The sequence below is a fragment of the Paroedura picta genome, chromosome 1 (assembly GCF_049243985.1).
Source record: "Paroedura picta isolate Pp20150507F chromosome 1, Ppicta_v3.0, whole genome shotgun sequence".
NCBI lineage: Eukaryota > Metazoa > Chordata > Lepidosauria > Squamata > Gekkonidae > Paroedura > Paroedura picta.
Genome location: NC_135369.1, coordinates 50,278,484 through 50,350,572, shown reverse-complemented (window position 1 = coordinate 50,350,572; position 72,089 = coordinate 50,278,484). Strand labels below are relative to the sequence as shown.

Genomic DNA, 72,089 nt, shown 5'->3' with positions numbered 1-72,089 from the left:
TATCCAATATAGCTTCTTATCCATCAATCACATTTTACTTCTACATTTTATACAGGAAATATCATCCACATGTAAAAACTGTGTCCTTCACATGGTAGCTGATTAAATTGCAAAATACTACTTGTGGGAAGAGGCTACCAGTACCCTCCTAAGCAGAATTATACTCTTCTAAATCCACTGGAGGGATGTGGAATGGTATGGAATTGCCTAATCTTGTCAGATCTCAGAACTTAATCAGGGTCAGTTTGTGGACAGGAGACCACCCAGGGAGATTGTGCAGAGGAGAACAATGCAAACAACCTTTCCTTGTCTCTTGCTTTGAAAACCCCTTGTTGGGGTGTCCATAAGTCAATTGAGGCATCATGGCACATGCATCTGCAACAGCTTCGCTGTATCATATAAAAAGCTAAGGCCTAGGTGGGCAGAGAGGAAGGGGCCAGTCCAATCTTTGGATGCCTTCCGATTGGTCCAAAGATCAGACCAAGAGGGTCAATACTACAACAGAGATCCTTCTCCTGGCTGAAACTATGATAGATTGAGGATGTTCTCACAGATCTGTATGACAGAGGAGAAGATGAGCTGCTGGGAGGAATAAAACGAGTACACAGATATATATAACACTGGGATATTCCACTTTAGGTTATATACAGGGCCTTTCCACACGCCATAAATATAGTGAAATGCTTACCTTCTGCAGATGCCATATGTTTGGCATTTTGCATGACGTCACCAACATCCAGCATCCAAGCAGCAAACTGGTAGCTACATCCTCCATTTTAAAGTACTATCTGAGGAATCGCATAAAGTGAATCCCCCAAGCTAAAAAGCGCAAGCTAGAGGAGAGCAACCAGCAGGCCACACACCAAGAAAATGTATGGAGATGTAGCACTATCTCCGCCTCCAGTCACCACCCTCGCACCCTTGAGGTACAGCCTCCAAAATTTCAGGGTAGCTCAGGGAGGCTCTTCCCTGACTCCCCTCCAACTCTCAAAAGGATTGGTCCACGGGGTCGGCTTCTAGGGGCTCTCGAAGTGGGTGCCCCATCCCTACATAGGATATAATGGAGTTATGGGGGCACTTTGAGAGCCCCTGGAAGCTGACCTTGCAAACAATCCTTTTGAATTTTGGAGGGGAGTCAGGGAAGAACCTTCCAGAATCTACCCTGAAATTTTGGAGGCTGTACCTCAAACCCTCATTCCTTCAGGCCCCTGGAAATGCAGAAAAGCCGAAATTCCCATTGGAGGAAGGGAATTGGCTGCTTGGCTTGATTGACAGGCAGAAAAGAGTCACCTGTAAAGCGCGTTGGTCTCTTTCGCTAATTCAAGCAGGCATGCAGAGTGTGAGAAATGTGAAAAGGTGGCAGACTGCAGCAAGACAGCAAGAAGGTGAGGAATGGCCGGAGGCGCAATAATCTTTAGTGCTATGCCACTCAGCCAGCATAATGCTATTTTTAGCCATGTGCAGAAATGCCCACAGAATCCATTGATGCTCATGAATATCCAGGTAGTAATAATGACCAGGACTACCTTCAGCCTTATGTTAGCTCCCTCCTTTCCTAGACCAAAGGGACCTTGGCGCAGTTACTCATGCCTTACTCACATCCAGACTAGACTGCAGTCCTGGAAGGGCTGACTTTGAGCAATGTTTAGAAAACAGAACTGGTGACAAATGTCTGTATCTGAACGTTGGCTAGTTCAGGTCTACCAGACTAATTATTGTAGGTCGCAAGCTAAGACCTGCAGGACCCTGAGTGGTCTAGACTGAGAATATCTGAAGGTCCACCTTCTTTGAGGACATCGTCAGAGGTCCATCTTCTGAAGCTTGATAGACAGATACAAAGGAGAAGACCTTTTTAATACTGAATGTAAGACTCCCCTCTAACAGAAGTCCTCTTTGCACCATTTTTGCCAATATTTTGCTAATGATTAAATTGAAGGCATTTGAAGTTTAGATTTCTGGCTCTAACAGATTCAGTGCTGGCTCTCATTTTACTTGGTCCCTTTTTCTAGGCCACTGATCCCTGTCCTTGTCACTTTAAATATCACGACGTATTCTTTCTAAATATGATTGCAATCCAGCCTTACAAGATGAAAGGGTGGGGTAGAAATGTTTATATAAAGGAAAGGGGGAAAACGTAAGGAAAGGAAAAGGTTTAAAAAAATAGGATACTGTGTGAGGTCTTCTGCATTTCTCATCTTTCTTTGAAGAATGCTCCTCCATTGTGAGCAGTTAATCACTAAAAAGAGCTGAGGATTAGGCTTCTTGCAAAGAACCACACCCAGTGATAGAAGTTAAGTTGAACCTAGGCTTAGTGTAGCTAAGTGTCCCGGTGCCCCCCTCAACTCTTTTTAATACTATGACTCAGTTGTATACAATGTGAAGCAATCATAAAGTGTGGTGTTTTTGAGCATGGGCAGAGTGCTCCCTCCCAACACCAACAAACATCCATGATCATCTGCTACAGGTTTGGGATTAGAGCAAGTGGACTGTTTCTTTAGCACAGGCCTCAGGAATCGTGGTCTTGGAGCAGTGAAAGGTTTAGGGATGGTCTGATGGTTATCCAATTTTACGCCAAACGTAGCTTCAAGTGCACACCTGGTAACAGATGTCGTATTCTGACATGCTGAGTGTTCCAGACTTCTCTTCCGATCAGATTAAAAGCATAAGAAAAAGCCTGCTGGATCAGACCCCTAAACCAGTATCCCGTTTCTTACAACTGCGAAGCAGAGGCCTCTGAGAAGCCTCAAAACAGGCAGTGAAGGCAAGAGCCTCATTTTGCCAGCCCATTCCCAGAATGTAACAGGCAGTCAGACGCGCACTTTCATCTAGTCATTATGGCCGATAACTATAGATCAATAATAGGATATTATGTGACTATGACACTTCATGAAGAAAGATTCAGGCAGGAAGCAGCAGAACCAGGCTTGAGACTTGTGGCACCTATAAGACCGAGCAAGTTTTTTCAAGGTATAAGCTTTCCTGTGCAAGCATGCTTTTTCAGAGAGGTATATTTGTTGGTCTTAAAGGTGCCACTGGGCTCAAACTTTGTTACGGAACTTCAGCAATCAAAGCACCTTGCACATATATTTCCTCCAGAATTCTTACTACAACCCTATGGTGTAGGCTACTATTGTTCACATGTTGCATTGTGTGTAGGCACATGTGGGGGGGGGGGGGGAGAATAGCAGTTTACCTAAGGCTGCCTGCACTGCAATCTTTGCAGATTTTTGCCTGGACACCAATCTAGACTGGAATCAGATTATGCACTGATTGAGTCTGAGACGGCAATGAGATTTCAACAGAGGGCTTCTTGCTCAAAGCCCAATCTACATACTCCTTCCCCAGCTTCCAAGCTGGCACATTGGCCTGGCTCAGGGCCATTGGATAGCTTTTTTTCCCTTGTAGGTAAACACAAAGGAGCAACCTGCATGCTCTTGGGCAGTTCCTTGTATTTTTTTTTCAGAAAAGCTGTCCGGTTCTGATGAGGCCTTCATATTATGTTGTTGATCTTGGAACAGGTCTTTTTCTTTCACTGTTTATATACAAATACTGACGAAGGGTTTTTTTTTCTCTCCCTGCTTTCCAGAAGACAGATAAACACAGAACACTGATTGCAGGTCATACCATCAACTTTGTCCCTGTCTGAAAGGGGGGGGGGGATGACTCCTTTGACTCTAATACAATGCAAACTTCCCGCACCTCCAAACTCTGCGTTTGGGCCCAGTTTGTTTCCAAGTGATTTATATTCCCAAGGAGTAGTCACTGGTTCCTACATTGTAGCAGCAAAGTACTTCCTTTTTTGGTAAGACCCTCCCTTCCTCTCCCCATGTTAAAATGAAATTGCACCCTGATCCTATGAATCATAGAATCATAGAATCATAGAGTTGGAAGGGGCCATACAGGCCATCTAGTCCAACCCCCTGCTCAACGCAGGATCAGCCCAAAGCATCCTAAAGCATCCAAGAAAAGTGTGTATCCAACCTTTGCTTGAAGACTTCCAGTGAGGGGGCACTCACCACCTCCTTAGGCAGCCTATTCCACTGCTGAACGACTCTGACTGAGAAAAACTTTTTCCTGATATCTAGCCTATATCGTTGTACTTGAAGTTTAAACCCATTACTGCGTGTCCTCTCCTCTGCAGCCAGCAGAAACAGCATCCTGCCCTCCTCCAAGTGACAACCTTTCAAATACTTAAAGAGGGCTATCATGTCCCCTCTCAACCTCCTTTTCTCCAGGCTGAACATTCCCAAGTCCCTCAACCTATCTTCATAGGGCTTGGTCCCTTGGCCCCAGATCATCTTTGTCGCTCTCCTCTGTACCCTTTCAATTTTATCGATGTCCTTCTTGAAGTGAGGCCTCCAGAACTGCACACAGTACTCCAGGTGTGGTCTGACCAGTGCCGTATACAATGGGACTATGACATCTTGTGATTTTGATGTGATGCCTCTGTTGATACAGCCCAAAATGGCATTTGCCTTTTTTACCGCTGCATCACACTGCCTGCTCATGTTTAGTTTACAATCCACAAGTACCCCAAGGTCTCGTTCACACACAGTGCTACCTAGAAGCGTATCCCCCATCCAGTAGGCATGCTTTTCATTTTTCTGACCCAGATGCAGAACTTTACACTTATCTTTATTAAATTGCATCTTGTTCTCATTTGCCCATTTTTCCATTGTGTTCAGATCTCGTTGAACTCTGTCTCTATCTTCCGGAGTATTTGCCAGTCCTCCCAATTTGGTGTCATCTGCAAACTTGATGAGTAGTCCCTCCACCCCCTCATCTAGATCATTAATAAATATGTTAAAAAGTACCGGGCCGAGCACCGAACCCTGAGGTACCCCGCTACTCACCTCTCTCCAGTCTGATGAAACACCATTGACAACAACTCTTTGAGTGCGGTTCTCTAACCAATTCCCTATCCACCTAACGATCTGAAAATCCAGATTGCAGTCCTTCAACTTATCCATCAGAACATCATGGGGAACCTTGTCAAAAGCTTTACTAAAATCCAAGTAAATGACATCAACCAAATTTCCCCGATCCAGCAAACCTGTTACTTGGTCAAAAAAGGAAACTAGGTTGGTCTGGCAGGACCTGTTGGAGACAAATCCATGCTGACTTCCTTGGATCACCAAATTGTCCTCCAGATGTTTGCAGATCGCTCCCTTTAATATCTGCTCCATTATCTTCCCCACAACAGAGGTCAGACTCACTGGTCTGTAGTTTCCCGGGTCATCCTTCCTCCCTTTTTTGAAGATTGGAATAACGTTTGCTCTTTTCCAGTCCTCCGGGACATCTCCAGTCCTTAAAGAGGTTCCGAAGATGATGGACAAGGGCTGTGCAAGTTCTCTGGAAAGTTCTTTGAGTACTCTCGGGTGCATTTCATCTGGACCAGGGGATTTGAACTCATCCAGTGCAGCTAAATGCCTCTCGACCACCTCTCTATCCATGTTAACCTGCCACCCAGACACTATCCTTTGGCTACAGCCATCTCTAGATGTGCCTAAACACTTAGACCTGTGGGAAAAAACAGATGTAAAATAGGCACTAAGCCTTTCTGCTTTCTCTGCATCTTTCGTTAGAGTTTGTCCATCCGCACCCAACAGCGGGCCTATTGCCTCCTTTACTTTACGTTTGCTCCTCACGTAACTGAAAAATCTTTTCTTGTTACAATGGGCTTCCCTGGCCAATCTTAGCTCACTCTCAGCTTTGGCCTTTCTGATGATTGATCTACAGTGCCTAGTAACCTGTAGGTACTCTTCTTTAGAGCTCTGTCCTTCCCTCCATTTCCTGAACATTTTCCTTTTCTTTCTTAGTTCCTCTTGAAGTTCTCTGTTCATCCAAATAGGCTTCTTAGAGCTCCTGCAGTGTTTTCGTATTTCTGGAATAGTCATTGATTGAGCATGCAATAGCTCTTGTTTGAGTAGCGCCCACCCTTCACATGCTCCCTTCTCTTCCAGCATTCTCGTCCATGGTATGACACTCATCATGTCTCTGAGTTTATTAAAGTTTGCCCTACGAAAATCCAACATCCGCGTCTGGCTACAAGCTTCCTTGGCTCCCCATCTCAAAAGGAATTCTATGAGGACATGGTCACTTCCCCCTAGGGTCCCCACCTCCTTCACCTCATCCACCAATTCTTGCCTGTTGGTCAGTATTAAGTCCAGTATGGCTAAACCTCTTGTGGGTTCATCTACCATTTGATAAATGAAATTGTCAGCCAGGCAGGTCAGAAACTTGCATGACTGAGGACGCTTCGCAGAGTTTGTTTCCCAGCACACATCTGGGAAATTGAAGTCACCCATGATGACAAGGTCCTGCCGTTTGGATATTTTCTCAAGCTGCTCACAAAGTGCAGCATCCACATCCTCTCGTTGGTCAGGCGGTCGGTAGCAGACACCAACCACCACACTGTTTGTTTTCCCCTCGCTTATTTTCACCCAGATGCTTTCCACTGTAGATATCCTCTCCTTCACTCTCCTTCACTATGCATGTGAGTTCCACCTCACTGAACTTCCTGTGCATATAACATAAGGTGACCAGCCTTTAGGGGCACTTTCCCCATGTCCTGTGGCGTTTTGAAGAGGTCCCACCATTAAAAAAAAAATTATTTAAATTTTTTAGCAGGCATCCCAGCAGACAGGCCGGGCTCAGGAGGCCCCCACGCAGGCCCAGGATCCATGGCGGGGCTTGCATGGCTTCGCCATTCCCGCCGGCTGGCAGTGGCCGCGGGGCCCTGGAGGGCAGCCCTGCTCTCGCTCTGCCGCCGCGGCTTTTGCTGCCTTCCTAGACCTTGTTTGGAGAGCCCGCCTGCTGTCACCGCCACCACTGCTACTGCTGGTGCTGTCACTCCACAGGAGGGAGGAGGAGAGCCCGCTTGCCACCGCCTCTCCCACCACCCCACTGCCGCGCTTCTAAGGGTTGGGGGGAGTAGGAGGGAGGAGGAGAGCCCGCCTGCTGCTGCCACCGCCATTGTCTCCGTTGCCCCACCACTGCGCTTCTAAGGGTCGGGGGGAGGATGGAGTAGTAGAGCCCGCCTGCTGCCGCCGCTGCCCTGCCGCCACCCTTTTTAAGGGGGGAGGGGGAGGGGATGGGGGCCTGCCTGCCGCAGCACGTTCCGCCATGCAGGGCCAGTGATCTGGTCAACAGCAACTGTACCTGTGGAGAGGAAGCCCACAGGGCTCAGTGGTGCAGCAGAGATTTCCTGCATCAGTCTATACCAGGGGGAGTCAAACTGTGGCCCTCCAGATGTCAATGGACTGCACTTCTCATGAGCCCCTGCCAGCAGTTGCTAGCAGGGGCTCATGGGAATTGTAGTCCATGGACATCTGGAGGGCCACAGTTTAACTACCCCTGGTCTATAGTTACCAGCTTCATCATGTTGAAAAGGGATTATTCATAATCAAAAAATTGGGGGTATTTTGTATCCAGGCTTTGGGGGTGATTTTGCTGTGATGGCTTATTTTCAGGTAGGACATTACTAGTTCCAGATTCATTTCCATGAAGCATTTCAGGGTCCAGCATTTGGAAATCTGTATGCAAGAGTCTGAGGCACCTGCTTATAAAGATAATCTTTAAACCGCTCCTGCGGAGCGGATTAAATAATCGGTTAAGGGCACCTAAGGAGGGCCCTGTCCGTGATGAGGAAGGGTGCCAATAGGCCTCTTCCTCATGACTGACAATTGGAGGGCCCAATCGGCAGGCGCTTTGCGCCTGCCGATTGGGCCCTCCGATTGTCAGTCCGCTGGGAAGAGACCAATCGCGAGCTGTGCTATGCGCGGCTCGCGATTAGTCCCTTCCCACCGGACAGACGAATCGGGAGGCCCGCAGCCGCCTCGCCGCCGCCATTACTGCCCTCAGCCCCACACCAGCCAGGCTGCCGCCTGCCTCCCGCTCCAGCAGCAACACCGCCCCCGGCCGTTGCCCCGCCACCGCCTGCCGCCCAGTCTCCCTTGGCCACCCCACTACAAAGCCGCCCATGGCCAGAAGCGCCTGCTGCCACCACCCGCCAACTCGCACCCACGTCCCTGCTCATGCGTGCCGCTCCTTTCCAGCACTGCGGCCCTCGCCCCCACACCCAGCCACCGAGGAACGCCCGCTGCTGACCCGGCCTTCTGCCACAACGGCAACCACCCTGCCCACCCCGAACCTCGCCCGCCCACCCCGGAGGACCTACGTAGAGCTCTCATGAGGCCTCCTGCCCTCGGAGCCCACAGCCTGCCTCACCCCCGCTCCGAGATTCTGCCGGCCCTTACAGACGCAGGTAGGCCACAGCCCGGCACCGCCACTCCCCGGCACTTCACAGGCCGCCCCCCCCTCCGAGCCACCCCCCTCCACCCCAAATATCTGGCGCCCGCTTTCTTAAGCTTACAGCGGGTTCTATTCCTAGTGGTACCATATTTGCACAGAACAAAGTTGTCCCTTGAATATGAAGACACACACACACAGAGGTTTCAAGCAGCTTGAACAAGGACTTTGATTTTGCATAGTCCCTCCCTCCTCCCCAGCATTCTTGTAAACTGCCGCAAGACATTCATGAGCGGAGCTATATAAATATAATTATAAATATATAAGTTTTAAAAGCTGCTTTGATTTTATTCCCCTACTCTTGCAGTGACTGACTGGTACTGGGGGGGGGGGCAGTGAAAATTCTTCATTTGGCATCTTTCCTTGTTGTGGTCTGTTTCACAATATGAAAGCGGCTTCTTTGGAAAGCCCCCTCCCCCATCCTTTCCCATTGGTCATCCAAAAGGCCTTTTGAGGCAGGAAGTAGTGTTGGAGAGGCTGCTTTCCCACTGAATGACACTGAACTTGCTGCCTGTTCGCCAAAGGACCCCCAGGTTCCTCGTGAATTGAACCACTGGGTTCCCCCAGCCTCTGAATAAGCTGCCCCAGCTCTCTATTTTCCCAGCCAGAGTACTTGCAAAGAACAAATGTAAACTGAAGCTCTCTGCAGCTTGTCTCCAAAGGATGAGGGTGCTCTATGCTCTTCCCTTGCAAAGATCTGATTGAAAGGGAGAAAGGCCATTGCTTGGGAAATCATTACAGTCCAAGAAAACCACCAGTGTATCCTTTAACCAGTCAGTAGTGCCTGAAGGCATTCGGGGAAGGGCTGAAAATCCCAGTAATAAACAGAACCAGTGATTGCTGTTTATATCTTTTGTTTGGGAATTTCAGAAGGAATACGTCTACAAAGTATACAACTAATAACAAAATCACACAAATCCAGTATAGTTCACTTCATCCCTTCCTTACATCCCAGCAGTAAACTTCTAGATATTCCTGCAGTAACTTTAAACTGCTCCTCATAACTTACATAGGTGAACCTAAAGATAGTGCCCCGTGCCTCACTGTACATTAAAATGTATCTTGCACAGAATAGGCTCCTGCTTGTCCATTCGCCCACCTGTTGAGGTAGAAACCAGTTTCCCTCCTGCCTATAGCAGACAGGGATGAAGGTAGGGCTAATTCCACATGAGGGCTGATTTTGCATGGGTGGAAAAGGCTTCCACATGGCGTCACCACCAAGCCGGCCCCCTCTCAGGCCTGGCCTGGATCAGGCCCTCAGTTGCCCTGTGCAAAGGGAACACGGGAGAATCTGCGTTCCCTTTTTTGCTGTGGGGTCAATGGGGCTTGGCGTGGCAGAGGCCTGTGTGGATGGGAAGAGGCCAGGAGGGGAGAAAAAATGCCCCAGTCAGCTTCATGGTGCCACAGGAAGGACTGGGACAATTTTTTGTTTGTTTTTTTGCAGGAAGGTGGGATTGCACAATCCTGCTTTCCTGGAACACCACCCACCCCAGCACGGCTGAACCTTTCCTCTGCAGTTGCCTCCCCTGTGGGGACACATTTCAGTGGCAGACCCAATACACTACTGAAATGTGTCCCCCATGGGGGACACAAAAATGGCAGAGCATGCTGGTCTGGCACAATGCACTGGTGGCGATATTCTTCCCAGTGATGTTCATGTTGCTGGTGCAATTTTTGGTGAATTCCACCCCAACCCCCATATTGTTTTGATGCCACTGTCATGATTATCCACCGTTCTATTTTTATTTTCCGATATGTGTATATTACTGCTCAAGAGCAGGGGAGGGGAATGCATTCACATAGTGTTGCTCCAGAATAACACTACACTTGAATCATTTGGTAGTGTGCATTGCTGGAAGGTACTGGGTGCCCAATCATGGTAATTTACATTGAAATAACTAATTGACATTGTGCTGTTTAGGAGAAGGAGAAAACAGCACAGAAGGAATTTTTCATTTGTTCTTTTGAATGCTAATCAAGAGAGCAGAGAAAAGCACTTGTCCTTTCATCTCTGAAAAATCTGCCCTGTACCTAAATTTCTCCCATGACAAGGCTCCTGGTAAAGGAGAAATTTAGCATTTAATAAGTTTGTTCTTCCCTATGCAGTTGTCCCCTCCTCCTGAAGCTGTGAGTGGAACCCTCCCATGTGGAAGGAATAAATGGATTGCATGCCACATTATTTTGTAACTGTTCCATTTTTTAATTCCCCCCCCCCAAAAAAAACAAATTCTAAAATTACAAATATATGGCAAAATGTGCATGAAGGATCATTGAATTTCATTGCATTGAATTTTATTTCCTTGAAAGGCATACATATAGATGCCCAAAGACAGGATAGCTATATGAATCTACCCTGAAAGGTGTGGTTGTAATATGGTAACAGTGCTGCGACATTGCCCTGACCTCCCTAATACCAGTTTTGTCGGTCTCAGCAAGGACACCAAGGCAGTTCACCAAGGCAGAGGAAGAAGGTATTTCTGTTCATTCCAGGACAAGGAATACCTTGCCTTTCCAACACATGGCAAAGATCATCCTGGCAACACCACACATTGCATTAACAACCCAGTATTTCTTAAAACCTTGGATGTTCTATAAGAATGGAGAATAGTATAGTGTAGAAGCTAAACAATAAACTCAATGGCTAGAGTCACAGAACGGGAGAAAGATCTCTTTGTGGAAACAGCTTGGATAAGGAACAGGGTACAACCATTGATTTCAGTCTTGGTGCTCTGAAACATTTAAAACTATTGACATTGTCTCTACCTGAATACCTGGCAGAAAGTTGGACCATAAGGAAGGCCGAGCATCAAAGAATTGAGGCTTTTGAACTCTGGTGCTGGAGAAGACTCTTGCGAGTCCCTTGGACTGCAAGGCGAACAAACCGGTCAGTCCTAGAAGAGATCAGCCCTGACTGCTCCTTTGAAGGCCAGATCCTGAAGATGAAACTCAAATACTTTGGCCACCTCATGAGAAGGAAGGACTCCCTAGAGAAGAGCCTAATGCTGGGAGCGATCGAGGGCAAAAGAAGAAGGGGACGACAGAGAATGAGGTGGCTGGATGGAGTCACTGAAGCAGCCGGTGCAAACTTAGATGGACTCCGGGGAATGATAGAGGACAGGAAGGCCTGGAGGATCATTGTCCATGGGGTCGCGCTGGGTCGGACACGACTTCGCACCTAACAACAACAACAACAACAACAATACACACAGAGATGCATTTGTCTAAAGTATAATTTACTCATCTCGTTGATGATTAGACCTAGACCTGTATATCTTTACATAGGTTGCAATGCTAAGCAGGTCTACTCAGAAACAAATCCGGGGGTTTTCAGTGGGGCTTACTCCCTGGAAAGTGTCCCTGGGATTGCAGCTACACCTTTTGTCTCCCAAACAAACCCTGGGTGCACTGGACCATAGGGTGGTCAATCCCAGAATACCTCTGATGCAATCCTTACTACAACTGGGAGTACTTGGGAGCACGAACTGGGTAGAAAAGCCCTGCTCCAGCCACCATCAAATAAAGAAATAAATAACATTCTTTGACCTAGAAACCGTGAAACAAACAACTCCCTGAAAAGGGAAAAAACCCCACTCTGCCTAAGAGCATTTAAACAGCCTAATCTAGAAATCTTTAATAGTTTATTTTCCACTTTTGGCAGCCCTGACCTCTGCAAGAGGCCAAGTGCACAACCAAAGCTGGGCTGGAATGTGCACAGGCCAGACTTCAGGCTCATTCAGTATAGATGATCTAACTGTGCTGCACCTCCAGCATTTACGATTTCCTAAAATGCAGTTGGCAGGGGATCCATATAAAAAGAGTTCTGTGTTACTGATGCCGAAATGCTAGGCTCGGGCCAAAGAGAGAGTTACAAATTAATGCCTCTATTTTTCAGTGGCTTGAGAGAGCACCATGCCAAAAGATGGCCCGGCATACATGTGGAGCATGGAGAAAGTGAGATTGCCTAGTTGTAGTTCCTCCAAACAGAGGAGCCATGTACCCCTCTGGCTATGAATGTCACTTAACAGCATTGCTGGATTTGAAACTGGTGAGGCACAGATTGGAATCTGATAATGAAAAGGTAGTCAAATCATTATAGATCCGTGTCCGGAGCCATGACACTGTGAGCTACCTCCTGATCAGCCTGGTTGCAATCGTTGCCTGGCCAGCCTCGAAGCCAGATGTCATACCTACCACCTAATGAAGTCCATCTTCAAATTCCCTGCGAAATGGCCATGAAATGCCTTGAACATTCAAGGGCAGTGTGATGTAAATAAATGGATAACATCTTGCGGTCAAGCACCTTTTCTACCACTATTTCAGAACTGTCCTGCACTAACCGAGTCTTCTGACATGTTTAGCTGAGAATAGATGATGGGATAGGAGAAGAATGTGTTTTTATGCCTCGTTTATCACTACTTGAAAGAGTCTCAAAGCAGCTTACAACTTCCTCTCCCCACAACAGATACCCTGTGAGGTAGGTGAGGCTGAGAGAACTCTGACAGGACTGCTCTGTGAGAACAGCTCTGACAGGACTGTGACTAGCCCAAGCCACTCAACTGGCTGCATTGTGGAGGAACAGGGAATCAAACCCGGCTCCCCAGATTGGAGTCTGCAGCTCTTAACCATGACTTGGGGTGGGAGATCTGGCTTCAGATCCTGTCTTTGTTAGGAAGCTCATTTTGGTCCTTCTTCTACCTCTCTCAGCCAAATGGCCAACTGCAAGATACCCACGACTGTGAATAGGTGCTGAATACTGCCCACGCAGCACTGGAAGTGGACATCCCCCCCTCCCTCCTGGGCCACTTTGGCTTGGAAAAGCAGCAGCTGCAGGGAAGGGATTTGGATCATCAGGGCCAGGCTTATGGTGTCGTTAGGCCATGAGCTACCTCAGAGGAGTGTTGTGAAGACGGAAACCATCAAATCTAACAAGAAAAAGCTGGTCTAAGAGCAGCACTCAATGTTGGCTGCTGTCAGCCCTTGTTTCCCCAGTAACTTCTAGCTTGGATTGTGTCACATGCCCCCAACCCAGACCTGAACAGAGAGATGAATGGGGGTATTATGGACCAGCATCAGGCACATTTTGCATAGCAACTAATTAGGCCAAATTCACACAGGCCACATAAAGCTCTTTTCAGCTTCTCCTGCTTTCAGTGTCCACATATAAAAAACAGAAACGATGTTTTAAGTGGACCAGGTTTCTTATGCAAGGAGGCTGGTTTATGACTGCATTTAAATCTTCCTGTACTTTTCAAGGCAAGTGAGATTTCTGCCTTAAATCCTAACTTGTAAACAAAAAATCTGGAAACTCAATATCGACTAGAAAAAGCAGTAGCATTCCAGTAGATGGCAGTATTGCACTCTGTATTCTCTGAGGTTTTCCCCTTTCCACTCTTACTGGCTTGCCAATAGCAACAGGCAGTAAAAAGTTATAATCAAAACACTCTTGGAAAATGTTCTCTCAAAAAGATCTTTAGCAAATTATGCTAATGATATCTCTTTGGGGAGTCATGGCATCCATGTTGGAGCGTCACAGATTGGGGCATTAAAATACTTGCTAGTCAAAGCCACATAACTAAATTGAAAACAAAGTAGTATGCATAAGAATGGGGGGGGGGGTGCTCAGGAGTCTGATAGTAGATAGCTGATTTGGATAGAGGCCTCTCATCTGCAAAGCATAAAATTCCTTCCCCCACTTAAAGATGTGACTATCCAAAATCAAAACACTGCAAACCACTTCCTGCATTTTGCTTCATTGGGGTTCTCTGTGAGAATCAGAAAAGTTTCATTCATCTATCTATTCACTCCAAACTCTCCTACTAAACTAAGGGCCATTTCGCACGGCTTCAAAATAGCACAATGGTTGCTAATTGAAAACGCTACTAATTTGCCTTAACGCACGACGTCGCAGACAATCTGCAACACTCCTGAAACCAATCAGCAAAAAGCGCTTCGTTGTAGCGCTTTCAGGGGAATCCAGAAAAGTGGATTCACCCTCCGGATAGCGATACACTCCTGCAACCAATCTGCAACACTAGCGCTAAAGACCTGTGCGTTACCATTGTTGCGGGTTCTTCAAAGTCCCTCCTCCTGAGCCTGTCCTCCAAACTTCCGGCGAAGCGATCACCATTTTTTTTTCTCCGAGCGAGCGGGGATAAACGCACCAGCGAGCCTCTTTCTGTTTAGAGGCTTCCCTGGCTTCAGTCCTTCACCTTTAGTCACTAAGCACAAACCACATAAAAGCCCGTTTGCCGAAATAAAGTCCCTTTATTTTTTACACATTAATTCAGCCGAAAATCGGGCCCGTGAGAGGGGGGGGGATTCTTTTTTTATCACTCGAGGCAGCGTGCCAACGATCATACAATCAAACGACAGCTCACATTAGGCAGCTGGATGGGTCTCTCCGTTGCAACGAATCTACCTAGATTCGTTGCTATGGGTCTGTTTTTTTTTTTTTAAAAAAACCTTTCTTAAAGGGAAAGGGGCTGTTTGGGAGCATGCTAACGGCTGCCCATTGGCTGCTTGACGGCCAGGGGCGGGACGAGCTTGGCAATAGCGCTTCCTTTCTAGCGATTTCTGCCGAGACCGGAAGCCTGTGGGAAACGCTAAAAAACGCAACTGATTCCACTACAAAGGCAGGTATGCATAACGACGAATTCCACTATTTTAAATGGCGATTTTTCATTCCGCAAACAATTTGCAACAAAGATCTCCGTGCGAAAAGGCCCTAAATGTTCAAAAGTACTTGGACCTGGGGACTCCACCCAATATGAATAAAGACATTATTCCTACAGACTGCCAAAGCATGTATTCAAATTTTTCCTGGGTTGTACCGTCTTGGGCAATGGGGGCTGCATATTTGACTGTTTCTCCCATAGAAGACATTGCCTTGCAGGGAACTATAATCGCTCAAAGGAGACACTGGTACACAATTTTGGCATTAGAATTTGGCCACAGCCTTTATTAACACTTTTTTGAGCATGGCAGACATGGGAAGGGAATGCAGCCCTCTTGTGGTCAGCCGACCACAAGGCAGCCCCGGATCCAGCCTGCCCCTGAACGGGTGACTTTGGCAAATAGCCCACTTCAACCCGGATGCAATGCAGGCTGAATAATGGGAGGAGGCACAGTGGATTAACCCTACTCGGCGTCCGCCTCTGTTGGGTTATCCTGCCTCCCGGAAATGCGGGCCTTCAATCAGGCTCAGCATCCACACGACCCCTTAATGGGACCCCCAAACCTAGGGGAGGCCAGCACGCAAGCTTAGCCACCTCATACTCAACCCTTCCCATGCTCCAATTCCGCCGGCTGTGACAACATAAACAATAAACCAAAACACATAACCCGCTTTACTGTGTTTCCACAACATCATTGTTTTAACATTCATTTCAAATTCTCTTCTTTTCATTCTCTCTTCCTTCCTTCCTTCCTTCCTTCCTTCCTTCCTTCCTTCCTTCCTTCCTTCCTTCCTTCCTTCCTTCCTTCCTTCCTTCCTTCCTTCCTTTCTTCCTTTTTTTTTTTTAACAATTCCAAAACCAAGGGAAGGGTGGGTGGGTTACGTGCTCTCAGGGGGCGTAGGAGCGGGAAGAGGCCCAAGCCACAACGGCCGCTCCTTAAATAGCTGGCCGATCACCCCTGCCCCCTCCCAATCGCGCGCATACGCGATTCCCCGGGGGCAGCTGGGAAAGGGAGTTTCCCCTTCCAGCCTCCAGTGTCCTTGCCGCGCTTGCTCCCGCCACGGCAAGGGCCCCAGCAGGTAAGTCTCCCGGGGCTTTTCCCCTGCAGATAGAAAGACAAGAATGTTTGAGATTTGTGCCATATGTGTCTCTCCATGCATTAAGCATTGTTGCTCTCCTCCATGTTTCTATTGTTTGCAGTATGCAGAAACGCTATATTTAATAATGAAATTTCGTCATTCCGCATACCTTTAATTCTAGTGGAATATTGAAGCCCCAGTAGCGGTCTATTCATTCCCCACATGTTTTCGGTCTCGCTGGAATCACAACAAAGGAAGCAATATTTTTCCATGCTTCTTCCCACCCCTGTCTGTCAATCAAACAGAACAGCCAATGGACTATTGTGTTCGTGCTCCCGAAAATCCCCTTTCCCTTTAAAAACTGTTTTTTAAAAACCCAAACACACCAGTTGCAACAAATATTTGTTCATTCATTGTCTCAGAAAGACCTTTTTTTGCTGGCGTAGGAGCTGGCGCTTAATCGTTTACACGTTTTTCAAGTAAAAAATAAATCCCCCCCCCCATGGGCGCAATTTGTGGCCGAAATTACGGCCAGTGTCGAATAGGGGGCTGTATTGTGCTTGGGAACTTTAAAGACACTTGCAGTAGGGAGCTTTGTTTTACTGTTAAGCACTTCTGTGGAGGGACTTTAGCCAGAGAAGCCTTGCTTGTTCGTTGCTTTTGCCGGTCTAAGGAAAAAAAATGGCAATCGCATCTCCAGAAGCTCAGGGGCGAAAGCGAGGGAGGGACATTCTTTCTACCGCTACATTGAGAATGCACATGTCTTTTTCAGATGTGTTGCAGGTTGTTCTCAAGAGTCTAGCGTTTTTTTTTTTTTTTAGGGAGAATCCACTTTTCTGGATTTCCCGAAAAGCACTACAACAAAGCGATTTTTGTGGGAGTGTTGCAGATTGTGTACGACATCATGCAGAATGTTGAATTAATAGCGTTTACCAAAGGTATGACTTCTGCTACATTTAAGTCGTGCGGAATGGCCCTAACTTTCAAATTCATCCAAGAGCAGGCCATGTGAATTGATGGGAATATCTTCTAGCACATTTCCTAAATGCCCTCCCTCCTGAAATCTTTGCTGATCTTTGTGGTTAGCTGTCCTGTGCCAATGGGAAGGACAGGAAATATTTCATATCAGGTATTGGAGGAGGCACTGTTCACTTCCTTTATTTTGCAAGGCAGGATTAACCCATGTGCTGTGGAGCATACAGTTGTAGCCTGCTGTGAATCACTTCCAACAGGGTTTAAGCATTTTCTAAAAAGTAATGAGACTGTGAAAAAAAATCCTCCCCATTTGCTTGACTGGGGAATTTGATTCCTCCCCTTCTTGTGATGGCCAGTTCACTAGATCATCATGCAACAGTTTTATAGAGTTCTGCAAGAATTAGTTTCTTGGTTCACTTTCTTTCCTCTTCAGTTTTATACAGTACTTGGCAGGCACCATGATATTATGGCAGGGGCCCATTTATTCTGCTCCTTGGGCCACATTTTGATATATTTAATAATCATCATCAGAAGCAGCCATGAACCACTTGGTGAAGTGGTTAGGAGTGTGGAATTCTAATCTGGCGAGCTGGGTTTGATTCCCTGCTCCTCCTCCATATGCAGCCAGTTGGGTGACTTTGGGCTTGCCACGGCACTGATAAAACTGTTCTGACCGAGCAGGAATATCAGGGCTCTCTCAGCTTCAGAGGGTGTCTGTTGTGGGGAGAAGAAAGCTGCTTTGAAACTCCTTCAGGTAGAGATAAGTGGCATATAAGAAACAACTCTTCTTCTACTTCAGGGCTACTCTTGGAGTTAATACAGAAGCTTCAACTGGTCCAGAAAGTGGCTGCACCAATGGAGACCCCATATATATTACCCTGTGCTCTCCCACCTAAACTGGCTCCAGGTTGAGGACCAAATCAGAATCAAGGTTCTGGTTCTTACCAGTAAGCCCGAAACAGTTTGGAACAGTCAGACCCAATATGTCCCTCAGAGGGAGTTGAGATCCAGTGATCAGAATTTACTTAGGATCCCTGGCTCTAGGGAGGTCAAATTGACCTCAACCAGAGCCAGGGCTTTCTCAGCCCTGGCCCCAGCCTGGTGGAATGTTCTGCTACAAGACATCAAGGCCCTGTGGGACCTAAACAGTTCCACCAGTCCTTTGGTTGAGGCCTACAGTAACACCTAGCCACCAACTACTCCACTTGCAGCTACTCATCAGTGAGAGTTACATTAAGTGGACCCCCCCATAGGAACACTATTAAAGGCATAGTAGCTGTGCAATTTTAAAATGTTTCAATTGTATTTAATTAAAATTCTCACCCACCCCCTAATTTATGTAGTTCAGTCTAGTTCAATGACTGTGATCCACCCTGATTCAAAACATAATTAAAAATAATAAACTACAGGAAGCATTTCCTGGTTAGAAGCAGAAGACCCCTTCCTGTATTCATAGGACTCTTTCAACATCTTTTGCTGCCTTGTCATTGAACAATGGAGGAGTGGTCACTGTCTCCATCTGCAGGAACACAGGTCTCCTGCTGAGTTTGCCTTTCTTCCATCCATTTCACAAATGCTTGAAGTAAACACGATAAACAGAAGCTGCCCATCTCTGAAATCTCTGAAAGTCAGTAGGAGTCTGTGTACACCACTTTCTGTTGTTTTCAGTTGCACAGAAGCAGCCAAGGGAGGTTTCTAATTTGACTGGAGAAGCCATGCCAGACAGGGGATGGTTTGATTGGTGCTGCATTTTCAACCCCAACCCCACTCCACCCCATTGTTATTTGTTTGTACTTGAAAGTGTCCATATTTGGATTTTTCCCCTGGCGGAGCCAACGGCAATAATTTTATATGAGGGAAATCTGTGTTGAGGAGAATGTAAAATCCCCTTCTTCCAGTGCCACTGCTTCAAACCTCTCCCTGCCCCACATGACTGGTTTTTTTTTTAATTATCTATTTTTAAAAATATATGTTGGGAGATCAGCTGTCACACCTCCTTCATCATGGGTAGGTAGCATTTAACAAAGCTCCCAGGGCATTTTTTTCAGCCTTCTAGTCTTTTCTGCTCTTGCTTGACTTCTTCACTTTCACAAAAGCTCATCTGTTCATCAGTGAGGTGAAATAGCAGCCTCTAATATGGAGAACGGGATTGAGTCTCCACTCCTCCACCTGCAGCCAGCTGACCTTGGGTCAGTCACAGTTCTCTCTCAGCCCCTCCTACCTCACAGGTTGTCTGTTGCAGGAAGAGGAAGGGAAGGTGATTGTAAGCCTCTTTGAGGCTCCTTTGAGTAGAGAAAAGCAGGGTGTAAAAACCAACTCTTTGTTTTCTTCTTCTCTTGTAATCAGTGCTGATTTTCCAATATTGTTCCACTTCAGTGTAGGGTTCTATGTCTCAAGGGAAAAAAAAACAACCCTTTCCTGCACAAAGAAAGCTAGCAAGTCTAGGGAAAGGATTCAGCCTTGCTTTCTCCCTGCCATAGTATCTTTCTATAAGCAGAGATGTATTTTTACAATAGAATAGCATTTTAATAGGTTTACTGTGTTTCATTGTGTCTTTAATATTGCAGGATGTTCTTATTTATTGTCGTAAATCACCCCAAGCTGGCTTGCATGGAAGAGCAGTATAAAAATAAGGTGACCCTGTGAGCTAGGTGAGTCTGAGGGAGCTCTGAGAAAATTGTAATTGGCCCAAGGTCACCCAGCTGGCTGCATGTAGTGGAAGAAAGGGGAATCAAACATGGTTCTCCAAATTAGAGGCCACTGCTCTTAGCCACTACACCGAGCTGGCTTAGCAGAGGATCGCCCTGCCCTTGGATCTGGAAACCACCAGACATTCCACACTGCTATAAAGTACGGATCCAAACACGTCTGCAGGAGTCGAACAAACATTTGTTTATTTACATTTGTAGTTCACCCAGTCTCTAAGGCTCAGGATCATGTCATCACGAAAACATAAGCAAACAAAGGGATTTTCTTTATTTGGAAAATGCATTCAGAAGATTCCTTTGCCGCCTTTCAGGGAACATGCCCAATCTCGGTCCTGAGGGCCTGCAATCTTTAAAAAGCCACTTCCATGCTTAACTTGGAACTCTTTAGTTGCAAAAGTATCTAGGACCAGAAGAAAGCTTAAACCATAAACAATTCTAAATAAAAACGGGCTTATCTGTTTCCAGATGGCCCTAGTTCTTTCATTGTTTCTTATATGAAACAGGAAGCGGGCTATGCAGAAAAGTGCCTTACAGTGCTGCAAAAGTGAGGTAAACCTGCTGGAAAGCACACTGCTGGAAAATGCAGCAAGTTCAAAAAGAATCAAAGGAGGCATTCATTCTTATGACTGCCATCTAGGCAGTCCTGTTCCTTTATTAGCATCTCTATTGGATGTTATTTACCAGGTGATGTTCATTCCCTCCAGTCATGAAAAAGGTTCAGATGCCCGTTTCCACACATTAGTTCTCTGTTAAAGGGACAGTATATTTTTTCTCCAGGCCAGCTGGCAACTCTGCTTAACTTATGAAAGGCAGAACATCCATCTTTGAAATTCTAAATGGCCACATAGAGAAATATGGCTCTGAAGATGCTGGAGAGGCCGTATCTGTTCTGCATAGTGATGGCATCTGTGTTATCTTCAGTCGTATGTGAGGCTCAGTGTCTTCTCTCCGCCACTCCCATTACAGAATTCCTGTACAAATGTTGGATAGTAGAGCAGGTCAATGGATTGAAATAAAATTGGCCAAGATCTCCCCCATCATAACAGGCTGCTGGCTTCCAGCCACAACCACCAAAAAATGCCTAGTCATGAAGTCTACTTTGCCACACTTTTTACAGACTTCTCTCTTCCCTCTGCATTTGCTTCTTCAAGGGCCAGTGACACCATGGCAGCCATCACTTTCCCCCCTAGTCCTAAACTGGTATCATAGAGGCTCATCCAGTCTAAGCCTTTGTGAAGCCTTAAGACCTATGTCTTTAGCCCTTTAGTCATGGAAAGGTGAATGCATGTCACTGAACGGGATGAATTTTAGTCTCTTTTGCTAATGTGTTGTTTCTCTTGACCACCCAAGGCCTTCAGAATGAACATATAAATATCTAAATACAGCCAGCTAGCCAGTGACAGGGACAGATGTTGAGGATATAGCAAGGAAGGAAGAAGGACAGGCTAGAGGGTGAAGGGCAGAGCACAGCTGCTAAATGCTGTGCTGTGGCTGAGAGCCAAGCCATTGTTGCAGCAAGACTTATAGCTGAATCTCATACAAAGTGCACAGAGCTAGTGCTCAGAAAGATTCAGAACATCATAATGGGGTAAGAAGAGCTCTACAGGAGCAATGATGATTTGGCATGCCCAGGCCATTCTGAGCTAGTATGACAGCAAGAGATGAGCAGAGATTCTGCAAGAAGGTGTGGGAGAAGCATTATGAGACAAAGTTAATTGGAATCCTAGGCTCTAATTATTTGTGTGGAATATTGGCCCTGCAACAGAATCACGTGTCAAAGTTGATCACTGGGTCAGGAACTATCTTCTAGTGAAGGTGCGATGTTTCTGGGATATTTCTATAAGGAAAAGGTGGCAAGTTTGGGATTTTTCAGTCTAGAAAGCAGATTGCTAAGAGGAAGCATGACAGAGGTTTATAAAATTATTTATTTATTTACTTACTTACTTACTTACACTCCCAGCCTGGCCAGCTTGGGTTGGAGAAGGTAGATAGAGATAATTTCTTCATATCTTCTAATATTAGAGTGCAGGGGTAACCAGTGAAATTATTGGGAAACAGTTTCAGGTCAGACAAACATACACACTACTAAGACTACCTAAGAACATAAGAAGCCTGCTGGAGAAAGGAAATATTACCTAAGAAAGCTATTTCAGCTAAGCAAGACTAAGAGAACCAATGAAGCACTCAGAAAATATTTTACTGCCCGGAAGAAATATCAAGGCTTGATAAAGGCAAAAAGAGAGAGAGAGAGAGAGAGAGAGAGAGAGAGAGAGAGAGAGACTCTCTAAATAAGACCACTTCATGCAGGCATTCCAGACACACGATAATAGGTTATTCTGGTGACTTATGGGTGAGGATCTGGATGGCGTTCGACATACTCCCATCCTTTCTGTGATATTCAGTGATATTTTAATTCTCTACCAACTTGCAGCCAAATATTCCTGAAACAAACAAACTTTATGCTGCATTTCTTGACTTACATGCTGCCTTTGATTCAATCCCAAGAGCCCAATCATGGGGGGAACTGGCAGACATGGGAATAGATATCCAGCTTCTACATTGAATTTGTAACTTGTTCACCAACACAAGCTGCCAAATTTGATGTGATAAAAGTGGGAACTTGTATGCTCTAATAATTACTAATAAAGATATCAAGCAAGGTTGTGTATTAGCTCCATACATTTTTAACCTGTATATTTCAGATCTGGCCAACAGCTTTTCAGGAGATCACTTCCATGCCCCCAAACTGGATGATACCCCAGTCCCATTTCTTTTATACACAGATAGCTTTATCAACCTATTTTGAGCAAAACATACTCAAATCAAATTTTACAAAATCTAAGATAATTGCATTCTCTAAATCTAGGAAACTGATAAAATGGGAAATAAATGGACAAATAATTGAGCAGATGCACCAATTCAAATATTTTACGATCCAATTCAACCATTTTTCATTACTTCTTGAAATGAACTCTGCATATATTTAACCACTCAGAAAGCTGGTGCAATAGCTATGGTGTTCTTGTTTTTTAAACCAAGGGCAGTCAACATCTCCCTGAAGCCCTAGGAGTTTTTAGATCAGAATTATTACTGAAATTATTTTATGGTCTACTTGTTTGGTGGTTCAACTTATCTCTGATGTGGAGAGGGTACAGTCTTTCTTATGTCATCTTCTTGGTCTCCCGAAATGTATCTCTTACTCTATGGTCTGCTTGGAGACAGGTATCACACAACTTGCCTCTCAAGCCTGGCTTTGAACTTTTAAATTCTGACTACAGCTTAATTCTAGAGCTCCAGCAGGGACTTTATTTTATATTAAATGACAATTTTCTCTCTTGGGTCAAGGTGATTATTAACAAACCAAAAACCATTGGCCTCCCCCAGAACATCTGGAAAATCACGAAAAGAGACAAGTTTACAGCATCATCAGGCAATCAATTTTAGACATAGACTATCAGACTTTAGTTGCTAGAGCACACAAAACAAGCTTTCCCATTTTTAAAAAAACCTTTACCCAGTGGCTGGGAGGATTTCAGAATACTTTTCCTCATTAACATTGCCCTCTCTGAAAAGTTTCATGTTGACACGCTTAAATCTACTACCAATTGCTATAACCAAAGGCCAATATCTAAAAGTTCCCTTTGCTGAGAGGCTTTGTTGCAGTGCACTAAAACAACCAGTTTGTGGAACATGTTTTGTTACATTGTAAACAACATAACCACCACAGAGAACATATCATAAAGTCTTTAATGAGGGAAGTAGACAGCCATGATTTTACAATTATTGGTCCAATAATTACCATTGCTAGATTTCTCTACCTGACTTTGTTTAAACATGCCAGTAATCTATTGTAAATTTGAGTTTTAGCTTGGATGATTTTAGCACATATTTTATTAAAAGGTAAAGGTATCCCCCGTGCAAGCACCAGGTCATGTCTGACCCTTGGGGTGATTCCCTCTAGCGTTTTCATGGCAGACTCAATATGGGGTGGTTTGCCAGTGCCTGCCCCAGTAATTACCATTTACCCCCCAGCAAGCTGGGTACTCATTTTACTGATCTCGGAAGGATGGAAGGCTGAGTCAACCTTGAGCCGGCTGCTGAGATTGAACTACCAGCTTCATGGGCAGAGCTTCAGACTGCATGTCTGCTGCCTTATCACTCTGCGCCACAAGAGGCTCTATCATATTTTATTACATATCACTATATATCTCTTTGGTTGGTGCCAATAAAGGTTGATATTATATGTTAAGATATCTTTAAACCGCTCCTGTGGAGTCGATTAAATAAAAGGGTAAGGGCTGTCTGGGAGGAGTTAGGGCGGGCCCTGTCTGGGATAAAAACTCGGAGGGCCCATCCAGGGCTCCCCATTGGCTGCTTCGCCCGACTGGAGACTCACCGCACAGACTAAACTGGCAGCCCGCGCAGTGAGTCCTCCGGCCAGGAGAAGCACCAGCCATGCTCCTGGGTGGAGGGGGCGCTCCGCCTTCTCCCGGCCGCTGGAGCAGCCTTGCCGCATCAGAGACGCAGCGAGGCTGCTCCAGCAGCCGGGAGAAGGCCGCCAATGATCCACGGTGCGGGGGGGCCGCTCCGCCTTCTTCCGGCCACTGGAGTGGCCTCGGCACGTCTCCGACGTGGCGAGGCTGCTCCAGCGGCCAGGAGAAGGCCGCCAATGCTCCCCGGTTCTAGCACCCGCTGTATTCTAAGAACAGCGGGCTTTATTTCTAGTAATATGATATGATATTATATGAAGAACCCGGCTGAATTAGACTAATGGTCCATCTAGTCCAGCTTCCTGTCTCACACAATGGCCAATCAATTCCTGCGGGCAGTCAACAACAAGTCATAAAAGCCAAGGCCTTTCCTTATGTTTCCTCCTGGCTTTAAGAGTCAGAGGATTAGTGCCTCTGAATGTGGAGGTTACTTTACTCAATGAGTATTTAAATGCTTGCACAGGGGATACCTTTACCTTTATCTACTGTGAATTATACCTGGTTGTCATTTTTTTAAAAACCCACAATATTAAACTTGCAAATGCTAAGCTGTATGAGATGGAACACCTATGCAAAAGTCCATAAAATGCTGGAAAGGCTATTTGGAGGACCCAAGGAGGATGGTAAAAGGAGGACAAATTTTTATATAGGGCAATTTACATCCAGCCCAGGTGAACTTGAACTGAATTGTCATCAAACATCTGAACATGGCCTCATTTGTAAATCCTTTCAAGACAGGAATGGAAAACCTCTAAAACAGAGGTGCTTGATTTTCTATTGTTTTTGATATATTTCCCCATAAAACTTAATGCCCTCATGGATTGCCAGCTCCCTAATAAAACTGGTATTACCTTGCAGCAAACACTTCACATACAAATACTTCTATAATTAAGTATATGTGCCTGGGCAAGACTGGAGAACACATTACATCAGAGAGATGGTGCTAATACTGATTATCAATATTAAAGTGTGTCACTTTTGAAATCACATTTATTTTTCTTTTGCTGAGGGCCAAATTATTATTAACCTAGATTCTTATGGTTATAATTAATGTTGCACTATGGAAAATGGTTACACGTTCCCAACACAGCCAAGTGCAAGTACACTCTGGTCGGATGTGACTAATCTACTGTGATGTTCTAGTGGGGTCGAGAGGAAGCATTAACATGACCTCTGATTTGATCTGATATGATAGAGAGCTTTGGTAACCTTATGATAAGTAGACAAATATTAAAAGAACAGGGTGTATATCCTGACCTTAGTATCCAAATTCCATAATTAATATGGGACATTATAAAGAGTATAAGTTACCTGCTTTCAAATGACTGGTTACTGGTGAAAACTGATGAATGTCAGAGGTTTTCCTGGAATCATAGAATCATAGAGTTAGAAGGGGCCACACAGGCCATCTAGTCCAACTCCCTGCTCAACGCAAGATCAGCCCAATGCATCCTAAAGCAAGTCATGCCATATTGTCATCAAGGGTCACTTTATGAGTACAGGGTACTCAGGGTACAGAGGAGAGCGACGAAGATGATCTGGGGCCAAGGGACCAAGCCCTATGAAGATAGGTTGAGGGACTTGGGAATGTTCAGCCTGGAGAAAAGGAGGTTGAGAGGGGACATGATAGCCTTCTTTAAGTATTTGAAAGGTTGTCACTTGGAGGAGGGCAGGATGCTGTTTCTGTTGGCTGCAGAGGAGAGGACACGCAATAATGGGTTTAAACTTCAAGTACAATGATATAGGAAAAAAATTTTCACAGTCAGAGTAGTTCAGCAGTGGAATAGGCTGCCTAAGGAGGTGGTGAGCTCCCCCTCACTGGCAGTCTTCAAGCAAAGGTTGGATACACACTTTTCTTGGATGCTTTAGGATGCTTAGGGCTAATCCTGCATTGAGCAGGGGGTTGGACTAGATGGCCTGTATGGCCCCTTCCAACTCTATGATTCTATGATTCTATGAAATGTTTTCTTACTTCTGCCAGTTGCTAGAGAGTGCATGTGGCAGTCCTCAAATACACATGGTTGCCATGTCGTTTAGAAGGGGGCAATGTGAGTTTTCAGTCCTGATACACAGGAACCAGAATTCTGGAAAATCAAATTCTTCTGTATATGTCTGCTAGGTCTGGGTTGGGAAATACCTGGAGGCCTTGGGGATGGAGCCAGGAGAGGGTGGAAAGGGACCTCAATGTGGGTGGGTGTCATGATGGAGAGGAAGCACAATGGTGTGTAATGCTATGGAGTCCACCCTTCAAAGCAGCTATATTCTCAAGGAGAACTGTCACCTAGAGATGAGCCATAAACCCGGGGGATTCTCAGTTACTACCTGGGGATTGGCATCCCTACTTCTGTAACATATACAGTTTGTCCATACATGCAAAATCCAAATATTATCCTTTCCAGGCAGCATGACAGCCTTGTGCAATGGGTGCACAATCTTAATATATGCAATTGACAGGCTCCCAGTGGACACAACAGTAAGCTTTTTTCTGACACACATGAGATGCGCTCTCTATGCAGAGTAAAACAATACCCGACAGTGGTGTTCCTAGATATTACATATCTTAGAAGGTGGGGCTCAAAAAAGAAACACTATACCAGTATTTGTTGGGGCTACACCTAACAGATTGCCCTTGATCACCCAGAATTATTAAATATTATTGACCACTGAGGTAGACCTAGTAGGGTCAAAACAGATTTGGTCTGTTCATGTATAGTTAGATCTGTATAGTTTTTATATAGTTTTTACTTTGTTTTTAACCTAATATTGGTGCACTTTAATAAATAATTGTTACAATTTTATATTGTTTCATAGCTCAACTTTTGAGTTCGTAGCTCACAATGTGGCACTGCTGAACCAAACCAGAACAATTCATCCTAATGCGAAGAGAGATCAAGTAATACTGCAGGGAAATTTCACCGAATCTTCCAACTCCTGTTCCCCTTCCCCAAGAGACACCAAACATATTTGAGTTTAAATTAGCAGTTAGTCATCTTTTTGTAATTAACTATGCTTCCAAGTTAGATTCTATTCTTTTTTTAAATAAATGCACATAAAACTTTGGACTGCTGCTAGTATGTGTATGTATACATGAGGAGGAGTCACACAGGTGTCTTATATGCCATAGAAGAGTGTTTGTTTTCTTTTCTTTTATTCATTTTTTAGATTTTGAACCTGCCCTTTTTCAAAGGGTCAGTGTAGATTACAACAAACAATTGCATATAAAAATACACATACAAAATAATAAAAACAGACACTGGCCATTCATAACCATAAATAACCAATAAAATGTAGAGGTGAATATGTGGATGGGTTCCAGGAGGGCCTAAATAACAAAAACAGAAGAAGGCCTCCCTGAAAAGGCTAATTTGAAAGCCCTGGGAACCTTGACCAACCTTGGAGCTGTCTTATAAGATAGGAACAGATCTGAGAGCTACCACTGTTCTCCCATCGGGCCTGGTTGTTCCCAACCCCCTCCATCCCTTGCCCAAAGCTGCCCTACAAATGTCCTTCACTATTCTGACTTGCCACCTGACAAAATGTACGTCCCTTCTGTTGCAATCTGCACAAGATGTGAGGCTAAGGGACAAGAGGTCACTGGCCAACACAGCAGGGACATCTGTACCAACATGTTGCTCCCATTCTTTCCTGGCCCCCTGTCAAGGATCAAGGAGCTGAGCAAAGGCAGAAAGGTAGGAGGATCTACCTGTCCCTCCTCTCTTTTTGTCTCCTTTCCCTGGCCATGGGCAAGAAGATAACAGTCTCCAGACTCCCCCCCCCCCTCCCAGGCTTTGTTTGTAAGTCCAGCAAGTGGTTGCCCAGCCCTGCAACTTGCTTAAAATCTTGTGCTTCAAGAAGCAGCTCTTCATGTGGAACTTGCAACCACAGTCCTCGCAGGCGTAGAGCTTGCTCACCTTCACGTGCTTCACTTGTTGGCCTCTTTCTCCTCATCAACATGGGGCACCTGGATCTTCAGCACCACATCATCTGGGCAGCCATGCTGTGTGTGATGCCCAGGCTCTTCTCCTGTGCTTGCAGCCTCCCCCTCCTCATGTGCTCTAAAGTAATTGCTGCTGCTAGGTTATTGGCTTTCACTGACCTGGCCCAACCACAGCTAACAGGGCCCTCCTTTAAGTTGCTTCAGGATACCCAAACATTGGTCCACCACCCATCACATCTGCAGCCCACTGGCCACCAGCATGTGACTAAGCAGAACCTTAAGAAACACCAAGAGCAATAAGCTGGAGCAGGTTCTCGAAGACATCAGGACAGCCAACATGGTGTTGTGGTTAAGAATGGCAAACTCTAATCTGAATTTGATTCCCCGCTCCTCCTCATGCACCATCTGAGTGACCGTGGGCTCTCTTAGCACTGCCTACCTCACAGAGTGTCTGTTGTGGGGAGAGGAAGGGTAGGTGATTGTGAGCAGCTTTGAGGATCCTTTAACAAGTGGAGTACAAAAAACAGCTCTTCTTCAGCTCTTCACTGTCATTGTGCAGGGTACTGCAGTTGGTGTTAAGTTTCACATGCAAGAGAATGATGTGACAGGAGAATGAATTGTACCACTTCAGACTATAGGTAGGTAAGTATATTTGGGGATGCTCCTGAATTTTTAAAATCCCTGCAAAAAAGTAACAGGCAAACAGGAAGATGGCTAGAGCAGAGTCGCCTGAAACTCAATCCCTCCAAGATGGAAGTCTCGTGGTTGGGAAGAAGGGGCGGAGGACAGGAAGCACATTGCCCAGCCTGGCTGGGACACAACTTACCATCACATCTCAGGCTAGGAATTTGGGAATGACCATGGATGCCTCACTTACTATGGAGGCACAGGTCAAGAGGGTAGCTGGCCAGGCTTTTTTCCATCTTTGCCAGGCCTGGCTACTAGCGCCCTATTTGTCTCCTGACCACCTGATCACAGTGATCCATGCGATGGTCACCTCCAGGCTACATTTCTGTAACTCGCTCTATGTGGGCCTGCCCTTGTCCCTGACCGGAAAATGCAGCTGATGCAGAATGCAGCTGCTAAGATCCTCACAGGAACATCTTAGAGGGCCCATATCCAGCCTGTGCTGAGGCAGCTGCATCCTGTGGTCTGAAGTGTATCATTTTATCATCATTTTACCACCTCATTATTCAGCATGTGTGAACCAGGCCGAAGTTCCCACACTTGTGGGCATACAAGGCTTAGTCCAAACTCACCAGCACTTGGAAACTAAGCAGAATTTGTCAAAGTTAGGAAGAGTAGGGTAGCTGTTGGGCAGAAGGCAATGGTAAACAATCACTGCTCATTTCTTACTTGGAACACCATCTGGATGAGGTTACCATGAGTAAATTGCAACTCATTGGCACCTTATTCTTTACCTTTGAATCTCACCTTTAAAAAAAAAACAAAAACTGTTTTCTATCCTTTTAGGAAAAGGATTGGTTTCTTGTATGCACACAACCACAGGGACCCACAGACCTGTACACTGCTAATCTATCAGATGGTTGGTGACAAAGGGATACCCAGGGCTGGGTCTAAACAATCTCTTAAACAGAAAACAAGCAGAATAATGTGATATGTATATCACATTATGGCTCCATACACCAAAGAGCCAACTCTGCAGACCCCCCTTGTGACTGGCAGTACATAGAAAACCAACGCAGATGAAAGCCACTGCAGACATTTTTGTCTCTCAAGAAGCAGACTGGAGGGGCAAACCTCTTATAATGAGTAAGACTCATTCAGTTCAACAAGGACTGCATGCTGCAGTCATCCAAAGTCACATTATGACAGGAGGTTTAACCCAGAACTGATCTAGACCTCTCTCCACTCCCAGTAACTCCTTCCATCCCTTTCCAGTAGCCAGGAGGAACGTGGCAACACTTTGACTGAGGTGTTCTTCCAGACTGAAGTGTGGTTCTTGGGTAGGGTTGCTTTCTTGTAGGTGGTACACAGAGTTCTTCCAGAATTAAAACTGCTCTAAAGACTACCGAGATCAGTTCCCTTGAAGACAATGGTAGGTTCAGAGGGCAAACTGGTGTGTACCACAGATTCTAGGTGAAGTCCCTCCCCAGATTCTCCACTCCACTGGTGCAGGCATCAAATTGAACTGTAAAATAGCCATTGAAGGAGATGCAACGGACCAGGGCTTTGGTGCTGAAGGAGAGACAGCCCTTATGCCATTTTTAGTTTGAAATGTTTCCCTTCTCTCAAAACATGAGCTTTTGTGGGCACTGAATCTAGAAAATTGGTCCAAAGCAAGGACCATGCTCAGGCATAGACAAACACGTCTGCCTCCAATATATTTATGTGCATATTTATTTATTATATAAAAAGGAATCACCAAGGAACCATTATTTGAATGTTCCCTTCAAGACTACTTGGCTCCCACTCTACACTGTCATGTTCTGACTGGTGTAATCATGGGAGTGCAATGCAAATCAGTCCCAGTTGTAGCTGGGAGAAAGTTTGAAAGGCAGTCTGGTGGCACTTTAGAACTTCTCTGTTGTGATTTAGGGGGGGGGGGATGTTCCAGTGGTTAAAAACCTGCAAAATAACAGGAAATCTCTTAAATCGTACTTTCCATTCCCGTAGTAAAGGGAAAAAACCCTTGCATTCCAAACCCTGGCTATAAACATAAAGCAAAAGACTAAGTGATCATAGAGAGCTATATTTAGCTTTGATGAAACAGCATTCTGTAACTGGCAAAGTTCAGAACTTTCTTCAAACATTGGTTTCTAAAGATGAAATGTGGGCATTGTTTTAATGAAGACAAATTTAGAAGAAGAAGAAGAATTGGATCTTATATGTCACTTTTCCCTACCCGGAGGAGGCTCAAAGCGGCTTACAGTCGCCTTCCTATTCCTCTCCCCACAACAGACACCCTGTGAGGGAGGTGAGGCTGAGAGAGCCCTGATATCACTGCTCGGTCAATACAGCTTTATCAGTGTCGTGGTGAGCCCAAGGTCACCCAGCTGGTTACATGTGGGGGATCGCAGAATCGAACCTGGCATGCCAGATTAGAAGTCTGTACTCCTAACCACTACACTAAACTGTTTTCTAAGATGGAGTGGCCTCCCATCATTTTCATTATTGTTCATGTTTCAGATGTTTGGGGAAGTTTTGGGTTTTATCTGTATTGTTATGGGCTTGCAGAATAGGAAGTATCTTTGTTTTTGTACATACAGCTAAATTATTATTTTACTATTAATTAAAAGTATTTACATCCTGCCATATAACACATTTTCTTGAGGCTTCTTGCTGTCTATGTTTTCTTTTTAGAAAGAAAATAACAAAATCAATACAAGAATTAAAAACCCACAATGCTAAAATTTCAGTAGCAGATGTAAACCATAGAGCAATAGTCAAAGCAGTAGAAAAACAAGGGAGACAGTATAAGCAAAGTAATTAGCAATCATTAAAAACTCAGGGATCTTTTAAAAATATATAATTACTTAGCACAAAAACTAAGAACAAGTAGGTACCTGGCAGATTAATTTAGGGAGGAAATCCCACAAGCAAGAAAGCATGGCAGGTAAAAGCTCCTTCATTGTCAGCCACCTGTCCCTCCTCCAAAGATGAAGGGACCGAGAACACAGCCTCTAATGAAATACACATCTTAAATGGCCTCTGATGCTAGATGTTTGCCTGATGGCCCATTGATGGCACATGGCAGTTAATTTTGGGACAGAACCACTATGTGTATCTTTTGACTTGCAGGAGGGCATTTTGGGCTGGAATAAAATGCAACACACCAATGTTGAGTATAAACAAGGCCACAGCTTTATTATCTCCCCATGGGAGGGTTGGCAAAGGATGGGAGAGGGAGCCTGACCTAGCAGTCAGCAGACTGCACCACAACCCAAGGAGTCCATAAGCATCCTGGGGATCCTCACCATTCCCTGGTGGGAGACCAGATCCACTTGCCGACTAGAGTCTGCCCTAAGGGAAGCGACCTGTGTGTTGGAGCTAATTAGATGCAAACCTCTATTGTTTGTCCCCCAGGCTGCCTGGCAAGAAACCCTAGGTCACCCCACCTCATACAGAAGCCCCGAACCCCAGGGAGTCTGATCACCCACTGGACTTCCTGCCAACAGGCTCCATCCCATGCGAACCCATAGCTGTGAGGAATCATTAACCAGAAAACATTGACCTCAGACACTATAACAAGGCTGTCTTTCTATTAACACAGGGTGTGTGGGAGGGAAGCTGCTCTCTGCAGCACCCTGGAAGAGGCTGGGACCCATGCCTGTGGTGCCTTTATAGGCATTGTGCGCTTCACCTTGCCAGCTGATGGTCATGCACTGCCTTAATGCAGCGTGCACCACGGATAGGCCACTGAGCAGTCACATCTGCTTCCAGCTTTCCTCTGCTTCATCAAGTCAGCTGAGGTGAGTCTTAGCCATGTTTTGCAATCTCTGTATGGCAGTTTGGCAAAAAAATCAACAAAAGGGAATCAACAAAAAGTATAAAGCACATGGAATAACAACTGGGGACAAGACTGTAAGATGCCATGTACTCAGTGAGAAAGATGGACTATAAAAATATGATAAAGTAAAATAAAATAAAGACATAATAATGTTTTAAGCGTGAAAACTTACTTTAACCTCCCAGAGCTCTACACACATTTATTTTGGGGCTTCTTTCAGTTTAAGCCAGTTTGCAACTATCCCAAGCTATACACAGAAGCATGCCAGATCCCAAGGCGCACTGGGCATGTATTTCCTTTTCTTTATATGTTCTAAGCTTGGCTTGGATCATCGGGATATTTTCTTTGGTTAGCATTAAGATTTTATCATTAAGTAAAGAAATGGCCATTGTGGTACTGTTCTAGCAACACGATCCCCAGCTGCATGAGGCAAGGGCAAGAGAAATGTTTGGGGGCATTTTTGAATATACCTTATGATTCATTGAGGGGGGGGAGCAAAGTTCAAATTATGTGTCAAAAGAAATTATCAGTGGGTCTTATCTTCAGCTTTCAAAATGTGTATTTGAGGGGAAAGGCTTCTGGAGGCACCCAAAAGCAATAATAAACATGAGGGAGTTCTTTGCACATAATAATAATAATAATAATAATAATAATAATAATAATAATAATAATAATAATAATAATAATAATAATAATAATAATAATAATAATAATAATAATAATAATAATAATATACTAACTTTATTTCTGTCTTGCCCTTCCTATTCTGCCTGCTTTAGTGGCTAATTGGTTGTAGTAGTTAGGAGCATCAACTTGTAATCTGGCGAGCCAGGTTTGATTCCCTGCTCCTTCACAAGCAGCCAGCTGGGTGACTTTGGGCTTGCCACAACACTGATAGAGCTGTTCTGACTGATCAGTAATATCAGGGCTCTCTCAGCCTCACCTATCTCACAGGGTTTCTGTTGTAGGGAGAGGAAAGAGAAGGTGTCTGTAAGCCACTTTGAAACTCCTTCTGGTAAAGAAAAGCGGCATACAAGAACCAACTCTTCTTCTTCTTCTTCTTCTCCTCCTCCTCTTCTGAGTGGGTAATAACTGACTTAAAAACATACAGAATAATAAAAACATTAAAACAATGAACCACCTCCTAATAATAATTTGTGCCTTTCTAAAGTTGGTCAGAGCTTCGAGGGACCTTATGTTGGTGGATGGGTTCTCCAGCAGGGAGGCCAGTATCCTAATGTTTAAACTTGGCTTCAACCGTAGGCCTCGTAGACTGTTTAAGGTCCCAGAGGGCTCTGGGCTGATTCTACACTAACTTTGTTTTTTCCGTTGTGGATCCTGTTAAATCCAGATTGATTCAAACTCGGGTCTTCCTCTACTCCCCCCAACTGAAACAGAAATTGTTCTACACTTGATTGGGAAAGCTCAGAGTGGGGAGGGGAGCCAAGCACAGTAGGAATCTCTTTCTTTATTTTCTTGAATGGGGAGGGGGGGTGAGGATTGGAGACAGCAATCTCACAGGGGGAACTTAATCCAAGAGGCAAATCTTGCAACCGGGAACCAGGAGGTCTTTGAACTGACGCCCTGGCCAATCAGGGAAGACTACTTTGCTCCGAGGCAGGGAGCAGTGAGTTAATTCACAAAAAGGAGACATCTACTCATTTACTCATGGCAGTTTTTGAAATATTGAGGCTTATATCCATTCCAGGATATAGTGGGGGAAAGGTAAGGGTCACCATGAATCAATCATGCATGTTGCAGAGGGAAAGTTTAAAATGCCCCAAATCAAAATGGAAATCGAATTCAGTGTAGACTGCAGGGTTTTAGTTGATCTGGGAGTGGGTAAAAAGCCCCATGCAGACTACACCCTGGTCTCCTCAAGCAGAGTGCTCCATCAGGCCAGTGCCAGAAAAGTGATTGGCCTGGTTGACACCAGCTTTATCTCTTTAGGACCAGGGACCCTGAGCAAATTTTGATTGCTCAGTTGTAATACTGTCTGTGGGGTTTAGAAGTAGTAGTAGTAGTAGTAGTAGTAGTAGTAGTAGTAGTAGTAGTAGTAGTAGTAGTAGTAGTGGTGGTGGTGGTGGTGGTGGTGGTGGTGGTGGTGGTGGTGGTGGTGGTGGTGGTGGTAGTGGTGGTTTTTTGCCCAACTTTTCACTACCAGGAGTCTCAAAGTAGTTTACAATGTCCTCCTTCTTCTCTCCCCACAACAGACACCCTGAGAGAACTCTGACAGGATTGTTCTGTGAAATCTACACTGACAGGACTGTGACTAGCCCAAGTTCACTCGGCTGGCTGCATGTGCAGGAGTGGGGAATAAAACCTAGCTCTCCAGATTAGTGGCCACCTCTCTTAATCACTACACTAAGCTGTATAGTGGGAAAGGCAGTCCCATAGATATGAGGGCCCGAGACAGTTTAGGGCTTTGTGCCAGAAAGTTTCATGAGCCCATCTTTTCTGTCTGGAGAAATGCTTTGTTAGGTTTCTGTAGCCATGTTTGAAATTCTGTTTTTTTCTTTAGTGTTTTTTTTTTTAGGGTAACCATAAATACAGGAATATTTGTATAAACATATGGTGTGATACTACCAACACAAAGTATCTTTGCTAGTCACACTTGGGAGACTCCAAATAATACTTGAATGAAAAATGGAGGGGGGATTCTCTGTACTCTTCACACCATGTATAATTTATTTGAGGGTTAAAGGGTGAGTTGTAATAGTGAAATTGGGATTTAAGTTCTAAGGATCAATGTTTCATCTAACTTGGAAACAATCTCCTTGTACAAGCAAGAATGTGGCATGGCATGTCAGGAGGACAATAAGAGGTCACCTTCTCAACCTGTCTGTATGTGATTCTAGTAAGGATTCAATGGAACATCAAAGCACCTGGTATTAAGGTTGAACTTTTGTCTTCCCCAGCAGCTCAAGAGCTATGGATTCCAGAATGTACAAGTTTTCTTTCAAAACAGCCATTGCTCTTGACTTCTCAGCATTTGCATGTGTGAATGAGTGGATGTTTGTTATTATCACCTTACGAGTGCTGCTAACCTCTTAGCCTCTAAGGGAGGCTTAGAGAGGGCAAAGGCTTAATAGAAACAGCCTGGCCTGACAGGACCAAAATCTGTTTGTTCCTGATGAGGACTATCATCCCCCTTAAGTGATTTCTTGCTTTCTCTCTTTTGTCTTATAAGGGAGCCTGAATAGCTTTATGAAGTGGCTTAAAGAAAGTAGGAAGAGTATTTAGAATATTTTGCTTTCATGCAGTATATCCCAGGTTCAGTTCTTTTCAACTCTGGTGAAAGGGATCTGAAGGGTGAATGCTTTCATTTCCTTCAGCTGGCTCAGCCAACTCTAGCCAAAGTGATCCACTGGACTGGTCTAGACTGGTCTACTGCATAGTTCTATTAGGGGGTATTGCTGAAGAGAGTTCAGAAGTTGCAGCTGGTGCAGAATACCGCTGGGGGACTGTTACTAAAGCCCTGTGACCCCAAAATTACACTGTTTACCAATCCAGTCCCAAGACCAATTCAAGGTGTTGGTTTTGTCCTTTAAAGGCATACATGGCTTGAGACCAGGGTATCTGAAGGAATGTCTTCTCCCATACATTCCTACCTGGGGATTAAGATCACAGGAAGGGGCTCTTCAAATCAACCCATTGACAAGGCTTGTCTGGAGGAAACACGAGAGAGGTGTACCTTGCTCTCAGTCTTTAGGAAGCAATGGAAGATGGTTTTTATTCAGGATGGCCTTTGATTAGTTTAGTTCCCCCTACTATTGACAGTTTTAAGTTGTGGTTTTAATTTCTGGCTTTGTATGTATTTTATGTATTTTAATTTTTTTTGCCTGTTGATATTCTCAGCCTCAAATTCTGTAAGATTGAAAAGTAGCTGATAAATGTTTCCAATAAATAAGAAGTTTAAAAGGGCTCACATGACATGGTGTCTTGTGGGGTTGCTGCCAATTGGAGTAGACCACATTAAGCTTGACTGGCTCACTCAGCCTAAGTTGTAAAGCTCGGGTAGCAAGAAGAGAAAAAGCATTGCAACACCATAGAGAACCTGGGAAGTACTTTTCAGGCAGTGCCTTATCAAATGTGCTATACAAGTCCTTGCAAGATGCCTTTTCCTAATACTCCCTGGAGGAGGCTTTCTTAGGAACAGAACTCCAAGGGTCACCTGGTCCAATTCCAATAGTCTTGCAGCTGCTACCAATAATCAATTCCACACAATTAGGGCTCCCATAGGGTTGAGGGAATATTTAAAATGGCTTCTCACAGAAGCTTGCTAAATTGCTTACGAGTACCCTGCCTTTGAAAATGCTTCAAGCCACTTTTCACTACAGATCACTTAGAAACAAGACCATTTTGCATGTGTTGCATAAAGCACTTTCAATGAATTTTGTCTCTCACAGGAAAATCCAGCTACAAAAGCACATTGAAAGTGCATTATCCACATTGTGCAGAATGTTAGAAAGTACAGTAAGAACAACGGCCAGAAAAGGATTTCCCTAAAATTCACACATCCCAACATCCTTAAAAATCTCTAATGCTGTTGGATCCGCTTCCTGCTATAGACCTGTTCTTTGTCCCCAACAGAGTTCTTTAGTCCCACTAACCCAGGAAGGTTGGCGTGAGTTCACATGGCCAGAGCAGGGAACATTAGGAGGAAGAACATTACAAAGTTTCCTTTGACAAAGGCTGCTCTGCTTACCCTAAATATTATCCAGATCCCAACATTTGGCATTTGTACATTGGCCTTTGGAAATAATTTTGGGCAAGCACACATGTGAGAAAACTATACTGCCTAACTCCTGTAGAAATGACCGCATTCACAAGATGTAGGATCGGTCTTTCACAAACAATCAAGACATCCAGGATCATCCTCCTGGGAACAACGCTGTGGGAGTAGTGTGGTGACTGAGAGAACACTGGCCTCAAAGTAAACAGGCATGGTTGTGTGAAGACATATATATCACCCCTACAACATTCAGAAAGCAAGCATATATTTTGTATGAAAGCAACTATCAGGGAAAGCAGGGATGTTTAGACTCGACTGCCAAGAGGGGAAGATTGATAAGGTTTCATATGGCCAGTTACAGTGGAGCAAAAGGTTCTAGGATTGGGCAAGAGAATATGGAATATGTTGAGACATAACCCCAAATATGTTGAGACATAACCCCAAAGCTTGAATTGCCTCATGGAATCAAGTGAAACTGGGAGAGGAAGCGGGTTTTTTTTTTTTTTTGTTTTGTTTTTTTAAGCCTGCTAATACAGAAAGCTACATGGAGACTCCAGGGAGAATGGAAACATCCTCTTTCTGCGTTTTATCATTCAGAGCCCATTTTTTTTTCCAAAAAAGGGGAAGGATGCTAACAGAACAAGGTAAATGCTAATTCCCAGTTTAGATTACTGTTTGTCTTTTGGTTGGTATGACACTTCAGTTGGTCTGAGGCATATCCTTGTTTCCATTGCTGCTAAAATGGTAATTATTGGGGCTTTGAGATGTCTTTATTGGGCATCCTGACCCCAGTTTTCAAAAGGAGGAAGATAACGTCTAGTAATTTAGAGAACCACACTCAAAGAGTTGTTGTCAATGGTGTTTCATCAGACTGGAGAGAGGTGAGTAGCGGGGTACCTCAGGGCTCTCTGCTCGGCCCGGTACTTTTTATGTATGGAAGGGTATTATATATTTTGAATTCAAGTTTTTAAGTTGCCTTGAATCATGGGAAAGGTGGAGTCCAAATATTTTAATTGATTAATTAATCACCCATCTACCCATCTATACCAAACATATATATGACAAGAACAAAGTGACCTGTTGATCATTGCGGCAGTCATAAACGATACACCATTCTAGTTATGCTAATTACACTTTTATGGGAAGGAAATTTATGGTCCCCATGAACTCAAATTGAATAGAATCAAATTTGCAGATAAATTTAGCAATTTCACTCTCTGAGACTTTTGAAGTCTTTGTTCTGAACTTTGATAAATTTGCTCAGTTAATATCCTGGGAGAGTAAAATATTCTCCTATTTATTTCTGAACACTGTCACTTGTATCCATTTATTATGTCTTGTTTATGGGCCAAATTATTTTTTCTGACATTCTGGCTGTTTCTTCTTTGCTTCATAAAAGCTAGACAAGAGCTTTCACTTGGTATCATAAACATTCTGGGGGAATGTGCCTGCAGGACTTCCAGTAATGGATGACTTCATCCAATGGATTTAGAAGGGGACTGAGCTTTGCTTCTTTTATTTTGCTTTCACAATATAAAAATATTTATAAAAATCTAAATAAATAAATAAACAGTGTTTAAAGTGATCTTTGATTACCATTTCAAAATGAATTGTTTGATTAGCTCTCTCATTCTGCCATTCCCAAGTTAGCCATTTATGTAGCAGCTGCACTTTCTACAGTCCCAGCTATTGTTTAAGAGAGCCAAAGTGATATGCCAAAGGGTTCCTGTCGTATGAAGTTGGATTGGCCATTAAGGCCCCTAAGAAAGCCTCCCCCAGGACTCCCCAGCCCTGATGGAAGGGAGTCTTGTCTGCTGCCAGACAGCCTCACACAAAGTGAGTAGGAGCCAGTGGCCTATGCTGTATTCAAGGAGGGGCTCTCAACTCCCACCCCCAGTGCAAGTTGGCAGCCCCCAATTTTTGTGAGGTAATTGGGAGATCGGTTGTAATTCATGAGTTCTCCATGCCCAACCTGAAGGTTGATAATCCTAGGCCAGCAGTGTCAGCAGCTTCTGAGGTATATGTAGAATAGCAGTGAAATTACTTCTTGATTTCTCATTCTCCAGATTTCTAAACAGATTGTTTCATTTTCTCAATGGATTTCTTTCAGTACCTGTCAAATCAATGTGTGTGTGTCAATTCACCCACCATTGTTTTATCTGCAGTGAATTGTTCTAGAATTGACATTTTTGGTCAAGGGGAGGCTAGCTGAGGGGAAATACAGAGTTACAGATGTCTCAGCAGAGAGATCTCAGTACTTCACCCCCTGTCTGTAATGATTTGGGAGTGGCATGAAGGAGGAGGAGGACAGGATTGGGGAAGACCAATGATTGGTCATCAGTGGGGGAGTGCCCTCTCCCTATTGAGTACATATCCCCCGATGAGGGTGGGTTTTACCATGTGAGTCGTTGGCATACAACCTGGGCATTTTGGGGGGTTACAGATGAGTTACATGAAAATAGAAAATGGAGGTGGGGGAGAGCTGTTCTCCTGAGACATCCCTTGAATTTACTGAAGAAGAATCCAAAAATTTATACTAGTAGTACAAAAAACACCCTTATCTCCACTCTAATCACCCCTAAGAGCTGCCAACATGCATGCATGCATGCATGCATGCATGCATGTATGTATGTATGTATGTATGTATGTATGTATGTATGTATGTATGTATGTGTATGATTTTAAAATGATGTAATCTGCCCTGAGCAAGGAAGGAAGGAAGGAAGGAAGGAAGGAAGGAAGGAAGGAAGGAAGGAAGGAAGGAAAATGATAGGTGTTTTGGCATATATTTTAGAGTTATTGGATTGACTCTAGATTGTTTTATGAGTCTGGCATTATAAAAATAGGGAAATTCCAGAAATTTTAACAAAATCCAAAACAAAATAAAAAATTAACAAGTTTGCATAACTGCTTGTCATTTTGAACACTTTCTCATGTTATCCAAACCTTAGTATTAAAGTGAAAAGTGAATAAAGAATTGGGCCATTGTGATCTCTCTCAGTAATTTGCACCCAGAATGTTGAAATACAGCCACAGCTTCAAGATTGATTTCTAAGGAATATTCTAAAGCAGGGGTCCCCAACCCAAGGCCTGCAGGCCACATGCAGCCCCTGACCTCAGGTCACATGCAGCAAAATGCATGCTCATTTTGCATAGTCATTTTATGCATGTGTGCAAATGGCTGGAAGATGCAAGATCTGAGGTGTGCACCATTCAAACACATATGAAGAATGTCCTACAGGAAGCATTACAGATATGTATTTAGTCTGTTTAGGTCAGGAACTTCCTGAGATTTTACAAATACTCTCCTTCTATACCCTGATGGCATTATTTGGAATCTTCCTGCTCTTGAAAGCATACTTCCTGCCTGCTTGCCTCTAGGACAGAATCAATTTGACAGTTAGCCAGGGCCCTCTATCTCTCCTCTTTTGTTACAACCTGTTTCTCTCCTTAATAAAACTATTTTATTATTTTAAGCAGCCCGATGCTTCGTCCCTCTTTGCATAGTTAAACTGTGCCAACACAAACAGCAACATCTTCTGGTGTGGTATGTAAAGATCTAAAGCCTTCATAATATATTCATTCATATCTATGCAAATAGCTTTAGTTCTTGGCTTCCCAATGTTGGTTTTGTAGAGTTGTTTAGACTGGGTATGTGGTATGATTTTTAATGTGGGATTTATGTGTCTGAATCCTAAATGCCTTTTCTGCATGCAGGGCTTTTCTCCTTTCCATAAATTCTCCCCTCTCTCTGTAGTGTCCCACTTTGATCCCATGATGTTCGAGGGGGGGGGGTTAGGCACTGACAAGGCAGGGAGCATAATGTCAGGGAAAAGAGAATACCATAGTATAAGGTGACCAGATTGTCCCACTTTTGGAGGGACATCTGGGGGTACCTGGCAAATTGAACTTATGTTGAAATTAAAAAATATATGTTACAATACTATTTTTGCGATCTATGCGTTCTATGAAACTTTTTGTTGCTCCATATAGACCAAATTTTTAATCAAGAACCCCCCTGGTCAATGGTGTCCCGCTTTACCAATGTTAAAATCTGGTCACCGTACCATAGTAGGAACATAAAGGCAGGATCTGAGCCACATTAATTATCAGCACAGTCTGTATAGAATGATCGATGCTAATTTATTGAAGCAGAAACAATGCTGAACAATGAAAATATTCTATAAAGATAAAGAATCACATATTACATTTGCACAAGGAAGACGAGAAACCGAAACAGCCATTTCAGGATGAAAGAGCTATTGGAAGTTATTATTATTACAGACACACAACAATTGTAAGGGCCTTTTTGCACGGGGATCTTTGTTGCAAATTGTTTGCGGAATGAAAAATCGCCATTTAAAATAGTGGAATTCGTCGTTATGCATACCTGCCTTTGTAGTGGAATCAGTTGCGTTTTTTAGCGTTTCCCACAGGCTTCCGGTCTCGGCAGAAATCGCTAGAAAGGAAGCGCTATTGCCAAGCTCGTCCCGCCCCTGGCCGTCAAGCAGCCAATGGGCAGCCATTAGCATGCTCCCAAACAGCCCCTTTCCCTTTAAGGAAGGTTTTTTTAAAAAAAAAAAAACAGACCCATTGTAACGAATCTGGGTAGATTCGTTGCAACGGAGAGACCCATCCAGCTGCCTGGGGTGTTTGAGCTGTCGTTTGATCGGTTGATCGTTAACACGCTGCCTCAGAGTGAAAAAAAAAAAATCCCCCCCCCCTCTCACGGGCCCGATTTTCGGCTGAATGGAATGTGTGAAATGTGTGTGTGAAATGTGTGTGCTTAGTGACTGAATGGGAGGGACTGAAGCCGGGAAGCCTCTGTTTGAGCTGTCATTTGATCGTGGCCACGCTGCCTCGGAGTGGAAAAAAAAATCCCCCCTCCCCCCCCCTCACGGGCGCGATTTTCAGCCGAAACAGTGTGAAAAATAAAGGGAAAATACATCAGCAAACGGGCTTCTGCGGGCTTCTTGTGACTGTAAACAGCTCTGAGGAGGGACTGCAGCCTGGGAAGCCTCACTGGCTAAACGGAGGCTCGCCGGTGCGTTGATCTCCACTCGCTCGGGGAAAAAAAATGGCGATCGCTTCGCCGGAAGTTTGGAGGACAGGCTCAGGAGGAGGGACTTTGAAGAAACCGCAACAATGGGAATGCACAGGTCTTTTTCGCTACTGTTGCAGATTGGTTGCAGGAGTGTATCGCTTTCCGGAGGGTGAATCCACTTTTTGGGATTCCCCTAAAAGCGCTACAACGAAGCGCTTTTTGCTGATTGGTTTCAGGAGTGTTGCAGATTGTCTACGACGTCGTGCGTTAAGGCAAATTAGTAGCGTTTTCAATTAGCAACCATTGTGCTATTTTGAAGCCGTGCAAAAAGCCCCTAAGAATATTCTAAAAGATGGTGTGGAAATACCCTAAAGTTAGGTGAATGCAAAACATCCTCTCTAGTTACAACATTGTTTTCTGAGTTTCCTATTCTGGGAACAGTTTCTTATAATTTTATGAATCTCCTACACAATGGCAAAAGTCACCCACAATCTCGAAAAAAGCTGCTGAAATATCACCATGTTCTAAATGAATTTGCCATCCAAGTTCTTTAAGTAATGTCAGAAGTGAGTCTTGAGAATGGTGTTTCCACTTCAGCATATTAGTGCTCTCAATCTAGGGATGGCTTGTTTCATTGATGCATGGGAAAGGAGGCTTTTCACCTAACCTCTGTTAACACTAGGGGGAGTCACAGGGGGATTAGGAGCTCCCTGGCACAAGGAAGTGTTTCTTTTGGTCTCCCTCCATTTGGATATTTCTCTACAGTTGGTCGACATTTAAAGAGAGCTGTTTCTGAGCACCAAAGCCAGAGGTTTGCTGCACAGAAATAGCCTTCCCAGTGGTGTTTTGAGGTAGAAAGTTTGTGAAACTCTGAACACATTTGGAAGCCACTTAGACAGCCATGGGAACATTCCACTATCTTCCTTGCATCATCTTTCCATTTACTCAATAACAGGGCAACAGAGCTGCATAGAGACAGCCACAAACCCAGAATGACACAACAAGGGCCCATCCCATAACATTCCCATTTATAGGGATAACAACTACACACCTATGTTTGCAACAAATATGCCAGTGTGGATTTGTTGGTCTGCTCTCTACCAGGATGTGGGACTGAATCTTAGGGAAAATGTCTCTTGCTGCATATTGCTTCTCTAGAAGTTGCCAGAACAGCTCTTCTAATAACTTCAGAAAATAGGCCTCAAAAAAGAGAATCAAGGCAGTGCAAATCAATACAAGTTTGAGTATCAACACCACTTTATTCAAGACTCACAGAGGGTCTATGAAACTGCAAGCTCTGCTTTTGGACTTGACTTACTTCTATGGATTTGATATCAATATATCTTGCAATATGGCAAAAATCTGCGGATAATGAAATCCAAAAACTGGAGTCATAATTAGACAATGCAAATATTTGACAGAAAAGTACTTGTAGCTATTAGAAATGGCTTGAGTGGTTATTACAAGAGACCCACAGCAGTATTGCCAGCCTTCAAGCCTTGATTTGTGTTACATAGACCATTTACGCACTGGAGGTTTCATGCCGGGCTGCAGGCTAGAGTTTTAGTCATGGCAGGTTACCCCACCTCTTCCTGCACCCACACGAGGGAGCATTTGGCCTGGTGTGCCTCATCTGCCCCTGATTTGTGCTCCTGCATGGGAGCTGAGGCAGTGAAGTTTCCAGTGCATAAATGGTCTAAAAGGCAAGTAGAGGGGTCAGGGCACTTTCAAGGGAAATTTTGGCTTTTGAGAGAGGACTCATTGAAGCCAAACCAGACAGCAATTACTGGACAACTTGCTACCATATGCCCTTCATGATTTGCCCAGGTCCAGCTGCTTACTACTGTTCAGTGGTAGCCATTGCATGATAGCCAGTGTTCTGTAAAATTTCAGAGTAGGATCTGAGAGATCCAGGTTCAAAACCCCACTCTGTCCTGGAAGCTCACTGAGTGACTGGGCGAGTCACACATACTCAGACTAACCTATCTTACAAGGTTGTTGTGAGGATAAAATGGAGGAATGAAGAATGATGTTAGCTGCTCTGAGTCTCCATTGGGGAAAAAAGGCTGGGTATAAATGAAGTAAATACATAATAGATGTATTTGAAGTTGGGTAGGCAGATAAAAGGAGTAGTTAGATTGTAAACAGAGAAGGAAGCATACAAATTTGAGGAGTTGAGAGCAGCTAGGCGGAGTGAAATAGGAAATACTGTGTGGAGGGAAATAAAGAGAAAGCAAGTTGCCACCCCCATAAGTCTTTGCAGATTTCCCACTTTAAAACTGGGCCCAGGCCAGCTGGGATCATAAATCAGTGCCCAGTTGTTGACTGGTATCATATAGCTTGACCAGAATTTTCCTAGTGAGAGATTGCGAGGAGAAGGTGGGGGAACTGAAGACCAGAGGTGGTGGGGGTAGATAAAAGAAGAATAGCTGATGAGTGGGAAGGAGTAAAGAAAGCATGAAAAGGGAAAAGGCTATGGGGGCTTCCAAGGAGGGGGAAGAAGAAACAGTGGGGTAGGGGAAAATCTCTCCTCCAAGTCCTTGCAGGTTCCAAGCTTGTAATATCTAAATTGGTATGAGATACTTGCTTGGTGGGTCCTAAACTCCCCCATGGCATGGAATTCGGGTCATTGTGAGTGGGCAGGTAGTTGTGAATTTCCTGAATTCTGCAGGGGGCTGCACTAGATAACACTGGAGGTCCCTTTCAACTCTATGATTCATATATATATAATTTTGCATTGCATGTTTTAATATGTTGTGACCAGCCCTGAGCCAACCGTGAAACAGAAGATCTGTTTATTTTATTTATTGTTCTATCTAGGTAATGTCATTTTTTTTCTTATTGTGTTCACAGTGTGAAGACCCAACATGAGATGGATTGACTCAATCAAGGAAGCCATGGCCCTCCATTTGCAAAGCCCAAGCAAGGCTGTGAAAAATAGGACATTTGGAAGGACTTTCATTTGTAGGGTCACTGTAAGTCAGAGGTAGCACATAGCACATGCACGGTTTGGCTTACCTGTAAGAATTTACTTTACCCCTTGTAAATTTGTGATTTCTTGGTTTATAAAGAGAAATTCTGGAAGTGTTATTGAATTCTTCATCAAAGTGTGCTCTCTCAACCAAATATTTTTCTTTTTTTTTGTTCTGGATAGATAGAATAATAAAATCATAGAGTTGGGCCATATAGGCCATCTAGTCCAACCCCCTGCTCAACGCAGGATCAGCCCAAAGCATCCTAAAGCATCCAAGAAAAGTGTGTATCCAACCTTTGCTTGAAGACTGTCAGTGAGGGGGAGCTCGCCACCTCCTCAGGCAGCCTATTCCACTGCTGAAACACTCTGACTGTGAATTTTCCCCCCTGATATCTAGCCTATATCATTGTACTTGTAGTTTAAACCCATTACTGCGTGTCCTTTCCTCTGCAGCCAACGGAAACAGCATCCTGCCCTCCTCCAAGTGACAACATTCCCAACATTCCCTCCAAGTGACAACATTCCCAACCTATCTTCATAGGGCTTGGTCCCTTGGCCCCAGATAATCTTTGTTGCTCTCCTCTGTACCCTTTCAATTTTATCTACATCCTTCTTGAAGTGAGGCCTTCAGAACTGCACACAGTACTCCAGGTGTGGTCTGACCAGTGCCGTATACAATGGGACTATGACATCTTGTGATTTTGATGTGATGCCCCTGTTGATACAGCCCAAAATGGCATTTGCCTTTTTTACCGCTGCATCACACTGCTTGCTCATGTTTAGTTTATAATCCACAAGTACCCCAAGGTCTCGTTCACACACAGTGTTACCTAGAAGCGTATCCCCCATCCAGTAGGTATGCTTTTCATTTTTCTGACCCAGATGCAGAACTTTACACTTATCTTTATTAAATTGCATCCTGTTCTCATTTGCCCATTTTTCCATTGTGTTCAGATCTCGTTGAACTCTGTCTCTATCTTCCGGAGTATTTGCCAGTCCTCCAAATTTGGTGTCATCTGCAAACTTGACGAGTAGTTCCTCCACCCCCTCATCTAGATCATTAATAAATATGTTAAAAAGTACCGGGCTGAGCACCAAGCCCTGAGGTACCCTGCTACTCACCTCCCTCCAGTCTGATGAAACACCATTGACAACAACTCTTTGAGTGCGGTTCTCTAACCAATTCCCTATCCAGCTAACTATCTGAAAATCCAGATTGCAGTCCTTCAATTTATCCATCAGAACATCATGGGGAACCTTATCAAAAGCTTTACTAAAATCCAAGTAAACGACATCAACCGAATTTCCACAATCCAGTAAACCTGTTACCTGATCAAAAAAGGAAACCAGGTTGGTCTGACAGGACCTGTTGGAGACAAATCCATGCTGACTTCCTTGGATCAACAAATTGTCCTCCAGATGTTTGCAGATCACTCCCTTTAATATCTGCACCATTATCTTCCCCACAACAGAGGTCAGACTCACTGGTCTGTAGTGTTCTGTAGCCAGTGTTCTGTAGAGATCACATGCTCGTTCTGTAGAAAATAATTCTTGGAACTTTTTTGTGCTGGCATGAGGACAATACTATGCACTGAAAACAGTAGGTCAAAATGAACAAAAGGATTTGGTGCAAGATATATTTAATAAAAGAAGGGGCTTTTTAAAAACTTAACTAAAACTTACTGAAATCCTTATTTATTAAACTATGCACATACCGCATTTTTTCATTCACAGTGAACCGAATGAGGTTTTAAAGGTAAAATGAAACTCAAGCTGTGAGTAGTTTCATGTCAGTCCTCCTGTATAATACAAATCTGCTTTACCCCAAATCCAAATTTCTCCTGTACTCCACATTCTCAGCTGCTTCGAGTACTGTGTTTAAGACTAGGGAAAAATATAATAAAAGTTGGGAAAGTGGTCATATAATGCAACATTTTAACATTCTGGTAAATTTCACATAAAGCAATGTTAGAAGCTGTAAAACTATTACTATTAGGATCTGCAAGAACAGAACCAGCAGTAATAATGCACATACAGAACCCCCCTCACCGAATGGCTTTTGTTCAAATTTGTAGGCCGATCTGTTTGCTTAGCTGTGCATGTACTTTTGCAATAACCCAAATTGTAGGGTTTTGCTGTTGTTTCCTTTAGCTATTTCCATAAAACCTAAGCTTGCATGAAATCAATTTGCATTCCTTCTGGATGAAGTCATAAGTCCCATAGCAAGGTTCGTTTCAAAATAAATTCTAAGGTGACTCAAAGAACTGCTGGATGCCTTCCCTAGACTGAGGGAGGAGGACATTCTGTTTGGGTTATTGAGAGTTGTTTTACATACTGAGAGTGAGAGGCTGACAAAGTTATAAGACCTGTGTCTTTCAGTGTGCAAAAGATAAGCTTGTGCTCAGTTCTTCTGTTTAATATTAATCAGCCTCCAAAGAGCTTAACTTTGACTTAATGATGTCCTGTTTCTTAACCAACACTTAGATTCTTGCTAAGAAAATGTATTATATGTACACAGAGTATATTTATACAGTAGTTCAGTTTGTATATTTTCAACTGCTTTTCCAGTGCAAAACTTTTATCTAATTAGATCAGATACTGGTAAATGTTAAAAGGTGATTATTAAAGGTGATAAAAGGTGTCACAGAGTATACAGATTGGATTTCTGATCCCCTACCTTGTGTAACTGTCTGATGCAAATGGCAGGCTTTAATTGGTTACCATATGTGAGGTGAGGTGGGCCGGTTGCCCCTTGCCTTGGCCTCCCTCAGCCGTCTTGTTGGTAGTTGGTAAGGACACAAAGCCACTGGAACTGTTTCTGTCACACCTTCACTTGTGAGCCTTCACCATACAGCAAAATGTCAACCATCACCTTTCTCTCTGTGTCCCGTGTTCTCCTCTATAACCCACCATCTGCCTCTCTTCCTTCCTCTCTTTTATCTCTGTTTGGCCCAGCCCTCCTTACTTAAACCAGGTTGCCACTCTGCTCGTTCCATCCTTTCCTCTCCCGGGCATAGCCCACTTCCTTTCCTCTTCCCTCTATCATTTCCCAGTGTCTGTCTCTGTCCCTGCTGGAGTCTATGCTCACCTTACCCAATTCGTTGGCTATTGTCAGGCTCCACCTTGGCTGTATAGTGGAGGGGGGTATGATACTTTCTCCCTTCCCTGACTGCTTTCCATGGGCTTGTTGAAATTCCACCACCTTCAGAGTGTTGAGGTTCCTGGGAGCCACCAAGTAATCCCCCCCATCTTCCATCTTCCACAGTTTCCCCTTTGTCCTCATTCTGCCTCTTTCTTGAGTCTCTCATTCTTGTCTGAGCTTGCTGTGGCTTTGGTACAGAGAGCTTTTTGCTCTCCCTGTGAACCTCTCCCTCTGACTCCTGCCAATTCAGACTGTCTTGAACCTCCTCCTGTTGAGCTTGCCCCTCTCTAGCTGGAACTGTTGTTTCACCTTCAGGGCTTCCTCCAGTGGGCTCGGAGGCATCCAAGCCACTTGGGGCCACTGCCAAGGGTCTGGGTGGGTCCTCTAGGACTACGATATAGTTCTCAGCCTTCCCTGTGCAGGGGGAACCCGTGGTGGTCAGTGGGAGTTCAATCTTCTCAGAGTCCGGGGACATCTCTCTACATGTCCCCAGACAATATACACAATGTTCAATTTGTATCAGAACAATGGAGTACAAGAATAAAGGCCTTCAGACTGCCCCACTTCTGTACCCAGGGTTGTACAGTCCTCTCTGGTCACCAGCAAGGGATGGAGGGTATAATTGCCAGAACCAGGTTGGGAAACTCTTGGAGGTTTAGGAATGGGACCTGAGGAAGACAGATATATTTTGTTGTTATGTGCGAAGTCGTGTCCGACCCATCGCGACCCCATGGACAATGATCCTCCAGGCCTTCCTGTCCTCTACCATTTCCCGGAGTCCATCCAGGGAATTCAGTAGTTTGCACCTACTGCTTCAGTGACTCCATCCAGCCACCTCATTCTCTGTCGTCCCCTTCTTCTTTTTGAATAAATATATTCTTTCAGATATATTTATGAGGGTACAATCCCATAGTCCACCCTCCAACGGATCCATTTTCTCCACAGAAACTGATTTCTGTAGTATGGAGATGAGCTGTAATTCTTGAAGGCAATTCCTATCTGTACCTGAAATTGTTCAGAGCCATGATATTTGGCCCGTTGGGGAAGTCCACATATTCATGGAGGGTTGAAACCCTTTTGCCACATACTCCATGGTTCTGATTCCAACCAGGAAACTCAAATGTGATGTTTACATAGGATGAGCCACCCAGGCCTAATCTGTGTACCCTGTAAAATACAAATCAATAACATCTTCTGAAAATTTAAATGCCTGAAGCCTATATAGTTTTCTAACAGTAGAATGGTAGCATCAGAAATAATGAAGGAAGAGACTAAACATAAAGCAGGTACTGTCCCAATGCCTTTTCTGTGGTGCAGCCACATTCGGACTTTCTGTGAACACTTTCAGTCACCACTAATCTAACAGGACACCTTAATATAGAAAGGAACAATAAACAATCCAAAGACTGGAACAGCAGTGAGAAAAGACTAAAATTCTGAGGACTTTTTTTAGTTTTGAAAGAGGCATTGGGGAGCACTAGAAAGCAGCTTATAAACATATGAATGTGCAGAGATTTTTACATCTTCTTATCATCCCCTTCAACTGGTTGGTTTGAGAGAGGCAAAAAGACATTTCATGTAATACATTGACACAGGGGTTCATTATGCATGGCAGCAGCTACTCGGTGCTGCTGCCATGCCATTGCGGTGGGGCAGGATGCCTCGCCATTCCCCGGGTGCACACGGGGGTGGGGTGTGCAGGGCTGCCCCGGCGTAGCGTGTACACACGCACGTTGTGCCGGAGCCAGGAGACCCCGGACGCTGCCAGCCACAGTAAGCGGCAGCGGCCGAGGCGGAGGTGGGGAGTGGCTGAGGGCGGGGGGGCTGGCTCCCCTCCATATGCTATGGCATTGGCAGGGGATTGCCCCTGCCAGCTCCACGGCTCCACAGAGCCCGCAGGGGCATGCGGTGTCCCTGTAGGGACACCGTAGGTCAGGGTTCGGCGGGCCAAAAGGCCCAGCGCTGTCCATTATGCACAGCACCGGCCTGCCTTAGCCCCTGCCGCTGCCCAGCATATCCAGGAAGCTGCAGAAGTTCCTGTGTTTGCATAACGCGGGCCTTCTGTAGTCCTGTGCTGGGACATGCCTGCACTGGCGGTGGCATCAAGCATTATTGGGGATTTTCCCTGAAGCACTGCCACCGCCAGCGCTGGCATTCTGCCCCGTGCATAATGGGTCAAGGTAAGGTAAGGTGATGATCATTGGCAATGGATTTGACCGTTATAACTGAGATGGCTGCATCAGTTGCTGTTAACTGTGTCATTTCAACATGGCAGGCACTGTTTGTGGATTCCTCACAAGTATCTTCTTGGCCACTATGAGGCACAGTATGTTGGTCTAGGAAGTCCCTTGGCCTGATAAGCAGGACTTTTTTTGTTCTTGCTTATGAAGAAGAAAGAACGCACTAGTTTGCTATACTTGTGGTTTTTAACACTTACAAAGTCTATCAGATGGTGGGTAGCTATCGTCACGTCATGGGCTACAGCATCTAGGGGAGCAAAGGACCAATTTCAGTTCCTCTTCATGTTGCCCCTCCTTGATACATGATTCCCACTATTGCTGATAGTCTGGAAACCGTTCAGTATGTAGCCGCATACACCATTAACTTCTGCCAAAAAGTCCTCTGGATCTTGTAACCCTCAATGATCATGGCCACAAAAGTGTGCAATATGGATGTCTGCCATGTTGTTTTCCTTAGATGTGTTTGTGCAAGGTTTAAATGAAGCAAAGATCATAAAGAGCAAGAAAAACAGTGTTTTTGGAACTAGAAAAGAGAAGAGATACAATCTTATAAGATCGTTACTTAACATTTTACAATGGAGCTATTGACATAAAATTATGGTGCAATGTTTAAACAAAGCCACAATCTTGAAGGACAAAGAAAACAGTATACTTTGAAAGAGAAAGAACAAAACAAAAAATCTTGCAAGGCTATTAGTAAAATTCCTCCAAATGAGCTATGAACATAAATAACTGTAAAACTTCCACATGCTGGCAATTTAACAAAGTAGAATTCTCATAGAACTGGAAGGTAACTTGAGGGTCATCTCATCCGATCTTTACTGTGGAAGAATTCTCAAGACTTTGACAGTCCCCAGAATATTTCCCTCCCACTTCTTAAAAACATCCTTCAGGAAAGGAGGATGTGCAGCTTCCCCCCTCCCCCTCTTTTAATGTACTATTAGTTAACAAGTATAATTGCTGGAAAGACTAGATCTACTGAGGCGCCTGATTAGGTACCTATGGTAAGCTTACTGAAAATTTTGACCCTGCATTAACTTACCTTTCTGAAATTCCCCTGATTACACATAAGTTGAGTTCCTGAACAAACAGCCTCAGTATTCCTTTATGTTCACCTTGAGCTGTGCTGAGAAGTCTGACATCTAAGCAATAGCCAGTGATACTCAGAGTCAGGCTCTTGCTGTTTGTGGCTTCTTTTGCCCAGTCTGAGAATGAAATCACCACATTTACTGGAGAAGAAATAGTATACCTCCGGTCATGGGTAGATCATAAAATTGACCAGCTTGTATAGTATGGGAGTTGGCACCTGCACTCTACCAATCACAGCCGGGCTTATTTCAGCATGGCGTAGTGGTTAAGAGTGGCAGCCTCTAATCTAGGAAACTGCATTTGATTCCCCATTCCTCCAAAAGCAGCCAGCTGGGTAACCTTGGGAAAGTCACAGTTCTCAGAGCTTTCTTAAACCCACCTACGTCACAGAGTGTCTGTTATGGGGAGAGGAAGGGAAGGCAATTGTAAACCACTTTGAAACTCCTTTGGGTAGTGAAAAGCAGGATATAAAACCCAACTTTACTTAGTAAACATGCTTGGTGTTGGGTTGCACATGTTAGGAGTAAGGAACAAGAAGAAGAAATGAGATTCAGAGTTCTGTCATATATTAATAAAAACATGCAAGTCAGAATCTTTCATTTCTGAAATAATGCAGATTGTATCATGAGAATGAAGAAACCCGTGTATAACTCTCCTCTCTTAATTTAATGGCTATTCAAATGTAAGGGCCCCTGACCTGAGCAGAGTCTGCACTTACTTTGTTTATGCCATTGTCAATCCTGTTGAATTCAGATCACTTTGAACTCGGGTCTTCCTCTCCCCCCCCCATTGAAACAGGAAAGTCTTCTGCACATGGTTAGGGAGGCTCAGAAGGTGAGGGGGGGCTCTTTCTTTCTTTTCTTGAAGCCTCTTTCTTTCTTTTCTTGAAGTGGGGGGGGGGGGAGAAGCCAAGCAGGGAGCCTCTTTCTTTTCTTGGGGGGGGGGGAGAGGATCGAAAAAGGCAGAGAAGGGAGGAAAAATCCAGGACCGACAGAAGTTGAGAGAAGTTAGGGGCTTCTCCTTTAAGGCAAGCGTGTCACACGACCAGATGTAGCCTATCAGAGGTTCTCCACCACGGAGCTTTCTTTATTCAGGATTAACAGCACTCTGAGATATCGCACAATAAAGGTAGGGTCACTCCGGATCAATCCTTCTTGCTGCAGAAGGAAAATTTAAATCGCCCAAAATCCAAACGGAAATCGCATTCTGTGTAGAGGGCAGGGACTGAATCGATCAGGGGTTGGAATAAAAGCTCCGTGCAGTTTACACCCTGGATGACTCAGGCTAGTCCAATTTTGTCAGATCAATTAAGCAAGGTCAGCCCTGGTTAGTACTTGGATGGGAGACACCAACAAAGTCCAGGATTGCTATGCAGGGACAGGCAGGCAATGGCAAACCACCACTCTTCATCCCTTGCCTTGAAAATCCTGTGGGGTACTATAAGTCTGAAGCAATTTCATGGCACTTTAATACAAAATTGTCAGGAATTGTCAAGAAGGATCCTTCACCAAATTTCAAGCAGAAAACATTCTGTTCAGTCATACACATGACAGATCTTGCATATTCCAGCACCTCTTCTCAAGGACTAGTGTGCATAGTCCTTCAAGTTCATCTTCTTATGTAGAACCTCAATTTTTTTCATGTATAAGTGACTTTGTAAGTAGAGATGCACACCAGGGAAAAGTTCAGTACTTTCCAGATTCGAGTTTTCCTGATTCAGCATAATGCGGATCAACCAAATCACTGATTTGGTGTATTGATTTGAGCTTGGCCCATTTGAGAAACTCAAGCTGATTTGGCTGAATGAGCATCCAGACAGCTCATCCTCCTATGGAGAGAAGCCTCTCTGGGGATCAGCTGTTGGGTGGCTCACAAAGCATTGAAAGGGACCTAGATTCCTTTCAATGCCTCCAGCTGAGCCTTCCAACACTCTTTAAAAAACAAAATACAACATGTCCTTAGGGGAATATGCTCTCTCTTCTCTTCTTCTCTGCTTCACTTTGGTGCATTCTGATTCTTTCCTTTCCCCCAGTTTGGCTGACTTCCTGCATTATATTGATGCCTTGCCAAGGGAAAATAGCTTCCAGCACCACAGATAGGCCTGATTTAAATAGGTTGCTGATGAGGCAAAAGAAGTCTATTGTGGATTTTTAAATTCTCACAGCATCCCACTTAAACTCAGTAGCTACCTGTAAAACAACATGTGCTTTCTTAGCATGCCAGAGCAACACCCTCCTTAATCTCCTGAGCTCTGAGTATGTGCTGCTTCTTTGAACGGGGAGCAGCTCAGTTTAAATGAGGACCTATGTGAGTGCAAAATCCCATAGGTATGTTTTTAAACCAGGCCCACATGGAATGGTACAGGTTTTAACTCCCCTAATCCATGTGCTCTAGTTTTATTTAAAAATAGATTCACCAACCACAGTTTCTTTGCACATGAACTGTATGTTGTCTCTGAAGGCTAGAACCAGCTGAAGAGGATTTGTACTGAGGGGAAGATGTTGCAAGATCTCAGAGGCTGAGTCAGCAGTTCTTCTCACAGGATGAGACATCTGATCTATCATTGGTGTGATGTGCATATGGTTGTTTGTTTCCCCTGTTACTCCTGGGTGTGTCTGTGTGTGAGGCCTCTGGCTTGTTTCTGCCTTTGACCACCCCAGAAACTTCACTGAGCTCAGCATATTCATCCTCTTGGTAAATAAGTAAATAGAATCGGACCTACTTCCAAGTTGATGTGGGTTGTGAACATCTGTGTCTGTCCCCATATCTCTTGGTGTAGTGGTTAGGAATGCCAACTTCTAATCTGGTGAGTTGGGTTTGATTCCCCACTCCTCCTCTATATGCAGCCAGCTGGATGACCTTGGGCTCGCCACAGCACTGATAAAGCTGTTCTGATCGAGCAGTAATATCAGGGCACTCTTAGCCTCACCTACCTCTCAGCAGGGCCCGCCATTCAATCTGAGATCCCCCATGTCCATCGTGTCCATCTGATAATAAATAGATCTGTCTCTCCAGTAAGCCAGTCAGACGGTTGGCCCTGGCTGGTCAAGGGGCTGAGCTTAGTTAGTAGTTTTTCGCTTGCCATCTTGTTACTTTTAGTAATTGTAATTATGGGTATTTATGGGTTTTATTCTTTTTGTGTAAACCGCCATGAGCCTAATTGGGAACGGCGGCATATAAGTAAGTAAGTAAGTAAGTAAGTAAGTAAGTAAGTAAGTAAGTAAGTAAGTAAGTAAGTAAGTAAGTAAGTAAGTAAGTAAGTAAGTAAATAATTAATACCTAACAGGGTATCTGTTGTGGGGAGAGGAAAGGAAAGGTGATTGTAAGCCGCTTTGAAACACCTTCTAATAGAAAAAAAGTAGCATATAAGAATCCACTCTTCTTCTTCTAATTGTACATGCCAGCTAGAAGATTCCAGAGGCATATTTTCCATTGTCTCCTGCAGGGCTTGGTGGCTCACTGAAGCTATCATGAAGGAAGACAAGCAATAGTCTCTGCAGCTCTATCCTCTCCTGCATGCACTGCCTGCCTCCCATCACATTCAATCATAGCCTTTCCCTTACTTACATAGTATGTACACAATGGGAGGGAAAACAGCATGATATAGCCTGATCTCATCAGTGAAAGCTAAGCAGGGTCAGTAGTTACAAGGGCAGTTACCAAGGAAGACTTTGTAGAAGAAGGTAATGACAATCCACATCTGCTTTTCACTTGCCAAGCCCCTTGCTGGGGTCACCATGACTGTTTACGCACTGGGAACTTCACTGCCCCAGCTCCCATGCAGGAGCACAGATCGGGAGTAGATGAAGTGCACCAAGCCAAATGCTCCCCCGTGTGGAAGAGGTGGGACAACTTGCCACAACTAAAACTCCAGCCTGCAGCCCGGCATGAAACCTCCAGTGTGTAAACAGTCAAAGTGATACACAGCTGTGACACACACATGCACCTTTCCAGATGATGGAATAGCTCAGGCAAAAAGGGTGCCAGCAGGATGTAGTGGTTACAAGCAGCAGACTCTAGTCTGGATGAACTGGATTTGATTCTCACTCCTCCACATGAAGCCTGCTAGGTAACCTTGGGCTATCACAGTTCTCTCAGAATCTTCTCAGCCTCACCTACCTCACAGGTTCCTGTTATGGGGAGAGGAAGGAAAAGGGGATTGGAAGCCACTTTGAGACTCCTTAAAGTAAAGTGGGATATAAAAATCACTCCCCCCCCCCCTACTCCCCATCTTTCTCTGGTGATTGAAGGAGTGGAGAACCCCAGTCTGTTGTCACCTTGAGCTGTTAAGAAAGAAGGAGAAGGAGCAGGTAGTCTGGGTGGCAGTCCAGCAGCTCCTGCAAAGTCTAGTTGCATAGATAGACTTCTGTCAAAATCTGTTCTTCCTTCCATTTGGCGCATGTTTCTCTTTTTGCTTCTAGGGAGAACTGGGCCTTTCTCCTGTTTCTCTGAGGATGAGCATTTTAGATAACTTTCATCACTTGTGTTATGCTTAAATATCTTTTATCACGTGCTGAGAAGACATTGCAGGCTAATGCATGGAAATAATTCCAGGACATGATTTGTGATTAACATACCAAACTAGTTTCCCACCAAGTCTAATAATTAAAAGCATAAACTATAGCTGCAACACCCATGCTCCTGGGATGAAATATTACAGTTATGAATCCCTTGAAGCCATATGTTTATGCATGCTCATGGATTTGTAATTTCAAATAAGGCTATGCCTTGATAATCTGCCAGCCCGTGTTGTTGCTGTGCTCCATATTTCCCATGCACATGATTAACATTCATTATGAAAAAACGTGCCATGGATTTGGCGGCTGTGTTTGTGACCTTCTTCTAACAGCTCAATTTTCTTGTAATTCCACAGTTATATGCACAGTTACAAACAAAACTTATGGGGAGCTGTGCCGCTCCACGAGAACACAAATCCAAAAGTAACAATCATGTGACACATTGGTCAGTGCCAGACACTGGAAAGGAATTAATGAGCTTTCATGATCAACTGAACTCTTCCTCAGGCTGCACATTAAAGCACAAAACATGGAGGACAAAGGGAAAATGGTGGAACTGTTATGAAAGAAAGTCCCTGCATTTTGTAATATGCAGTAGATGAGGTAGCATGCAGATTTAATTTTATTAAAGTTGGCTAGGTACAATAAATATTTCACCAAAAACATCTGGGAGAAAGTAAGTATGGGTTCATTCCCTTTGAACATATAAATACCTGCTCGCTTTATTCTTCCAAAGGTCTTGAATGCTTTCTGTGAGCTTTTTTTCTTTTTTTGCACTACAAAGTAACCTAATTTAATTTACACAGCATCATCTTTGTATCATCTATGGACCAGGGTTTTTAAAAAAAAGTGCAGCCCCTAAAATGCAAGCCTGAACTCTTCATAGAAGCTAAAATGACTAAACTGAGGCTGTTGTGATTTGGTTATATTTTGAGTAGACAGGACTCACTGGAAACAACAATCATGCTAGGAAAAGTTGAAGGTAGCAGGAAAGAGGATGACCCAACATTAGATGAATTAACTCAATCAAGGAAGCCATTGTAATGACAGAATGTCTTGGAGGACATTAAATCATAGATTTGCAATAAGTCAGAAGTGATTTAATGTAAGGTGACCAGATTTTAATATTGGTAAAGCGGGACACCATTGACCAGGGGGGTTCTTGATTAAAAATTTGGTCTATATGGAACAACAAAAATGTTCATAGAACGCAAAAATAGTATTGTAATATATATATATATATTAATTTCAACATAAGTACAATTTGCCAGGTGCCCCCAGATGTCCCTCCAAAAGTGGGACAATCTGGTCCCCTTAATTTAATGGTACTTACATACATATCTCCTAAAAACCTATATATGATTTATTCTCTTGGATCAAACCAGTGGTCCAACTACTCTGACATCCTGTTTTATCACTTGATAAACCAATTATGCTAGAGGGTCAACAAATAAAACAGATTTATTGAAAGACCTTGGACTCTATTCAGGATACAAAATAAATAAACTGAAAACGAAAATTATTTTACAAGGAGTGACAGATTCGGAGGCGCAAAATATCAAAGAAAATACTGGTTGTGAAGTTAATCCCAAATGGGTAAAATACCTGGGTATTTACCTAGATAAAGACTTTCAAGACTCTTTATTGGCAACTATGATAGACTTTGGAGCAGTATCCAATCTGATATTAAGAGGTGGAATGACATGAAATTATCATGGTCAGCCAGGATGGCAACAATCAAGATGAGTATATTGCCAAAAATAAATTTTTTATTTAAAATGCTACTAGTGGAGATTGCAGAGAGAGTATGGGAAAAATGGCAATCCGCAATCAACATTTGGAGTGAAAAAAAGCCAAGAATTGCCTTTAAGATACTGCAAGATTAAAAAAAGAGAGGAGGACAAGCTGTGCCAAACTTCATGCAGCAGATATGGGAACCGCAATTAAGAGCAATGATGTTTTAAAAAGAGACTATAGGCAATAGTTTTCATGAAAGACTGTAGCCGTCAGGAAAGCAAAAACAAAAGATAACTGTGAATTCCTGGACTAATGGCCTGTAGAAAGTGTGGGTAAAGTATAGAGGAAGATTATCTCCTGCACCATCAATATTAAAATCTCCAGTTGAAGCACATCAAAAAAGACTGACCTGTCTGCAATATAAAGATCTCTTATCTAAATTTGGCAAATTTAAAGAAAGACATGTGTTAGAAAAAGAAGGAGTAGAAATCCAATGGTTAGAATATAACCAACTTCTATCCAGGTTTAAAGCTGAATTCCATCAACCTTTACATTTAGGGGCTCCAATACAAGAATTTGAAAATTTATTATTTTCAAGGGCTTAGGGCCAAGGGCTTAGGGCAGATGGGAGGCCACTGCTCTTAACCCACTACACCAAGCAGACGTAACAGCAGAAATACAGACTACTGAGAAGTAATGCAACCCTCTTTCACTTTCTGTTTTTTTTTTCTTCCATGAATTATCATGCAACTACCCTATGTCCTGATGTCACCTTTCTCCCCAATGCCCTAGGCAGCTAACAATGTGGAGCAGAGTGAAGGGAAGTAAAGGGTGGAATCCAACCAGCTGTCGCACTGGTTAAAAAAGAGGAGGCTGTACCATGTGATCACCAAAGTCATCAATCTGCTTACCACATGTCTGCTGAAAGGGAACCAGCACCAATGGTCAAAACAAGCTGAGGAATGATCACCTTTCCTTGTTGACTGGATGTAAAGGGAAAATGGACGCTAGGATGGATTTACAAGGTGGGGGATGGGAGAATTCCTGCCCTCACCTTCTGTTGTCCACCCTTGTTCTGGTGAGTGGGAGGGGGGATGTGGGGACTAAGGAACACTTGCCCTCTCACTTCTGTATTTCTTCTGCATTTGGTATCCAGTTAAAAACAGGAACTTTTTGTGAAACAAGGAGTTCCCTCAGACTTCCTTATCTGCCAACTCCATGCTAAGCTTGACAGCCTGACAACCCCTCTTCAACATGCATTTTCATCTCTCTGGTCTAGACTTGTTCCTGCTGAGCTGTGTCTTGGCTGTATTGCTATTCCCAAGTTGGGACTGGGGACACCCCACCCTCAGCAATTGCTTTTCCTTACTCTGATGAGCTGTGAGGGGGAAATGCAGGGGCCAAGGGAGCATTCCTTGATGTGATGATGTAATTTCCAGCCATTCTGGGGCATTTTACTAAAGAGTTTTTGTTTTGTTTTTTTGTATGAATTTTAGAGTGGCCAGTGACAGAGTGACTTCATTTCCTGATGTGGATGTAAACAATTCTGCCACATAGCCCATTGCTGTTCTGTAGGTCTCCACCCCCTAAATGTCTATAGTCCATGGCCTTATGTCCAGGGTATTAATGGCTTCCCCAGAGGCATTGCCCATACCACCTAGCCCTTTTCCCATCTGCTAGTGCAAGGCCAGATGTACCTAATAGGTTTTCCAGCTATAGAGGTTATCTTCATTCTCTCCCTGAACCAGCATCCCCCTGGTATGATCTCTTCCAAGCAAGTGCCCACTGGTGCAGAACCCCAGTGGGGGCCTACTCCCTCTCGCCAGGCCAGCTGGGGTCTGTTATATCTATGAAAAGGATATGTCATAGATCATGGGATCTGCAAGGACAAAGCCCTGTGGCTCTAGTAAAGGGGGGAATTAGGTGGGATTGGGGGGAAATTACGACAGAATATGGGGCAAGTTTTACTAAATAGTAAAGAGGGGGAGTGGAGACTGGCTGTCATTTTTGACAGCACCCTGTGTTTTTGTAAGGTCCAGTTCAAACCTGAAGCTTCTAGTTCTCTGCACCTACCCTGTATTAAAACCATCTTGTTACCTGACATACCAGTCAGGTTATGCCTGTGTTGCATGATACAAAGGACTTGTATGGCATGGGAGAAATGGCACACCATTCCAGCAGAGATACAAGGTTGTGGAATTTATTGTAGTGAGGAAGAGAGAACTGAATTAACAAGTGGAGCAGGAAAGACAACATAGCTGCTCATAAAGCTGTAATACAAATCTCCCCTTGCACCTTGAAGTGGCCACATATATTCAAGAAAGTGTATGTGTGTCTGTGCCTGTCTCTGTTGTCCTCTCTCTCTCTCTGCCCTAGAGAAGCCTGCCTGGCCTCAGCCAGGGCTAGAGCCTTCTCTGTCCTGGCCCCCACCTGGTGGAATGAGCTCCCGGAGAAGATCAGGGCCCTGACAGAGCTAAAACAATTTTGCAGGGCCTGCAAAAAGGAGCTCTTCCGTCAGGCATTCAGTGGAGGTCAAGCGAAAGCAGGAATATCTACAGGGCCCCTGCTCCCTCCCTCCCAGAAATCCATTTATGTGTTCTGCCTTGGACCTGTTTGCGCTGTTATAGTTACTTTTGTTACAGTTATTAATGTTAATATTATTATTGTGGTGGTTATCTATACGGTATGGAAAAACGAAGGGGCTTTTCGCACGCCTTCAAAATCGCACAATGGTTGCCAATTGAAAACGCTACTGATTTGCTGTTATGCACAACGTCGTTGACAATCTGCCACACACCTGAAACTGATCCGCAAAAAGCGCTTCCTTGTAGCGCTTTCAGGGAAATCCCCAAAAGTGGATTCACCCTCCGGAAAGCGCTACACTCCTGCAACCAATCTGCAACACTAGCGGGAAAGTTCTGTGCGTTACCATTGTTGCGGTTTCTACAAAGTCCCTCCCCCTGGCTCTCTCCTCTGATCTTCCGGCGAAGCGATCGCCATTTTTTTTTTCTCCGAGCAAGCGGAGATCAAATCACCGGCAAGCCTTCGTTTACCCAGTGAGGCTTCCCCGGCTGCAGTCCCTCCCCAAAGCTCTTTACAGTCTCTTTACAGTCACTAAGCACAAACAACAGAAAAGCCCGTTTGCTGATGTATTTTCCCTTTATTTTTTACACTGTTTTTGGCCGAAAATCGGGCCCGTGAGGGGGGGGGGGATTTTTTTTTTCACTCGGGGGGAGCGTGGCAACGATGAAACGACAGCTCAAACACACCTGCCAGCTGATGGGTCTCTCCGTTGCAACGAATCAACACATATTCGTTGCAATGGGTGTGTTTAAAAAAAAAAACCTTTCTTAAAGGGAAAGGGGCTGTTTGGGAGCATGCTAACGGCTGCCCATTGGCTGCTTGATGGCCAGGGGCGGGACGAGCTCGGCAATAGCGCTTCCTTTCTAGCGATTTTTGCTGAGACCGGAAGCTTGTGGGAAACGATGGAAACGCAACTGGATTCCACTACAAAGTCAGGTATGCATAATGACGAATTCCACTATTTTAAATGGCGATTTTTCGTTCAGCAAACAATTTGCTACAAGGATCCCGGTGCGGAAAGCCCCCAAGTTCCTTGTATTGTTCTACATTCTATGTAAACTGTCTTTAGCCTCAGGGGAGGGTGGTATATACACAAACAAACAAACAAACAAGTAAGTAAATAATAGTGTACACAGCTCCAGTTTATGTGCGAGTCCCTATATTCCTAAGGGGGCTGCAAGCCTCCAGGTGAGACCTGGTGATCCCCTAGAATTACAGCTCATCTCTGGACAACAGAGACCAGTTCCCCTGAAGGAAATGAAGTGTAGAGGCTGACATTGTATCCCACTGAGGTTCCTGTCCTTTCCAGGTTCCACTTCTAAATCTCCAGGAGTTTCCCAACCTGTATCTGCCACCCCCATTTCCCATCCCTCACCAGTGGCCAGTGGGGACCTGTCAAACCTAACTGGTAAATATTATTTTCCCCCACATACACAGAGCCTTCCCTGGGTCTGTTTTATCCTTGCCTCTTAAAAAAAAATTCATATTGTGTTATGCATTGTGCTTTCTGCTTTCTGTTGTGGTCTCTGGCTTTGGCCTTTAAATTAAATATATCTAAACACAGTCTTGTATGTTGTTATTATTTTACCAAATTCCTACATATTGGGGAGGTAGGTTTCAAATCAAGTTTAATCTTTCATTAAATACTCTTCTGTCCCAAACTAGTTTCTCCCTCAGGATGGTTTCAGCTTGAAGTGTTATAAAGTGCCATTTTATAACTTTTTAACTAGGAAATTTTATCTCTTCTCAGTGAACCCTGACCACAATTTAAGTGTTGCTAAGTCCCCATAAAAGTTTTTTAATACTGGCATATTTTAGTTCTGCTGAAGTATTTTACATTGCCTGTGAGATTCCTAGACACTCTTCTGAGAGCAGAGAGCTCAGCTCCTAGAACAGTTATACCCAAAGCATTTGGAATTTTTATCTCCTCATATATAAAGTCATACCTTTGACTCCATTTTAATTAAACACATGAAGGCCCACAGAGCTGCCTTCCCCTGAGTCAGATCATTGGCCTAGCAAGGTTAGTATAATTGGCAGTGGCTCACCAAGGTTTCAAATACTAGTCTTTCACTGGTCTTTCTGACCTTCTAAAACTGGAGATTCTGGAGACAGAAGCTGGAACCTTCTACCTGCAAACTGGTGCTGTACCACTGAGTCACCACCTCATTCAGAATTAACCACTTTTTGAATTTGTATGAAGACTGCTGATGTTGTCTTTACTCATAATGATGTGCTGAGTTTCACAGGACTAGTCCTAGAATCTGTTTCTTCTCTCTTTCTATTAGGTGGTGATGTTTGCACCTTTTCCTCTTTGCCATTTGCATTATGCAGTTCATTCCCTAAAGCAGCGGTCCCCAACCCCCAGGCCGGGGACCGGTACCGACTTGTGGATCAGTTGGTACTGGGCCGAAGCTCCTCCTCGTCCTCCTCCCTGGCTGCTGCCTTGGGGGCTGCCCTGCCACTCTGCCGCCAGCTCACCTTTGGTGCTTTCCAGTGGCCGCCATGGCTGGGGCTCCCCCTTGGCATGGCACTATGCAGCTGCTGCTGGCAGCGCCCCCAGCGGGTGGTGGGAAGTCAGGGGTGCCAGTGAAAAAGCAAGTGGAGCAGGGGCTCAGGCGGACTGCCAGTAACATCTAAGAATATCCCTCTCCCCTTGAAACACTCTCCCCTGTAGCATCTGGATCTGGCAATCAATATGGGAGAACAGTGTGGGAGTGTCCTGGAAGCAAGGGATGCCATTGTTGTTTTAGATAGCTTAATGTTTTTGTTGTTGCCAGCCATTCAATTGTGTCTGACTTTTGGCGATCCCATGACACAGCTGGCGTCCATGATACCCAATCCTGCACCGCATTCCTTAGCCATGCAGTGTTCTAGCTGGTGTCCATCCTGATCACATGCAACCACCATGCACTTTGTAGGTCTGGTTTCCTTTTTCCACTGACCAATCCTAGCATAATTGCTTTCTCCTTTGAATCGTATAATATGGCCAAAGTAAGTGAGCCAGAGTTTCATGATTTTGCCTATCAAAGGTTTATCAGACTTTATATGCTGTACTATTTCCTTGTTTGTGACTTCTGCTTTTCATTGAACCTGCAGAAGCCTTCCCCAACACCAGAGTTCAAACAAATTGATTCTTCTATTGTCTGATTTTTTCCTCATCCAACTTTCACAGCCATAAGTGGCTATTGGAAATATGATAGATCTAACTAATTTACATTTCTTAAAGGTAAAGGTATCCCCTGTGCAAGCACCGAGTCATGTCTGACCCTTGGGGTGACGCCCTCTAGCGTTTTCTTGGCAGACTCAATACGGGGTGGTTTGCCAGTGCCTTAGCTTAATAAATTTTGGGTTTAATTTCTGTTGATTTTAAACTGATATACACCACCTCGAGATGGTTGGGACAAGAGGGGTGATCTTATAAATTCAATTATAAATATATAAATGAACAAAATTTGTGAAGCTTCCCTCCAACTCTTCATTATTTATTTAACTTATCAGTAAAACATAAACATTAGCAGTAAAACATAAACATTAATAGCAGTAAAACATAAACATTAATACTTTAAAACACTAAACACAACATAAAATTGAAAGCTACATACATCTTAGTGCAACCATGCAACTTCTTTCAGAGGTAAATTGTCATTAATTTTCTGTGGGGGATTACCCAGGGGAACTGGACCTGCTAAGTTTTTCTTCACTAAATCAAATCTTTTAAAATATTCTGACTCATTAAAATATGATTTTGTCCCCCCTCCCCCACAAACATTATTTCTAACTGCCTGACAGACCCTCTGGTGAGAGCAGAGGTCCCCTGCTCCCCGGCCATGCCTCTCCACCGCTGATTAGTTGGCTGGTTGGAGGAAATTATTGCAAATAAGGGATGTGCTCCTGACATTTTAATGTCATCCCTGACATGGCTTCAGCTTAACCCAGAAGTGACATGAGTACATCAAGGATATCAGGACAGCTAATTCTATCAGAGTTTTTGCTCCAAAACCAGAGTATCGCCCTAATGTGCCTTCATCACTTCTGGGTCACATTGGAAGTCATGTTGGGGATGTTGCTAAAACATCAGACAAGACTCCCTGCTCCCCATAAGCCCACTCTCCATCCCCTACCAGCTGCCCAGAGGGACCTAGCAACACTACAGGCTGCTATCCATCTTTTTAAAAATGATGTAGCACTATTAGTCTGTCTTTTTCTATATATGTCATGTTGGATTCTATTGCTTTTTATTTTTGTTGACTTTCATAGTTGTTCTTTCACATTTTTATTATGTTGGTATTAGCAACTACCCCAGGTGACTTGTTCAGTAAGTATGGCATATAAACATTTCACATAAAAATTTAAATAAACCTGGATTATGGTTATGAAAGGATAGTTAAATGATGCTAAAGGGAAGCTGATGAATTTTATGAATATTTACTTAAAGTCTTGCTGATTTCCTAAGGACGATAGTTTCAGAGAGCAACTGTGTCGATCTACAGTAGATCAGCTAGATTCACATCCAGTAGTTGCTTAGAGATCAACAAGTTTATTTGTTCATTTTACTTATAAATCGATTTATACACCACTCCTCTTGGACAATAGGTCAAGCTTAAATTTTAACAATAAAAATAATAATAAAAACAATAATCAGCAAGCTTAAAATAATAATTAAAGCAGTTGTCAGCACCAACATAAATAGCTACTAACACTGATGTTTAACACTGAGGCAAAAAGTTGAGGAGGGTGGGGTGGGGTGTAAGTTTTCTGGGGTATAAGTTTTACCAAAAGGGTAATCAGCTGCTGGTTCCGTTTACAATCTGCCTACAAGTTGTGATATGCACTGTTGAACATTCAGCAGACCCATTGCTTGTGTTAAAAGTTAAAACAGTTTGTGCACATTTATTGTGCAAAACATACACACACACACTCCAAATTCCAGTTACGCATGCACATTCTCATATTTCTTTCATACAGTTTCATTGTATCCGTACATGGTTCATTTTAATAACAGTCATCATTCTTACAAATCTTGATACCATCCCTTCATATCATTTACATCTCTGGGTCTATGCGAGTGCAGGTTTCAAAACTGGAGCTTCTACAATCTTCTTGATCATCTGTAAACATTATAAATCACACAAGGATGATCACAAAGTAGAAAGTAGGAATGCAAGGGACCTGAAAATCATCAAGACTACTCTATCCAAAGTAATGGTTGTCATACACATTACCCACATTCAAGTACAACCTGCCTCAAAGCTGCTATAATGTGGCACAAGCATGCAGTAGGAGAGAAGCAAAGTATAGCAGAGCTGTGAGGGGGAAGGGGAGCAGGGAATACATTGCACAAAGTTGCACTTTTTAAAAAATTAAGTATTCTTATAATTCCTGAGAAGGTTGACATCTCTTGCCAGCACTAGTGTATTGTAACTGGAATTTAAAAAATACAAAAGTCAGAACATGGCATCTGGACAACAGATCACCCATCTGGCTCCTGTTTGTTAATGGCTCTACTCATACTCAAGCTCTACTCATATTCATACTCATGACTGGAGGCTTACCTCCATTTCTCCAAAGGTTCTATCAACAGTTTGGCTTTTGTAAGAACATGTTACATTAAACTTTAGTAAGTCATGCAGGAACTTGGCTTCTCACCACGGTGATCTATTATTTAGGTGAGAAATTAAATATTAAAGGGATCTTTAGCTGCTAAGAGTGACTGCTGGTTGCTTGCTTCCTTTGAGATTCCATCAAAATGGCAAAGGCTTTCCCATAAGAGGATACTTTGAAGAAGAGAACATTGGTCCTGAGGTCTGTTTCATTTTTCCTATCAACAAACCACTCTTAATCATACATATATAGCAATCTGCCACCTGCTTGGTGGTAATGAAACTAAAATGATCCAAAACATGTTGCAGAAGTAATCAGATGTTCTGTGACATGACTGAAGATTTCCTCATTTACAGCCCAAGTGGTTGTGCTGAGGCAAATTCCCTTGGTGAACACACATGGAATTCTTGAGTGTCTGAATGGACTGGATTTTTTTTAATTTTTGGAGGCAGAAGCTAGCAACATCTGTGCCCTGAATCCAAGATGAGTTCTGTCCATGTACACACTAGCATTGACAGGAGGTTCTACTCTTGAATATCAGCTTTCACGGGAATGGTCTGTGTTCAGAGATGCTTCACAAAGAGGTTGGTTCACTCACAAAGTAACTGTGAGTGGCTCCATATAGTTTACCATCATGCAGAGATGCAGTAAAGGTTACCTGAAAGCAAAGCATGATTTAACATCCTGAAAAACTTCAGTTCAACACAAATGCAGAACAAAAAGCATAGATATAAAGAATTACAAGCAGATGCATAGAAAATATAGACTAGCTTTCTTTTCTATTATGCGGCATCTGTGGATTTAGAACAGGCAGTTGGTACAGCTCTCCCAGTATTGGACCACTTCAGAATAGAGACAGAAGACAGCATAAGCCCCTGTTTTTCACTTGGAACTTGCCATTTAGGGAGAAAGGTTCATGCCTAATCTTCTCCTTAACATGCATGATTTCCACAAAGTTGTCTTTATGTAAAAGACTATTAAAACCTTCAGGTGATCACCTGCAGAAATGGTTAAGTCCTAGGAGGTTTGCTTCATGATTTTTTTGAACATGTATTTCAGCTCTCATGTAAACTAATCTGTAAAGAGTGGGTAAGTTTTCCTCAATCCTCCCCCATAATGAATTTAAGAAGCTCAACACGCAGGGAAGAAGAAGAGTTGATTCTCATATGCCGCTTTTCTCCACTCGAAGGAGTCTTAAAGCAGCTTACAGTTGCCTTTCCTTTCCTCTCCCCGCCATAGACACCCTGTGAGGTGGGTGAAGCTGAGAGAGCCCTGATATTACTGCTCAGTCAGAACAGCTTTATCAGTGCTGTGGGGGGCCCAAGGTCACTCAACTGGCTGCATGTGGGGGAGCGGGGAATCAAACCCAGCTCGCTCGATTAGAGTCTGCACTCCTAACCACTACACCAAGCTAGAACACTGGTTCCTGTCAGCCATATGGATTTTCAGGGGCTCATCAGGGCAAAAACGACAGACGCATATGTACTGAAGAAACAGCATTTATTTTTCTTGAAATAAAAGCTGTCCAGATGAACCTTTAGCATTATTTCTTTCAATGTGGAAGTCCTACCATCTGCTTTCCATCCAGGATTGCACAAACTTAAAGGTGAGAGACTGTTTATTTTCCAGACTTCCCAGACATCAGATAGATATGTTTTAATGAGCATCACATGTATGTGTGTTTATATAGGAATCTGGTTTATCATTACACCTTGATGTGTACTGTCTACTATGACTGGCAAAGCTGTCCAAGCTCTCAGCTATGGAAAGACATAAGTTTGAGTCCAGTGGCACTCTTAATATCAACAAAGTTTTATTCATAGAATCATAGAAGGAGCCACCCTCCTGCTCAATGCAGGATCAGCCTAAAGCATCTAAGATAAGTAACTGCCCAGCCGCTGCTTGAAGACTGCCAGTGAGGGGGAGCTCACCACTTCCTAAGGCAGTTGATTTCACTGCTGAACTACTTGGATTGTGAAAAAGTTTTTCCTCCTGATATAAAGCTGATCTCATTCTACAATCCATTACTGCGGGTCCTATCCTCTGCTGTCAACAGGAACCTTTCCCTGCCTGCCTCTAAGTGACAACCTTTCAAGTACCTGGACTGCAATCATGTCACTCTGAACCTCCTCTGACCAATGTGGCATACAGTGCGACTATGACATCTTGTGATTTTGATGTGATGCCTCTACTGATACAACCCAAGACTGCATTTGCCTTCTTTACTGTTGCATCATGCTGTCTGATCATATTTAGCTTACAATACACAAGTACCCCAAGACCTCATTCACACACAATGCTACCCAGAAGTGTATCTCCCATCCAGTATGCATGCTTCTCATTTTAGTGACCCACATGTGGAACTCCACACTTCTTATTGAATTACATCTTGCTCTTATATGCCCACCTTTCCAGCATGTTCAGATAATCTTGTTGAACTCTTCTCAGGTTTTCACTACTCCTCCCAATTTGGTGCCATCTGCAAATTTAATGAGAAGTCCCTCCACCCCCTCACCCAGATCATTGATAAAAATATTGAAAAGTACCAGACCCAGTACTGAGCCCTGTGGAACCCCACTCCTCACCTCCCTGCAATCTGATGAAATACCACTTTGGGGGTGGTTTTCTAGCCTATCCACCTAACCATCCAAAACCCAGTCTAAAGTCCTCCAGTTTAGCCATCATAACATCATGGGGAATCTTCCTGGCCCTTGGGAGATTTGCCTGGCCTTGATCCAGCTGAGGGCCTTTTTGGTGGAATATACTCCTGGTGGAATATACTCCTCGAAGAGCTGAGGGTCCTTCAGGAGATCTCCTGGTTCTCTAGGGCCTGCAAGACAGAGCTCTTCTACCAGGTCTTGAGGTCAGGGCACAGAAGATCTAAGGGGACCCTCCAAATTATGTTTTGTACTAACTTTGGAGGCACAAGTCAAGTCATCTGGAAATTTAATGAGGAGTCCCTCCACCCCTTCATCCAAATCATTGATAACAATGTTGCAAAGCACCAGACCCAGTACCAAATACCAAGTCCTGTGGTATAAGTATTTGTGTGCATGCACACTTCACACCTAAAGAAGTGTGCATGCACACAAAAGCTTATAACTTTAATGAAACTTTGTTGGTCTTAAAGATGCCACTGGCCTCAATGTTTGTTCTTCAGAGCAACCTGGCTCTCATCTTGAATCTATCCTCTAGACCAGTGGTCCCCAACCTTTTTATCACCGGGGACCAGTCAATGCTTGACAATTTTACTGAGGCCTGGGTGGAGGGGGGGGGGTGTAGTTTTCTTACATTTACTTCAGTTTACACTTTTAAACAAAACTGAACCTGAATTACTAACCTGGAGAATTTCTTCCAATCCTCTCTCCAATAGCAAAACATCAGCACTGCATCCAGCTAGCTATAAGGGGCTTTTAAAAATAGGACTGATTTGTCTTATGTTGGCTGAGTTGAAATTTGCAAATTTGCAAGTTCAGTCATCCACACTGCTGCATAGATTGTAGAATCATAGAGTTGGAAGGGGCCATACAGGCCATCTAGTCCAGCTCCTTGCTCAATGCAGGATCAACCTAAAACATTCAGGATAAATATCTGTCCAGCCGCTGCTTAAAGACCAGCACTCTTTTTGGTAGAGTGGAGATTTTAACTCTGATTTCAGAGATCATAGTCCAATGTTCTGACCATTATATGGTGCTGGCATGTATGATCACTGGCCCTGGTAAGGATAACCAGCTCTTCCAGGTACTAACTGATGCCTTGGGAAGGCTTGTATTTATAGGGGAAATGGTGCATATTTCAGTGGCCCTGAACAGAACCAGAGCTTCCCCTGCTGCAACTTTCCAAAAATTAATCAACACACAAGGCAATCCGAATGAGCAAATCTCATGCAATGAGTACAAACGCAGACATCAGTTTAAAATAATTTGTTTTACCTATTTGAGTGCGGAATATAATCTAACTCTTGCAGATAAAAATTGGTATTTCATGAATCTGCAGAAGGAATGTTTTCTGCACCCCACCCGTCCCCCTAACCCTTCAAAGGAATGAGTAATTTGACTTAGGGCAATCATTCACACCAGCAATGAGTGATACCTTGTCTTTTCTAAATGCGAAAAGACAGGTGAGTCCCCAGAGAAGGAACTAACCAGACCTTTCATGTGAACATCTTATGCATGATTTTTGGGAGGTTTTTTTTTGAGCTTCCAAGCATATGGTACAGTTTATTACTATGCATGCATATAGAAAATGAAGGGGGAGGAGGAAAGCAATAATATTTATCCTCCAGTGATATTTTCTGGATAAATATTTATTAAGTTGACACAGAAGCTGATGCTATGCACAGCTGAGGACCAGCTCAGAGTTGTTGGCATATTAGCCTCACAGAGAACAGACAAAACACTCAAAAGTCTTGAGATCATTTCCCATGTTGGTCCAAAAAGGCGTATTTGTTGGATCTGAGAGCAGCTAAAGGGCTAGCTTTCCCACTGTGGAAATATGCATTTATGGGGTTGCAAGGCTTGTCTATGATAGATCTGTTATAAGGAACCCCTTATCTGAATGAAATGCCTTCTGCTAGACCGAGGATGTCCTCTGGGTTCTGAAGCAACATCCAGAAACTAGCTTCCTGATTTGGTAACTATCATTGATAGAGAACATTATTATGCTGTCAGTCCAGGAACCTGCCCAAATACAAAATAAAAAGAATAAAACAAAACACAAATAGATAGAATTAAATTCCAGCAATAAATAAGCTACAGCCCAGCATAGAAATATAAATCACAGTCACTAACCACACAACAGCTTAAAAGAGGTTTCCAAAATAAAAAAAAGTAAAAGTATCAGTTCATTTATTCACATCACAGGTGAACAGAAACCTGTCAGCCTGGCATCTGAAAGAAAGAAATGCAAGAGCCAGACAAGCTTTAAGGAGAAAGGCATTCTGCAAATGAGGTGCTACTACTGACAATGCCCTGTCTCTGGTTGCCATGCACTTCATATCTGAAGATGAGGACACAGAAAGCAGGGCTTGTGAGGCACATCTTCACAGGTGGATGGAAAATATGGGAGGAGGCAAGCCTTTAAGTATCCCAAGACTATGCTTTCAATTGAGCCTGGAAACAAATGGGCACTGATAATTCAGCACCGGAGTGATACAGTTCTTGTATACCACCCCTGACGATAAACTGGCTGATGTATCTGTATCATCTTCAAAATCACACTGCAGTAATTCATCCTGAATGTAATCACAGTATGGATCACTGTGGCCAGATCATTCTTGTCAAATAACAGTAGCTAGTGCATTAGCTGAAGCTGATAAAAGGTATAACACACCACAGAGAAAATGTGGGCCTCCAAAGGTAAGCCCAAATCAGCAAGACACACAAATGACAAACCTGTTCCTTCAGGGGGAGGAGGAATGGCAGTCCCAAAGTGGGACCTGGAGAGCCCCTGGAATTATAGCTCATCTCCAGGTGACAAAGATCAGTTCCCCTGAAGAAAATGTCTGGTTTGAAGAGTGGACTCCATAGTATTATATTCCGTTGAGGTTCCTCCCTGCCCCAAATCCCTCCCGCTCCCAAAGTCTCTGTATATTTCTTGACCCAGAGCTGGCAGCTCTAAGGGGGAGTGCAACCCCTTCCAGGGCCTCTTCTGCATGATGGATAAACTGATGAAAACTCACTAAATACATTGTTGTTTTTCTGATCTCTGCACAGAAGAGTGAATTTACTCTGCAAAACTGATTTTGCTTTGCATGGTGAACTGCCTCCTCGGTGCTTTAA

The 72,089-nt window shown here is 43.9% G+C and overlaps 1 long non-coding RNA gene across 1 annotated transcript; it reads left to right on the top strand.

Annotated features, from left to right (window-relative positions):
* The first annotated feature begins 32,498 nt into the window (after positions 1 to 32,498).
* Positions 32,499 to 45,596, top strand: LOC143837178 (uncharacterized). The gene is made up of 3 exons (XR_013230932.1): positions 32,499 to 32,606; positions 40,857 to 40,926; positions 45,277 to 45,596. It is a non-coding gene; the product is annotated as an uncharacterized LOC143837178 (long non-coding RNA).
* The last annotated feature ends 26,493 nt before the right edge of the window (positions 45,597 to 72,089 follow it).